Raw genomic sequence first — 72,089 nt, 5'->3', positions numbered from 1 at the left:
AACAGAGACCAGTAGATCAAAATGCCACAGAACAAACATATACCAAACCAGCCCGCAGAAATCTACTTCCGGGCACAAAATAAATCACAAAATGACCAAACTAGAGCCAAATACCGCTATCATTACCTGAAAACCGCCCTGGAAATACCGCTTTTCGTCCACTGAAAGGTCGTAGTGAGAGAGTGGTTTAGGGAGATATAGATTAGAGAGAGTAAAAAGGAGAAACCCCTTCTCCGTAGAATCCCTACTTGAACCACCGTGCCCCCTATTTAAAGTAGCTGAGTGTCCAGAAACGACAAGTCCCACTCTCTACTTTCTCTCTCTACTCGTCTTTCTCTCTCCTTCTTTGGCTTCTGATCTAATCGGATGCTGGTGTGGTAAGTTCAGCCTCCTTGAGGACCTTGACCAGCTATATGAGTGACGTGGAATGCTGACATGGAAAAATAACCACGTGGCAAGTTGAGAAAGACAGTTCCCGCCATTTTATGGAGAGCAACGAGGCAGGACTCGCATGATTGGGGGAGAACGCACGACTCGTCTCGATTGGAGAAAGATAAAGCCTTAACCCTTCTCTCTTCCCCGAGCCCAGATTCCTATTTCCACTAATAATTACGTCGATTAATTAAACATGATTATGATTATTATTGATTAAATTGGATTTTTATTTAATAATTTTTCCACTGTGAAAAAGAGTGGAGCAAGAGTTTTGTAGAAGTTTCCATTTCACGTGATATGTAATGCTCAAATTACTAAACTACCCTCCACCTTTCAATGAAGAAAAGTCAATGTTAAGAGTTTGGGGGATTACCTTGCATTATCTCTTGCCCATATTTTACATTTTTACCTTTGCCCATATGGGCCCACCTAGAAGGCCCCTTGGATTTAATATTGAAAGTGTCAGCGTGGCCCACCTAGGAAGTTAAAATGTCTAGGCGGATGCATCGGACGGTTCAAATCAAAAGGTAGATTCATTATTGTGGGGCCTACTCCAAGCTTGGTTGGGGTGGGGGGTAATGTGGTGAAGCATGTACAAGGAAATGGTATCGGGCATCGAGAAATGGGCTCTGTTGGAATGGGCCCGAGTTAGTGTTTTCTGCCAAGAGGGCCCACTGATGGTGAGTACAGAGGAGTTTTGATGGTGACCCATTGGCTTGGAGGATTTTGATAAGGACGAAATAACAGCATGGTTTGGGAAGCTTTTAAGCAAACAGCTCAATGTTCAGAGGCTCTGGATCAAAGAAGACATGTTTAAGGGTACAAATTGCCCGGGCTCAACCAGAATCCGACTGACCAGACCCGACATCCAGTTGCTGGTCATTTCAGACTTCATGTTGGGCTTCGGGTTGGAGTCTTGAGCAATTCAACTAGTCCCTTAGACAATGGTTGGTTCTAGCTTTTCCATCGTTGGATCTAGATTTTTGTTATATCTATACACCATTTTAGTTCAGTGTTTGTAAGATGGGCCATTCGGCCCAGACCGGATGGTCGGACCCTGAAAATAGAGAAGAGAGAACTGGTGGGCTTTCCGGGTCCCGGTTAAATGATGGGTTGATGGTTTCACATGTTTTTACAGGATGAACGGATTATAACTGTCTGGTTAACCGGTAAAACCAGAGCTGTGGTCCTGTGGACCGTGGAGCATTCGGGTTTTCAGTCCACTCGTTCCAGCATTGTTTTAGGTGGTTTAAGAACAGTAGTAATTAAGGTTTGTTAATTTATGGGGGGTTTTGGAATTTGGGAATGAAATCATTCCATTTTAAATTGTAATTAAGGTTTGTTTATTTAGTACACTCGTTTCAGCAATGTTTCATTTAGTTATGGGAAATTGTCAAAAACTTACCATGAGTTTTCAGCATTTCTCTTAAATTCATCACAACTTTTCAAAATGTCTAAAACTCACCATGTCACTAACTTGACATTAAAGAGGCTAACGGTTGTTAATATATTACCATTTCAACCTTCATAGAAAAATATAAACATATAAACATATAAAAATATACATATATTTTAATATTTAGATATGAAAAAAAGGAAAAGTTCAAATAATATTTTCAAATATAAAATACATAAAACACAAAAATATAAAAATTTATAAAAATTGCACACAAAATAAAAAATTAATTTAGAATTATAGAAACTATAGAAATTGAAAAACAAAATCAGAAAATAAAAATTGTAGAAAAAAACACCAAAAATTATAGAAAAACACAGAAATTGCAAATAAATAACAAAAAATATAGAAAATTTTATAGGTTGTAGATAGAAAAATAGAAAAATGTAAAAAAAAAAACAGAAATTATAACAAAACACTAAAATGTAAAAAAAAAGAAAAGAATATTGAAAAATGAAAAAGACCCTTTTCCTCTAACTCAACATTCAAGGGTGATTTGGTCATAAAAATTGTTATTTATGCTAACGTGGACACCTTTGTTAAGAACATTAATGGTACACTAACAAAAGGTGAGTTTTGGAAAATGAAAACTTACTCACATGGTGAGTTTTAGACATTTTGAAAAGTTGTGGTGAATTTAAGAGAAATGATGAAAACTCATCGTGAGTTTTAGACAATTTCTAGTTATTAATAGCTTTAAATCATGATCCGTTTGTTTGCAAGCGTAATTTTGCATTAGGACAAATGAGTTGAACTGTAGAATTAGAAATTTGAGGAACGAGCTTTATAACATTTCTAATTAAATGGTGATCATTTAAGTCCAATTCAAACATTTTTTTTTAGGTTATGTCTAGTGTATTCAATTACAATTCAAGTGCAATTAGTGAGAATTGCTAATTTCCTATGCTCTAAATAAATCTGTATTATTTTTTGTACCCAATTGCTATTTTTTTTTAATTTTTAAAATTTTATGATTTGTAATTATTTTTAGGTAAAAATATTTTTTGATTTGTAATTATTTCCGAACAAGTTAGTTGAGGGCAAAGAAGTTAATGAGAAATATGAGAAATAATTAATGAGATGAGATGAAAGTCTTAAAAGCTTATTGGCCACTCGAGTTATTTTGTTCAATTTTAAAATGAGAAAAAAAATAATCAAGAAGCGGGAAAGTGCCAGCTTAGCACATTCCATTTTAAATTGTAATTAAGGTTTGCTTATTTAGTCCACTCTTCATTTAGTTATTAATGGCTTTAAATCATGATCCATTTGTTTGCAAGCATAATTTTGAGTTAAGACAAATGAGTGGAACTGTAGAATTAGAAAATTTGAGTAAGGAGCTTTATAACATTTCTAATTAAATGATGGTCATTTAAGTCCAATTCAAGCATTTTTTGGGTTATCTCTAGTGTATTCAATTACAATTCAAGTGAACTTTAGTGAGAGTGGCTAATTTCTTATGCTCTAAATAAATCTGTATTATTTTTTGTATCCAAATGCTATTTTTTTTATTTTTTAAAATTTTATGATTTGTAATTATTTTTAGGTAAAAATATTTAATTATTTTCGAACAAGTTGGTTAAGGGCCATGAAGTTAATGAGAAAGATGAGAAAAGACTTAATAAGAGGAGATAAAAGTCTTAAAAGCTTATTGGCCACTTGAGTTATTTTGTTCAATTTTAAAACAAGAAAAAAATAAAAAACTGAAAAAAAAAAGATAATTATTTTTCAAAAACAACTATAAAAAGATAAATGCTTCTCAAAATTAATCAGAAAGTGGAAAAATGTCAGCTTAGCACATTCCATTTTAATATATAGATATAAACGATACCATTTGGGAGGGCTTTTGCATTGGAGGCAAGGTGCAATGATTCAACAATATTTGTTGAGCACTCATTTTCAAGAGAATCTACCTAGAGTATCTTCCTATTCCAGTTATGTTTCTAGTGTCCAAAACGCATTGATTGGCCTTTCAGATTGTCACAAAACATAGCTTTCTAATGTTCCCATGTGCGGCCTATGTCAAAACGTTAGAATCTACGTTTCGGAAGCTCTCCCAAATGGGCATTATATTTGCAACAAAACAGATAAAAACTTAAAACAAAAACAAATAAAAAAATTGCATTCAACTCATTTGCACTCTCAAACTTTTGTACCAATGGCTCAGTGCGGAGGGAGTATAAATGCAAATATATAGAGTGCAAAACCTTATATTTTGTATGTATTTGTATTGTACATATTTGCATTTGTACTCTTTTCAAACTGAGAAAATGCAAATGAAATTGCATTACAAATAAAGTAGGTCTAATGAGTGTATTTGGTGTTTTTTTAGGGGGAGAGGGGAAAATTATGTAAACAAGCAATTACATTAGTGTTAGTTACAATAATAAAAAAAAATAAAACTTAAACCATTTTATTCACTAAAATCCTATACATTGGCCCCCTTTAAATTGATTACAACCTTCATTTAAATGAGATCATTTTAGATAAAGCAATGTCAATAATTGTAACGAAAAAATTTTGTATTTGAAATTAATAAAACTAATTAACTTCATCTTGCTATATAAACATTAATTCGATCGTTAGAGTTTTACGAAAACTATTGATATGGGAATATGGGAGAACATAATACGAAAGCAATGTCAATGTCATTAATTCATCTTGCTATAACTTCATCTTGCTATATAACTTCATCTTGCTAGACACATATGAGAGAACATAACATGAAATTTTAAAAGAATATAAATGAAGAAACTAAAATTAAATTTAGTACATAATAAAACAATACGTAATATTGTAAAAAATGAAAGTGAAGCAATTATTTCCCTTTCTTTTTCCTAATTTCATGTTATTTATTTTCCAAACTCCATTTAATTTCTCTATAAATGAATTAACCAAAAAATAAAGAAAAAATCGCCAAACTTGTTAAAGATAACATAATTTGTCTAGGGGGTTGTGTTAAGCACACACCAAAAATTTATTAATTGGTAGGTTGTCTATGTATAACTAACCAAATTATGTGACGTATTTCTTTAAAAACATAAAAAATAATGTACATATATAAATACATTTATCAAAGAAAAATAAAAGGTGTTTTCTTTAATTCAACATTCATTAGTCAAATTGGATTCAAATTCCACTAAGTCCAATTCAGTTATAACCATATTTGTATAAAAAAAATGTAAAGAGAATGAAAGAATATGAGGATTATAAATTATTAAATACACCACATATTGCATGGACCAACATTGGCTAATAGGCCACAAGATAACCCATTGTTCATAAGTCACAACATGGGCTCATTGTTTAAAGATAAAAAGGAAATAAAAGAAACAAATAATTTCAGTGCACCAACACCTAGTCATGGCTCCAACAATATAATAAAAAGAAATGAGAGAGTGATAACAACAACTATAAAACAAAGAAAAATTGAAAAAGATATGGGGTAGAAAATTCAAAGATCAAAAACTCTAATTCAAGAAAAAACTTTTACTTTTATTAAGGAAATTTCTTAAAGTATATAGGTTTAGGAAATTGGTTTATTTTACCCCCATTGTTTACATATTGTCTTAAAGTATCCCTAAGTTTTCTAACAATTGACTAAATCCTCCCTTACCATTGACATTTGTTAGTGTTCATTTACAATCAGTTCACATGTGATATCACGGGAAGAACAAAATTTTTTAAAACCCAATATTATTCTTTTGTGACTAAAGCTCTATTATCTTCAAGATTTTTATTCCTAGCACCAAAAACCTTAAATAAGGGGTTTGACATTGCTCTGTCTTGTTTAAATAGTATGGAAAGACCCGATTATTCTCTAATTTGAGAGTATTCATACATTTCTCTAAATCTTCAAGAGATGAAAATGACAACTCTAGGAAATACATAGAGCTCTAAAACTAAAACAACAGAAATGATTCAAGGAGATGACAAAAAGCTCTTGCTTTTTAACAAAAATGGCATTGCATCTAGAAAGCTACTAAAGGCTTTCACGCAAATCAATTGACTTCAACAATCACACAAGGAGAAGATATTTTTTTATTGAAATGACAACTAGCTTGGGAAGATTCATTTCGAAGTCATTACTATATGCTTTGAAGGAAAATCTATAACATTTTTTATATGTGTACTTCACAGTTTATCGTGATGCTCATTGGTGTTGACTACTTAGGAAAAACAAATCAATTATGCAATGCTTACATCTTGAGGTCATTTCCATTGGCTTGAATATTTTACTTAATACTTGATGTCATAATATTGATCATAAAATATAGACATGTAAAAGCTCGCTAGAAAGCAATACGTTCAATGTGTAGAAGTTGTTATTGCTCATTGTTTGCAATATGCTTCATTAAGAAGGCTAAAACAGTCTGAAATATAGTACCAAAGGTGAGTTCGTTGAGAAATGATAGATTTCAGCTTGTGATGTTCATCAAAGAGGAGACGCAAAAGTCCACAATAACTTCTCAAAGTTTCAATAAGAAGAATTACAGATCAAACTTGGCGATGAAAACTATTGGAGGTGTACGTTGATTTGAGGTTGCATAGTTAAGCTAGTTCTATGTATTAAGGGCTTCGTCTTTCTTTCTTCTATTTTGAAAAGGCAAAAATAGAGTAGTGGTTGTTTCCATTTTGAAAATTTAAAGAAGATTGAAGGGTAAAATAGCATTTTTAATATTTATGTTAATGGTAATCAATGGTTGTCAAATATAAGAAAACTTATACATAGTTTAAGACAATTTCTAAACAATAGGGGCGAATAAATCAATTTCCTAAAACTTAGGGGTATGCATAGAATTGTATATGCATGCAAATATGCAAGTATGTGTGTGTGCGCGCGCAATTTGGTTTGACTTTGGCTACCTAAGGCTAGGCTTACGCCCAAGCTAAAAAATAGAAAAGCCCAAACTTTTGAACCTAGGTCTAGGCCTAATTCATGGACTAAAAATCAAAGCTAACCTATCCAAAATTGTGAGCTAGGTTAGTTAGGGCTCAAGTTAAATTTGCCCAATTCTCATACCTATGGACTTTTGACCATCAATTTGATATAAAAATAGTTTTCTTTTTAAGTTAGTTTACTTTTTGTTCTATTTTTATCATTAAAAAACCTCTATATTTTTACAAAAAATTATATATTTTAATAATTTGTCTCTATATTTTCAATTTTTTTAACTATGACATCATGGGTTGGCCCTTTGACCTAAAAGGTTGAACAAATGACCCACCACTTAAATAAAAAAATGGATTCATTTCTAGGTCAGTTTTAAATATTGCATTTCATTCTCATCATTAATAAAAATACTTCTTATTTGTTATGCTTATTTTTGTTTAATATAATAAAAATATAAATTTTTGAAATGTGCCTAAAATTTTTTTACATTTACTTGTAATGTTCATAATATTTAAGTTTTTATTATTTAACTATGAGACCATTAGTTAACCCATTTGGCACAAATAGTTGAACTACTTACCCACTAGGGATGTTCATTGTACAATTCAAACAACAAAACCAAACCAAACCGAATTTACAGTTTGGTTCAATTTATACTTGAAAACAGTTTGGTTTGGTTTGGCATTTTCTGAATCTTTGAATCTGCAGTTTAGGATATAAAATATATAATATTATATAATTTATGTCTAATTAGAATGTGAAAATTGTAAATATATAATAAATTATTTAATTCTATAATAAAACAATAAATAAAAGTTCATAGAATGGCCCAAAGTCCCCATATCGTATTAGAAACCGCACCAAACCATAATAAAATGGTTTGGTCTAGTTTGGTTTCCATGCCAAAATGGTTTGGTTTCGGAATTTCTCAAACCGTAATTTATCAGTTTGATCTAAGACCCTCTCTAAACCGTACTAAACCAGACCATGAACACCCTTATTACCCACCACCTTGATAAGAAGGTAATTTATTTTTCTATGTTGGTTTTGAACAAAGTTTTATATTATTAAAGATGTAAGATATAGATTTAATTAATAAAACTTTTTGGTGAAAATAAAAATACTTCAAATAAAGTATCTAAGTAGTGAGAATGAGAATTAATAACTTAATGAGAGGGAATTGAATGAAGTAAAATTAGGTAATAGTACTTTAAATTACGCATTCTGGTCACATAGCTAAAGAGGGACCAAATTCATTAATAGGAGTGTTTTAGTTAAGAAAAGTCCATAAAGCTCATTTATTTAATATGCCTTAAATATAGGATTTAATGGAAGGCAAAGGAGTTAATACCTTATATATCAGACATAATGAATTTAATAAAATTAATAGTTCAAATTACATTTTTTTGTCCTCATAATGAAGATGACCAAATTCAAATATTGGGTATTTTGGTCAATAAATCTAGAATATAGACCTCATTTACACTGTTAAGAGTAATATAAATATAGATATATATTTAAGGAATAACTTTTTTCCTTTAATATCATTAACTCATTGTGGTATTTGATAAAAGAATAGAGAAGACATATCTTACACTTTAATCTTGATATTTAATGTTTACTATTTAATGGATCTCTAGACTAGCTCTCTCTCTCTCTCTCAACTACCAACTCTCCCCTACTTAATTATTACCACAAATGCCATAAACTTCTTTTCTATCCTTTTTATTCCTCCCTCATATATTATTTAAAAAAAAGGCTAGAACTTATATCCCCACCAATCTAATTTGAAGACAATACCTTATGCCTATATTTTTTTTTTTTTTGCTTTAAGTAAATATTTATATCCTCTTGAACTAATACTTGTCAATCTATGTGGATATAAGGATTATGGAATGTGAAAGGTCAAATCTTAGTTTGAAAACAAGGAAGAAAAATGAAACAAAAAGAACTCACATAAGACATTCACGTTTATCTTAATCTCATGCATGATAGGGCTATTAATGAGTTGGGTAGACCTTGACCAACCTGAACCAAACCAACTTAATTATAAAAATAGACACAATATTTTTACATTATAAATTATTATATTATGTATTATTATATATAATAAATTTATATTTACATAACATTATATATTTTATATGAAAATATATTTTATTTTATGTTAAATATTTTAAATAAATATAAAATTTAAAAGGATAGGCAAGCTAAGCCAAGCTCAACCTAGCTTAGGCTTATGGAATATTTTTTTCATGTATAATACATCCATTTAATTTAAAATTTTTAAATAGTTAAAATTTTATTATTTGACGCTATAGGCCCAAAGTTTGACTTAGCTCGACAAAAGACCATACAAATTGGGGCCTAAGCCAAGGCTTACTCTATAACCCTCATCATAGGTGCTAAGCCCAATCCAACCTAGCACATGATTACCCCTAGATTAAGGCAACTATAGTTCTAATAAGGTAGTGACAAAAGTACAAATTGGGGGGGGGGGGACTATGGCACATTAGCATAAGTGGACAACTATTTGCCATTAGCCCATAGTTTAATTCAAGACTTGACTCTGTTTGTATTTTTGTGACCCAAGTTGGACCAAGCAGGCCTAAATTTGGTTTAAGATAGATTAAACCAGGTATATGGCTTTTTACATGTCTATGCCCTTACTTTAACTCAACACTATTGTTTTTCTTTTGTTATATTTTTCAAGTAACTTATATTCTTAATGCCATGCATTTGATTTTTTAGATGTTTAATGCATCTCATCTAAATCATTCACACGATATATAGATGGATTTTGACTTTGATAGTGTGGGGATTCAAAATTTTCATAAAAATCTTTTTATATGCTTAATCACCATCCAACAATTATCTTGTTATGAAAATGATACCATGTACCAAAGGGTTTAATCAAATGAAAGTAAGTGGCTACTTGGTGGAAAAAGGAAGGAGTTAGACACCCTACCAATGAATCTTTTAATCATATAAGTAGCTTAAGAGAAAAAACAACAATCATGCAAGTGTAGATGAAAAAGAAAGGTAATTCTTAAAAAGAGGCTGAAACAATTACAATTTATTATGGAAAGTTAACAAGTAGTGCAACAATTTTTTAATTTCTTAAAACCTACTTACAACTATATTATATTATGTATTATAATGAAATATGTATTGAATATAACTAATAAATATGCTACAATATATTAATATATCCCTACACACAAACTTTTAATTGAGGCAAATACAAGGATGGGAGAAAGGCAAGGTGGACAAATACCACCCCGCTCCATCTCCAATCATGATAGTTTCAGCTTTCTTGAAACTAGCTTCAAACCCAATCAATGGTCAAAAAACCCACCTTGATGGTAGCAAATCAAATTTCCACTTCTACTAATAACCACTAAAGTAATCAATATGATTACTAAACTATTTTAATATGGTGTTATTTCTTTCAAGTCAAGGGCTTTGTTAATTTCTTTAATTCATTTTGGTTTCAATTTTTGAAACATTGTTCTATTATAATCCAACCATGGTTTGGCTATAAAGGTGGGGTAGCATAGGTTAAGCCTCTCCACAACTCTAACAAAAAAAAACAAGGGGTCTAAAACCACTAATAACTCTTAAAAAAAAAAGAAATTCTAAATGTGTAAGTAAAAAAGCAAGTAAGAGTTTGCTATAAAATATAAGGTTATGTGGATGGACTTTTTAAATTGTTTTTGTATTTTTAAGTAAAATTTGGTTCAAAATGACATTTGGCATCTATATAAACATGTTTGGGATTACATGAAATTTCTTAACCGTGTTAATATAAACCATGTCACAATTGTAGCTTCCACATCATTTTCATATACCTTCATAATGTAGAATCTATTTGATATCTGGTTTAATAGGCCATAGTACACCCAATTATCATGCCATAAGTGTATCTCCTCTATTTCTCTTGATTTACTTGATTCAATTTTTTGAAAATTCATTTATTCACCAAGGCTTAACACTTGGTCCTTATTTATTTACATTAGGCATAGATGAATTAATTAACTAAACATATCTAAACTATGCAAAAAAAAAAACACTAAACATATCTAAGCCTTTAATTAACATTTGAGTGTATTAAAGGCTTAGTCAGATTATTCAGTACTGAAGACAAGTGAATGATCAATGTGATCAACTCATTATAGAAGTATGGCCTGCAACTTCAAATAAATAAACAATGCAATCTCAAGAGCTGCAAGGGTTAGTAGTTAAAGAAAGATAAAACAATATTCAAATGTAATTATTGAAATAAATGAAATAATAAAGCAAAATAACAACTGAGGATTGTCAATGAAATTTGCAGTTAAGTAAAATAATGAACAATAAATACAATGCAACTGTAGATATGGAATGACCAATTGAATGCAAATAATTGAATTGTAAATTGTTAGCTGCACAAGATGTGTGTACTGATATGCAACTAGAGATTAAGGATCAACGTAAGTAAGTAGCTAAGAGAAGGACCAACTACTAAAGAATAATATAACTTGAGATTCAAGTAGTTGTAAAGAAAATAAAAGAATTGCTATTGGAATCTCAAGGAATAAATTAAGTGCTAAATGTAAATATATAGTGGAATAATAAATGGAGCAATAAATACATACAATTGTAGAAATTTAAATGTTAGTACAATTAGTAAGGTTAGTAAAGTTAGTAGATTAGTAATTGCACCAAGAAATTCGTATCTTGCATATCAATAAAAAATAAATAAAGTAAGGTGCAATGATCGCAAGATAACTAGATATTCAATCTAATGCAATTAACTAACGAAATTAGTGGTGTTAGTAGTAAAATAAATACAAAAACTATAAAAAAAATACAAAAAGATAAAATAAGAAAGCATAAAGTGAAGGCACATAATATTTTTAAAGTTCAACAAAAACCCCTACTTATGTCCTCTACCTCAAATACCCTTTGAAGATTTCCATTAACCAAACTAATTGGCTTTCAGAGTGTTGGAAAAACCTTATAACTAATAGGACTTTTGGGTGCTTACAATACTTTAGCAAAATATACGGGTGCTTACCCAATTAACATAGTAGAATTTATAGGTGTCTACCTAACCTAATTTGGTAGAGCTTATGAGTGTTACCAAACCTTGAATGGTATTAAAAGTAAAACACCTAAGCTCCGTTTGTTTGTAATACAAACAATGAACTGGGGTATTTATGAACTGCAGTCGCGTTTGTGAACGTTTATTTGACAAGTAAAAATGTAATGATTATTAGATCAAAAATGTATTTTCTAACATTTTTGTACTCTAAAAAGAGAGCATTATTATACCTATTTTTTGGATGCAATTTTGTATTCTTTTGATAATCAACTTTTTAACCAAAGTTAAAACATTGGAGCATAATGTAGTTGGACCATTTAATGATGGGGCCTACACTTAGTACTGATTTTAAACAAACAAGATGAGTGCAAAACGGTTTAAAATCTGAACCGTATTTGCATTCATAAATCGAAAAGATGATAAATATGCAGTGTACATATTTACATTTATGCACTCAAAGACATTACATGTGAAGCGCAAAGTAGAATGATACAAAAGCCTCTAAAATAGGCAAATAAACAAATACAAGATTAAACTTTCAGTTGCAAGATTGTATGATCGCAAGATGCTTACCTTAAGAAGAGACTTTCATTAGGTGAGTGGTATTGTATGAGCTTAAAGGCTTCTACTCTTTTCTCACCTCTAAAACTATTGAAGCTCATAAATCTCTTTACAAAAGAAACAAACTCTTGTTGCCTATTTGCTCAAAAATAACTAAAGACTATTTACACTAATAGCATAAGTTTTTGCTTAAATGATTCTTATTGTTTTAAATTAAGCTAAAGACCTTTATTTATAGAGGTTTTGAGAGCAAGTGACCATTTTCTAGTGGTTAGAGGGATTTACCGTACTTAGTAAACATTAAAATTGTTTTTAACATGATAAAATACTTATTAAAGATAGCAATAGCCATTTAAGCCTTCAAATGGTTAAATTCATCAAGGTAGTAGATTAATAAATTTTACTAGTTGCCTATAAGGAAGGAATGAAGGAATCTTTTTTTCTCCTCAGCTCGATTGAATCCTCATAATCATTTGACCGATATGTGTTCTAGCTCAACAGTTAGAGTTAGTCGATTATACTATTTTGGGTAGTCGACTACTCTTCACAATTTGACAATTTATGCCCCAACTGTTCACTAATGATAGGCTAATATTTAGAAACCTTGGAAACATTTATCCAAAGGCATAGAGATTGTTCCCATGGCTTTCAATGATGATTTTGAATTATATAAAACTTTTTTAAGTTTAAGAAAGCTTTGAAGCCAAACCCCTTCTAAACATTGGTTTCTAAGGTTAATTAAACTAATGTAGGTCTTATTAAGTATCATGAAAAGTGCATCCAAATAATTGATTACATCAAGAACCTAAAAATATGGCACTATAGAACATGGCTTGATGAGTCTTCCTCTTTAATGAGTTATTGTAGCATTGAATTTCTTGAGCAGCTTTAGGGCCTTTGAATCTTTTATGTAGCTAGTCTTTCTATGCTTGAAATTTCTTGAAGCATACTCAATGGAGAGATAATAGCCGATGTTGAACTCATGAAGTTTAAATAATTGAATCAAGTAGTGCTTCCACATTTTCTTCTTTAATAGCAATCATGCTTAATACAATTATAACTCAAAAAACCTTATTTAGATTAACTGCATACTTAGCACACCATTAATACTCTTAAGGAGTTTGTTATCATCAAAAGACATAAGGTCACCAAGCATAGTATTGATTGTTCAACATAATGAATGATTAAATGCAAAATTAGGTTTATGGATGGACATAATAGAAAAAAATAGGGTTGCATCACATCAAATTTGGATAGGGTATATCCAAATTTGATTTAATAAAAATACTAGAACATTGAATTCGGTATAATAGCCAAAGGGTATGTAAATAATAAATTTGAATTCAATGTCTACATAACCTAATATGGATGAAAATATCAATAAGTCTATGTAATATTAGTGTACACTTTTAAAATTAAATATAGAACAAAAATATATATAATAAATATAAAAATATGTGTATTTAAATCCTACATCCAACTTAATTCTAAAGACTTTTAATATTAAAAGTAATATTTTGGATATATATATATATATATATATATATATATATAATTGGATTGGATCCTAGTAAATTAGACCACATAAAATTCAGATTTAATCCAATTAATGGATGAATCATATTTTCAAACTTGATCCAATCCCACTATACCTAAACATATATATGAATTTAACATAATCATATTTGAATTCATGTCATATTAAATTTGATTCATTTGCAACCCTAAGAGTAGCAGCAGCAACAACAACAATAATAGTAGTAGTGGTAGTAGTAGTAGTGTAAAATGAGAAAAATGAAGGTATGCATTTAAAGTCAACATGTATGATGTATACTGTTGATCAATTATAAAAATATTATAAAATATGCGTTACAAAATATGAATGTTGAGATAAAAGGTGAGAAAACTAGGAAAAAGAGGATCATATAATAACTCATTAAATGGAACCTAGAAGCAATTGCAATATGTATAAAATGAGAGAAAGTAAACTAAGATGGCTTAGTTATGTTTACGTATAGAGAAGACTATGCACAACACTCGTAAGAAGTGATCTATTGCAATTGAAAGGGTCTACAAGAGCTTGGTGTTGAACAAAATAGACATGGATAAGTGTAGTAAGAAATGATTTAGGGGCTCAAAATTTCACATGGAATGCAACACTAAACAAAATGGAATGGTGAAGTAGGGCCATTCATGTATCCAAACCCGTATAACTAGGTCAAGGGTTAGATAATGATGATGATGAATAGAAGAATGTAAAGTTTCTTAATTTATTATAGAAAAGAAGAGATGAACCAAATTCTCTCTCTCTCTCTCTCTCTCTCTGTTCTTAAATTAATTAAAGAGGCAAACTTCAACCTTATTCTTTATTACCTTTTTTTGAATCACCTCTCTTTCCCCTTATTCCACCCTCCAACACCTCTCAATGTATATAAAGTTTTTTTTAATAAATAATATATGCCTTATTTAAAACTGTTTTTAGTAAGTTCCAAGTATAAGACAATGGGGTTAAAAAAATTGATTCCGACTTGGCATGAACTTGGGTCAAATTGGACAAATTTGGACCAATTATTCATCTAACTAAGAGTTGTTTACATTAAGTAAGTGTTAAAACATTCCAGAATAGTGATTAAGCGGTAAAATGGAAAAATACAAAATTTAAGATAATTCTAGAATATGAGATATACATAAAAAATATTATAAATAGAGGGACCCGTTAATAACACACCCATCACACCCATCAGGAGGGGAGAGGCCATATTTTCCATTTCATCCTCCTCCCTCTATTTTCCCTCCTCATTCTCCTACCACTAATTCAATTTTCCTTCTCTCTTATTCTTTCTCTTTTTGTCGATCTCACACTGCCATTGCCTCGAACCTTTAGAGGATTGACCACCACCTCATTGGAGTTTACCCTCCAATATCAAGCATTTATTTATTTATTAATATATTAAATAAATTTTAAGAATTTATTTATTTCTTTATTTCAATTATTGGTGTTCCACTTGATTGTAAGGTTGCACAAGGAAAAAGGAAAGAAAGTACTCACAAAAAGAAAAATAAAAATGAAATATTTTTCATTGTTAAATTTGTTTTTTTAATATACAATATTGTAGAAAACCCTTCATACAGATTTTATGAAAAAATTGATTTATATTTCACTTTAAGAAAATGTTAGTTGGTAGTATAAGAATTTCGTATGTTCTTAACTTCTAACATTTATTTTGGTTTTGTTTGTATTTTGAGAATGAAAATTCATAATTATGCTTGCTTCATTTAAAATGACTTATGTATCTTTTAAAGAAACATCTTAATTATATTTTTCCTTCTAAAAGATTTAAATAAAGGTTACATGATTTTCAAATATTAAAAATCTCTAACTAAATTATACCTTTGCATTTTCCACATCAACGAAATTAATGATATAATTAAACTAATGCAACAAACATATGGGCTCGTGCACTCTCACAAAAATAAATTTAATTAACTTCTTTTACAAACATACTTATCAATTGTAAAATTATACAGTTATTTCTTTAGTAAAATGGTTGTAGTCAATAAGCATTTTTGCTTAATCAAACTTTGATTAATTACTTATAAAATTTGTTAATTCATTCTATTGGACTTCTCCCATAATTTAGCACAATTATGTAGTTATCTTTTATGATTCATATCAAATCTCATATATAATTATGGCTAAAAATTAGTCAATGAATCATAAACTATGATAACATAATCTTACTTGAATTCATCAAATATTCTCATAGTTAATTAATAGGGTCATATCTAAATTCATATATCAAACTTGAACAATGAGTTTAGAAATAAAGCTATATGGGTTCAATAAAAGTCTTAAGTTAGTTGTTATTTGAATATAATCATTTTTGTTTTCTATCATTCAAGTTTAAGATGATAATTGAAGGCAAAAAAGGCATGATAATGATGAAATTAAGATAAAATATTTTTGCAAAATCAAAATGCCATTTAAGTCGGTGATATTATGTAAAGAAATAGTCAAATACTTGTACATTGGTATCATAATATAAAACTATTTACACATTAACTTAGAAAAATGTTTACTTTTTTTTTTGAAGCAAAAAAAAAAAAATGTTTACTTGCACTTTTAACCTATTCTCTACCATGTATTATTATAATGATTTTTTCTTAATTCAATTTCCCAAACTTAGTCTACCCAATGATAACTAAACTTAATTAGGTTAAAAAAAGGACTTGGTTGATTTGTCTAAACATGTTTAAATATTACATCGTATCAAGACACTTGTCTAGTTAAATTAAAATCTGTTCTTATTTGTTTAACTAACCTTTAACATATATAGAAAAATTTAAACTAATTGGTGATTGGGTAGGGTTCGACTATGATATAGAAAAGATATGATATCTGAAAAACTTTTGATTAATCCAATTAGGAGTTTTTTTATCAAAATTCATGGATGGGTTTTGATTGGTCAAAACTCTTTCCATACCATATCTTTTCTGCATCATAGATTTTTCTGATTAGGTAAGACTCAATCTAAGATTGCCAAATTCATGTTGACTTTGAATAGGCAAAACCCTCGGTTTAATACATTTATAATTTTTCTAATGGTTCATGGAATGCAGAATGACAAATGGGATCTATGACCACTTCACACTAATGACCTTAGGTTTTTGTGATACCTTGCATTCATTAATGTATTTGGTTTCATTTAGCGGTTATATTATTCTAGTACTAGTTATTTTATTTGGCTATCCCAAATATGAAAAATGTTTGTAGAAAGGACTTTAATGGGTTTAGAAAAATATAAAGGGAAAGCAAATCAAACTTTAGATTTAATGTTATTTTTCATTTGAAAACCGATTGCTATCTATTGGGTTAGATTATCCTTCTTTTATTTTTCTTATGACCCACTTAGCTTACTACATCTGTGACATAGGGTGGTAAGGTTAAAATCTCAATGCATCAATACATATTGCTGAAATAAATAAAATTTCATTACAAATTGTTTCTCAATTTTCAGTAGTCAGCTTTAGATGTCAAAGAAAAATCAAAATAATTAGTAGAAAACATGATTTTATAATGTTGTCAAGCTTGGAATATTGGACTTTAATTTGTGCTTTGAATAATTTGGCCCATGATATAGGAAGTAAAAGCAACAAATAAGTATGTGAGAACATACATCATATCATTGTCACCCTCCTAGTAGATAAGGGAAATGTGAATTCCTACCAGTTGCCACCTTTTTGATAGACAAACAAAACTAACATTGTGGTGAACGAAGGTACAAACCAAAGCATTTGCACTATAATTATGCTAAATTGGTCGTAAGGGCCATCATTTTTTTTATGATTCTTTGCATTTAAAGTTTTTGAACTATCCAAAACATATATAATCAATAATTGTTAGATCAATTGAAGTCCCTAAATTTGTTTGTATTGTTAATTTAGATGCTTGGGATTAATTATGTTTACTTAGGTTTAGGTTGGTATTTTCTTAAACTTATCCTTTTTACTCATGGAACTTGGTGGTATTTTTTTTTTTTTCTTTTTGCTTCATTGGGAGGAGGGTTCGTAACTAAAGTTATTTCAATCGAGGTGAATAAAATAAAAAATTTTGATTTTACTCAACAAAAGCACAATTATAAAATTCTTAACGTTTAAAAGTCCAAAAATAAATGTCATAAAAAACCATCAAAACCCAATACAAAGCAGAAATTGCCAAATGAATATTCAATTATTTTGGATTATTCCAAATTTCTAAGTATTTCAGATTTTCCATAAAAAACATTTTGAAGTTCTATTTTGAGTTAAACATTCCATTTAATTTTTCCTTGCAACTCATCAAAAAAATTGAAAAATATGGAATTTTGTGAAATTTAAGACCCCATTTGGTTTGCAGGAATAGGGGTTAGGAATTGGAATCGGAATTGAGTTAAACATTTTGAAATTATATTTTGAGTTAAACATTCCATTTAATTTTCCCTTGCAACTCATCAAAAACCGAAAAATGTGGAATTTTGTGAAATTTAAAACCCTGTTTGGTTTACAGAAATAGGGGTCTGGAATCAGAACCGGAATAGTCCAATTCCAATTGTTTAGTTGAGTGGAACCGAAATTTCATTCCCATTTCTACTGGAATGTTGAGGGAATGACCATTCCTTATTTTTGTTGATTTCAATTATCATTCCCATTTTCATATAAACTAAACAGACTATGGAAATAAACCATTCCAATTCCAATTCCGATTGTAAACCAGATGGACCCTAAAACGATACCATAGACCTTTGTCTTATATCCCAATACTCATTATCACATGTAGGGAGCTATTTTTATGTTACAAAAGGATACACTCATACACAAACTCCTACTACACTTGAATATTGTCATATCTCATGTGTAATTACACACCACTCACTTTGAAAGCTCCTAAGCTTTTTACATGGTGTTTAACAATGTATATGATTTTGTTTTTGAAAACAAAGGGCAACTACCAACCACTATTGAAAACTCGTCCTCATGTAAGGAGTTCTTTATGGGATATTATATAATATGTATGGTTTTGTTATTAAAACAAATGCCACACTAACAAAATTATTTTTATATTAATTTTGGCGATGTGGCATTTATTTTTTGCTTTAAAAAATATGCATTGATAAACAACCTCTTATTGAATCATATATATATATTTTTTTTATAAAAGGAAAATTTATTATTATCAACTCTTTAGTTTTAACCAATCTGTATTATTCCTAAAAAGAGTAATAATACGAAAAACATCCTATTAATGATTAGAAAGACCACAACACCCCAAACAATGGCTAATTGCTCTATTGATTTTCACTAAAGATATATTCAAGTTATAGAAAGTGAAAGTGCCCAAATTAAATAAATCCCCAAAGAAGCAATTTATATTCTTATTTTTCATATAAAACTTAAATATTTTAAATATAAATTCAAAAATAATTCTTCTTTTCTTACTTTTTTCTATTTAAATGGGTTAGAAGACAGTGATATAAAAAACTTATAACCAATTAAGCATCATCATAAAAATGGTAACCACTCATATAAACTTTAGAAAAAATCTATGATGAAGAAAGATATGGCATGAAAAGAGTTTTAATTAATCAAAATTTACCTATAATTTTTGATAAATAACATTCCAAATTCCAATATATTGGTCAGACGAGATAAAAAGGAATAAGTATATCAAGAACAAATCCCATCGTATCGATATTACCAAAAGAAAAGCTCTATTGTACCGTATATGCTTAATGATTCCAATTCTTTTCACTACGGTACGTACACGGACCCTTGAACTCTTGAGTGTACCAAAATAGGGTATTTTCGTAATTCAATACATCTAATATCGTCCAAAACGCAGTTTTCAGCGTTCACCTCACCGTGCGATCGATTGTCCTCGTCACAAGATCCGTTCTCACGTCCAAACCTTGTCATCTATTCCCTGCTGTCCGGGGCTATTTTCGTCATTGTACAATCAAGAAAAAGCTAAAGATTCTTTAGATAGACCCTTACGTTTGTTCCTTCTAGGAGATCCAATGGAACCATGCCATGTGGGCAAAGCGCCGGCCCCAGATGTCCTCCATGGAAGCGGCACGGCGACTCCACCATACCGCATCGGACGTGACTCCCGCTGAAACTGGATATGGGCCCCACCCGGGAATTCTTGGTAGTGAAGGAACTAACGACGTGAAGATACTATACATCCCAATCTTCCCTCAAAAGTAGTGGATGATGAGTTGGCTTAGTTCAGACCATTGATCTTCGCTCGATGGATTTAGTTGGCGGGTTCAAGCACTAAGAGGCCGGTGCACTAAACACCCAACCTATTGGCCGGGCCTTGTCGCGTTGCTTTTTTATATCTGGATAAGAAAAGAAAATTATTTGATCAAGATCGTTTATTTCATTCCAATCAAACGGTGTGCAGACCATCTGATCTGATTACAAGCTGTCGACCACGTCTTAAAAGGAGAAACTTTTTACCTTTATTACTTTTACAGGTAATAATTATGCTTTTAACTTTAGGTTAACCTCTTTCGGAACCAAAGCTCTGATGAATTAGAAAGGGACAACGGGATGGATGCCACGTGTCATTCTAGGGTTGGCCTACAGAATCCGTACTCTGAGGTCAATGCACCGCCGTCCGATCATGATGGAGAGGTCTTACCGATTTAAAAGACCCTTTCAGGGGCATAATTGGGAATTTGGATGCTTCGCTTTAGAGTGGCGGAATAAGGCGACGCTGACAGGTAACGGTTCCTACGTGGCATGTCGGTTGACTATTGGACTCTACTGGAGTAAGGAGACGTTGTGGGACCCACTCATACGAACCGTACGTTCGTTAGTGCAGCTTTTGAAAGTTCTCGAAATGCCAACCCTTACCCTCGAAGCAAAGCTATGCGTCTCTCTCTCTCTCTCAGGTCACAAGACTCACCTCACAACGGCTACTCAAAATAATTAAATGACTAAATAATATTTTTTATTTAATTTGGGAAGTAAATTAAAGTAATGGACTAATGGGTCTGTTGGCTGAGCAAATGCAAATCTGCAATCCTCCTACTATTTCGCTTTCTTTAAGGCATGATTGTTGTTTTGACTCTTCCGCTACTTCCCCAAGTTGTAGTGCCAACCCGACCCGGATGGACATTTATACCCGACCCTTAGGCTATCTTACGTTTGAAGGAAAAAATAGGAAAAGGTAAAGAAATTTATACAAGATTTGTAATGGTTTTCTTACATTTCTCTTTTTTCTCCCTACTTTTTCCTTTAAACCAAATATAGTCTTATAGTTTATGTTAGGTGTGACTGAATTCCGTACGATCCACCCTAAACCCAATCAATTGTCACCCATAAATTAGTTGTTTGGTATCATAATGATTTATGCTGTGTTTGTATTTGATTTGAGCATTAAAAATCAGTAAAAGAATGGTTTGGGGACATAATCAATGCTACAAATTAATTATACACAAGTGTGGATATGCATCATTTGTGAGTAAAAAAGACGAAAGTGTTTGAAACTGTGAGGTTTATTGGATAAATGTTGCCATATAGGCACCTCATTTCATGAAGCTTCATTTTAGACTTTCCTCCAACAGGTAGGTGTTTATTGATACTTTTGATTATGTGAATGCGATGTACGCCTATGTGTTATAAATACTCTCCTAAATTGTTTTTCTCAATTTTGTGGCTACATCAAATATAAAACATTTACTCAATAAATGCCAACGAAATCGAACACATACCAAATTGTATTTCTTTTCCACAATAACTTTCACATAATCTGAGGTTAAGATTAATATAAATAGTTGCATTTGAATCAATCTAACTAGTAGTTGTGGAATCAAATCCGCTGTTTATAGACTCTCTATGGTATGGATAATGGGGCTTCATATAAAACACTCAATCCAGTTAAAAGTAATTTTAGTTTGATAAGGTCAAAATGCTTATATAACGCTTATATGACAATCAAATGGCTCCACAGCACAGAACCCAATCTTGTCATCGACCCGGATCAAGTGGTTTCCAATAAACCATATTGGACCCACAACTGAATCAGATGTGACCCAACCGACCAACTTGTATCCATAGCCCCTATACAAATCTTCTCTTTTATTTTGACACAACAGTTGTTGTAGTGTTCTTAAAGGAAAAGAAACTAAAATGGGATTGAAATAGTGGGACTGGCCGGGAGAGGACATGCAACTTGATCCGTATTTGGTGACCTTGAAAGGTGGGCCATGTAGGTGGGCCCCAGCACCAAGTAATGGTGGGGGTCCAGACTATCCCACACCAATTATGTACCTTATTTATGGTCAAGAAGCTAAGGGAATTGTACCAATCAATGGGGAGTTGCAGTCTCATCGCTTATTAACTATTCTCTCTTGTTACATTCTATGTGCTTGGCTCAAAGGTATGCTCTTATTGCTTACAGTACATTAATTTAATTTGTCTTTGCTTTTCGTACTTCTCTTCTGCAAAGAATGCTTTGGAACAGACTAACAGACTTTATATTAACACTTATCAAAAAGAAGCATGCTTTATATTAAAAGAATGGCAAAATATTAGGAGGAAAGGGAGAAGCGAAGTACATTAATTTGAGACTTGAGAGTAAGCCAAGCTAATAAAGTTGGAGATTTAAAAACAAAGAAGAGATGGTCCTTGCATTGATGGGCTTTCTTCAAGAGAGGGTATTGAGTTGAAATGCCTTTATATTTCACCTGCCTCAGCCATGCCTCCCCTAAGTCTTGATTTGGGACTTTTGACAATTTCTTTAAGGATCCACAAAATTAAATAAAAATATAAAAGAAGAGATTAATTCTTTCCATATTATTATACTAAATTGGGGTTTGAAATTGAATGAATCAGTCATCTGGCTGCAGTGGACATTTTTTTTCTTATAAATATTATATGGGCCAAATGAAACAACATTTTTTTTTTCATTGAGCGTTGAACTACTTCAACGGTTCAACCTACTAGTTTATTTATATTTGAATTTGGAAATTTTGTCATCTATCATCTAAGACTTGTCCCAACTACCAACCATATGGGGTTGGATACTTGAATCCTGTTTAGGGCTGTCAATGAGTTTGTTCTATTCAATTGGCTGAATCAAATTCAACTAGTTACATCTTATTCTTGTTGTGTGATTTTGTTCTGATTAATAATTTGGTTGGTTCTAGTTCTTGACTGTTTTGAATCAATTTAGATTCAAACCGATTATTTTATTATTAATAAAGGGTCATAATTTTCTTATATTTTTTATTATATTTTATATAAAGGATAATTTTGATAAATAATATATAAGATAATTTCAGTTAAAAGCACTAGATTTATTTATCAGTGTATGAGGCTCTTGCCAATGTGGAGTCTGAGGAGGGATATATATTACTAATTTAATGTCAAATTATATCATCACAATCATCCCTGCCTTAATCCCAATTATATTGGGTCGGCTATTTAAGTTGTTATTTATATAAATAAATATAGACCCAATTATCTCGATTAGGTCTATCAGACCTGTTGGGTCAATATAATTGAGTCTATCGGGTCAGACCAAATTATCCCATTAATAACTGAAACAGTTCTGCATCTTTCATTTCTTCCTGATTATTAATCGGAACCGGAGGGACGGGGGCATCTTTCCCGTCAAGGAAGAGCCATTGACAGCCCTAAATTTCTATTTTAGCATTCGGTTCCATTACTGCCATATCCATTTTATTACTTCCACACAAGTCACACAAGTCCCTTTTCCGTTCAGCCTAAGCCCCTAGCAAGTTTGGAAATTTAATAGTGAACTGAAAATATATAGATTATAGACTATGAACAGTGCCCAAGACTTTTGACAAGTACAATTATCTAATGAAATGAAGTGGAGTTGATTTGCTTTAACTATACTAACTTCAAAAATGGTCCCACCAATAGATGAGGCATAGAATTTGTTTACTCCCTCAGATTTGATGAGGTGATTTGGATCGGGTTCAGTTTGTGGTGTATGTCGAGTTATAGTGCCGAGCTATGAGACCGATCTGGGCACCCGAGTTGAGAGCTGAAAAGGAAGAGAGGTTAGAGTGCCTGGGTATATTTTTACCCGGGGGGACACTCCGATGCTTAAGTTAGTGAATGATCCTTTGTGAGAGAGAATATGAAAGAGTGAGAGTTAATGTGTACATACCTTTTGGAGTGGTCCTGAGGTCTTTTTATATCTACTTGAGATTCAGATGCTGTCTAGTAATATCTCTGAGCCTTGTATGGAGTTGTTTCCTAAATCCTGGGATGTACTGGTTAGTTATTTGCTAGATCCATGCAGCATTTACAGGTCGCCCGCTGGTCTGGGGGCGATCAATTTGGCGTCCGTTCTTCTGTGCTACGGTTATAGCGCTTGCATAGGCGATGTTTGTGGGGCTGTTTTGGGCAAGCTGGTGGCTGACGGAGAGTTGAGCTTGCCCTAGCTCGGCTGTGTATTTGATGCTGACTGCCACGTGTTAATCTAGCAAACCGTTTCGTTGTGTCGGACGTTTTGGGCCAAGCTCGCTCTAACTCGGCTTCGTACCTGATATTGATTGTTGCATGTTGAGACGACGAACTGTCTTACTGAGTGGGACACTGTATCACTGACAGTGTCCACGTGTTCATCATCAAGTGAGTTGACCAAAATGTCTCTCGTCAGTAAGCAATGCAATTTCATTTGTGCTGGTATAAAAGCATGCGAGTTTTATTTTTGTTTTAGCTTTTAACTTATTCTATTTATTTGCAATGCGCAAATAAACTTAGAGCAAAATTGGACCAGAACTTGCAATTTTTTTCATTTTTATGCTCGCTCTCATACAGTTGTATTAATGCAAATGAAATTGTGTTGCAAACAAATGAAGCCTTTCTATCCTATTTTCTTTCTTGATCTCATTTATTATTTCAAAATTAAACAAATTTGTTAATAATTACTGATTATTAGATAAGTACAAATTGGTTTGACTGCTAAACAAATCAAACCATGACCCTTCACCAATTGTCATATTTTAGTTCAACCTAAATACTTCTCTTTCTATTTTGGTAATAAAATCCTTGGCTTCGAATCAATATTTTCAGAATTGATTGGGATTCTCGGATTTGTGGTTCAACCGTTTCAGTTCAAGGGTCCATCGGCTCAGCGATCCACTTTTGTGCCACCTATAATGTAGCGGGCCGTGTTGCGGGTTTGGATTCGGATGGGTTATGTTTTTTTTCGTTTCACTTTTTTATAAGTAAAAATAACACATATTTTGAAAAAAAAATTAACAAAAAAATACCTAAGAAAATATAGATTAGACACCATGTTCAAATGAAAATTAAAAAAAAATATTTTATTTGAATTTAATTATACAATTGATCATATATGAAGTAATAAAATTAAATTGAAAAAATTACAAGTTTTCCTATACCCTATTCCATTACTAAAACTAGGGAGCTTCTAGACAAGTGGCATCCTATATATTTTCTCAACAAAGAATTGGTGGAGGGGGCCCTGCGTTGCAGGGGCTCACTCATAAACTATCAGGCTCAAGCTTGAGCTCGGCTTGAGTGAAAAGATCAGAAGTTCAAGCTCGGCTACCTTTGATTGCATGTCTCTCAAGTAGTCGAGGTGTCGAGGCGAGGTCTTTCTCAATTGCCGAGGTGCCAAACCGAGGTCTCCCTCAACTGCTAAAGTGTCGAGTTGAGGTTTCCCTATCAGGCGAGGTGTCGAGCTAAGGTCTCCCTTAGTTGACAAGGTGCCGAGTTGAGGTCTCCCTCAGTTGTCGAGGTGCTGAGCCGAGATCTCCCTTAGTGACCGAGGTGTCGAGCCGAGGTCTCCCTTAGTGGTCGAGGTGTCGTCTAGCTCAAGCTTGATTCGAATTAGAGGCTTGAGCTTGAGCTCAGAAGTTCGAGAGCTCGAGTTCAAACTCGACTTAAGTTAAAAGCTCGAAAGTTCGAGCTCGACTACCTTTGATTATAGGTCTCTCAAGCAACCGAGGTGTCAAGGCGAGGTCTCCCTCAATTGCCGAGGTGCCAAACCGAGGTCTCCCTCAGCTGTTGAAGTGTCGAGATGAGGTTTCCCTAACAGGCGAGGTGTCGAGATAAGGTCTCCCTTAGTTGACAAGGTGCCGAGTTGATGTCTCCCTCAGTTGTCGAGGTGCTGAGCGAGATCTCCCTCAATGACCAAGGTGCTGAGCCGATGTCTCCCTTAGTGGTCGATGTGTCGTCTAGCTCGAGCTCAATTAGAATTAGAGACTTGAGCTTGAACTCAGAAGTTCGAGTCGACTTGGCTCGAACTCGACTACCTTTGATTGCAAGTCCCCTAGCAGTCGAGATGCCAAGCTGAGGTCTCCCTCAGTTGGAGAGAGAGTGGCATTCTTGTAATTTATAAGGAGAGATATGACATTCTTGTAATTTGTAAGAAAAAGAGAGAGAGAGTAGCATTCTTGTAATCTATAAGAGAGAGAGAGAGAGAGAGGCATTCTTGTAATTTGAAAGAAAAAAGCAAGAGAGAGAGAGATAGTTGGTAGGAGAGTGGCATTCTTGTAATTTGAAAGAAATAAAAAGCAAAAGAGAGAGAGTTGGTAGAGAGTGGCATTCTTGTAATTTCTATGAAAAAAAGGCAAAAAATAATGTTAGATTCCATTTCCCTCATCCTCGGGCCTTCTTACATGCACATTTCAGCATAATATATTTATATTGATATCTCAAAAGTGCTTACTCCCACTTTCAAATAAAAGCTTCTTTCTTCAAACATGTATAAATCCACTCAATAATAAAAAAAGTATGAGTTTTAAAGGGTAATTACCTCCATTTTAAAAAAAAAACTCATTTCAAACAATATAAGATATATAAAGTAGGTTATTATTTAGAAATAAAACTTAATCTATTAAATTAAATAACAAATTTATATTTCAAAAATATCAAATAAAATATTAATATAAATTTATAACATAAAGAATGATTGCTAAACAAATTTATTATAATATATGAATAAAAATATCATAATACTATGTTGTACTTAATGCGAGGGGGTTTCATTCTCTAGTATATTATACATTTCAAACAATAAGTTTCTAACTTCATCTTTTTTGTTCCAATATCAATTGCCATATTTTCATAATTAGATTCAAGTGAAGCATCTACATTATCTTTTTTAATCCTAGGATCTAATATTGTAGTTAAGCAATATAAAGAAGAAATGTTTTTCTAATATTTTTTTTAATCCTAGGATCTACATTCACTAATTATATACAATTGGTTAATTAGGTGCATCATAAAAAAATTTGTAAAAAATCTTTTATACAAGTTGTAACTTCCCATTTATCACCAATTATAAAATTATGGTGCATTTTTTCATTATAAAAATGAGCAAGAATTTCTTTATATGAAATACATCTACGTAACATAGTATGTATATGTAGAATTCCACCTATGTTGAACATCTAAAACATTTTTTTTTGTATTTTATCCCATATTTATGACATGAATATTTAAATTCTGTTTTTTTTTTGTTCTAGAAGTTTTAATATATACAATACAATTTCTAATTTTAGAAATGTGAGGTGAAATAATATTTAAATCTTTGTACACATAAATTTAAATGTGACATGCACATTTAATATAAAATAATTTTCATTTAAAAAATGGTTTTAATTGAGATTTTAAAATATTTATAGTTGAATCATTATTACCATAGTATTATCAAAACTAATAGAAAAATTCATTTCAATACCATACTCCATACCCATGGGCCGGTATGTGGCCATTCAAGTCTTGTAAAACTTACTTTTTTTGTAAAATATATGATACAAATATAATTAATATTATATTCGGAAGTCCAAACATTGGATGTAAATGAAATTTTAGAATTAAAATTTGATAAAGTAGAAATTAAATTTTGTATATGAATAAAATTTTTTTTAAGCTTAATGGTATTTCTAGAAACTTTTTGAAATTGGGGATTTATAGATTTTTGTGAAGAATTTTCAATCCTAGGGTCTTCAAATAATAAAAAGGGTTGTTTATCATGTATAATATATTTTGCACGTTATTACCTCATATTTTCTTGTAAATATTTAAATTTACCAAAAATCCCACACCTAATTTGTGTTTGATTTTCATTATTTTTTTTTCTCAAATGACTTTCCATGTGTATATTCAAATGGCTAAACCACCTTTTCTACTATAACTAAAATCACTCCTACATTTTATGCAAAAGAACTTTATTTCACTTTCCCTCAACATTTTTTATATTAAACATATTCCAACCTTTACTAGTCCTTCTCTTGCCACCCTTAACACTAGTAGTAAGATTGGTTTCATTAGCAATAGTACCGTTAACACCCATATCATTGCTATTGTATTGTGACTAGACATAATCGAAGCCAAAGCTACAGAGAAAGGGGTTTAAAGAGGAACATACCATTTTAAAAATTTTGAAATATTAAAACCCTAAAAAATGAAAATTAATAACCACATACTCAGTCTGTTAGTTTGGATTTCCTAATTCTTCAATTGATGAAGCTTCTAAGCCTCTCAAATTACTAACATGAGACACTTTAGCAAGCCTTCTCCTTGTTGAAACTTGAATAAAATTGAGAATTGGGGATTAGGGAGCAAGAGACTAAGAGAGTATGAGAGCATAAGAGAGTATGAGAATTGCTGTGATAAGAATGAGGGAATGTAAGGGTATCTATAGGAGTTTAAAATAATTCAATTAAGTAAAATACCATTAAAAACTAGTTGTTCTATAATTATTGGAAGGGGTATTTGGTCTTTCACAAAGGTATTTATTACTTTACCAAAATACCCCCTCAACTAACTGCTATATAGCTATTGGGGGTAAGTAAGTAATTTTTCCTCCCCCAAAGCTAAAATACACAAATACCCTTAATCTAGTTATTTATAGCTATTGGGGGTATTTTTTTATTGAAACACCCACAAAAAAAGTTAAAAATAGTTGTTCGGCTATATTATTTGGGCGGATCAGCACGTTTTGGCTTTGTGTTATGCCATGCTAACATGACTTACCTTTTGTATCATGCCATTCTAGCTTGTGGGCCTCAAAACCCAAGCCTATCACGACCGTGTTGGCCCATAGGTGGGCCAGCCCACTTTACAACTATATAATTAATTAATATCTTTATCATATAAAGCTAATACTTGCCTTGAAATCTAGTCTTCCATTCAAAAAATCTAGCCCATTAATTCCTCTCTCTCTCTCTCTCTCTCTCTCTCTCTCTATATATATATATATATATACCAATGTAAAGGCACGTGCTATACATGTATGCAAGTAAAGAATAAAGATATAAGGTAACACTATACAATTATAAGACAATGGAATCATAAAAGTATACTAACTCAATCGACGTAGACTAAACCCAAGTTAGACTAGTTCATTTTTATCTAATTAAAAGTCACACCAAGTGATGGAATATTCCAGAACATCAAGAGCATTCACAAGAATATTTTAGGGGGGCATTTACAAATAAACATGTATATTAAAAGATAGAATATTTTAGAACAATAAAAGTTCTAATATTAGCTAAAGAAACATTCTAGAATAAGGGTGAAATAGGTAAGATAAAAAAAACTAAGAACCTTCTAGAATGTGGAAACCATGATTACTACAAAATGGGGGCCCATACCTAGATTTGGGAACTTCTTAACCCACTATTCATTTTAGATCCATTTCCTCTCTCTCTCTCTCTACTTCCTTATTTTTTCTCCTCTCTTCTCTCCCATTGCTCTCCTTCCTCTCCTACAATCATCAACTTCACTACCATGATTGCCCTCCTTATACCTTTAGAGCCTAGACCATTAACATCACAGACTTGCAACAACTAAATTTAACTTTCATGACTTGACCAAAACCAAGTATCCACCTTATATATGCTAGTGTAAGAGTACATGCTATACATGCATGCAATCAAGTATTAATCATATATGATGTAATATTTGAATTTAACTTTTATAACTTGTGCAAAATATGAGGCAAATATCCACTTTATAATATAGAATAGATAGATATAGACACATATGAAATTCAAAGAATTGTTTCTGAATGTTAAATTCAAGGAATACTTGTTAGGACCATTTCCTTACTAAAAGAAATGGTCAAGGCTCTTTTAATAATGTCTAAATTGATTGGTTTGGAATTGGTTTATTATGGTGAAATAGGGGTATAATAGTCTCTATGATATGCCATTCAACAACTAAGGAGCTTGCAACCTACTTAATTATTGAGTAAATACAAATTAATAAGCAATCTAACTCAACAATGTCATCTAATGACCTATAAATTCAGAACCCATTTCCACCACAAGGCACAATTTAACATTAGATTTGGCGATCACGTTAGTCGAAGGTTCACAATCTAATGATCTATAATACTTCTCTACTCCATAGATCTAAGGTCCATATTACTAGGGACCAAGGGGTGGAGACAGAACAAGGTGCACATGAGGTCGACGGAGTTCGAATCTGGTCCCAACAAATATTGTAGTCGTACATTGGGAACATTTTTCCATGAAAGACAAGTGATGAGATGTTCCCAGTGCACAACTGCAATGGCCATTAGGACTGGTTGTTGGTATCATGTGTTGGATTGGGACTAGATTCGAACTTGAGATCGACTACCCTTACAATGGAGAAGTTGCAGTTACACGGGTTTGAACTTGTGCCTCCATTTTTAGGAGGGATGCTGAGTGACCATTACAACTATGGATCATCAACATTAGAACTAGGGTTTAAAATGCATCCATTGGTGCTAGAATTCAAAGAATAAGTATACAAATAAACCATTTGTTATAAGGTCATCCACTTTTTTTTTTTAACTTCTTCATAACATCGATCATTTATTTTACTATTTGACTAAATGGTTCAACCATGCAATCTCTATTCAATTTTCAATTAGTTGGGATCTGTTGCACTTTTTTTACCTGCACTTTTATTTAGTAAATATCCATATATATGAGTCCATGCATGTAATGGAAAAGTGCAACAAATCCAAACTCATTTCTTTGTGATATGAATATCCATACATATTTTTTGATATAAATAACCATTAATGTTGGGTGGTTTAGATTCTAGAGACCAGCCAAAACTGTTGGTAGCATAACATCACTCTTATAACGCATATCGGGTAAGGGTGTAAATCAAACTACTAGGTTGGGGTGAAGTCAATCGTACTCCAACCCAAGGTTCAAAGTATCGATACACCTGCTATGTATGAATATGTCTTATATAATATATATTTTTTAATTTTTTTAGTTTCATGTTTTTATAGGGGTTATAATACTGTAATTTAACATTTTCAAAAACCAAAAATCTAAAAAATCTTTATTTTAGGTTTCAGTGACTTATGGAACGATGTATCGTATCAATACTTTGAACCTTATTTCAGTCCAAGTTGTTGAACCCCAAAGGTGGCAAGGTCAGTTTAGTGGGGTTTCTAGCTCATTGTAACAGAAACTTGGGATGAAATCTTGCCTTCAATAGGGGTAGGTTACACCACTATCTATCCCCAAGAAGGGGTAAAAAATATGTTGAACCACCAACCCTAATCCTTTCCCCACCTAATCTTCAACCTGATATATGACTCTTAAAAAGGATATTTCCTTGTGAACCAATCATGGGTTTTTATCCATTGCACGCCCTCAAATGATAGGTTTTTGAAAAAGATCTTTCATGTGATTCCCATTTTGGGCCAATTTGACTACATTCATTGTTTCCTTTTCCTTTTGAACCTTTTCATTTAAATGAGAAATATGTTACACTTGTATTGTATAATCAACTCTAATCTAGCCCAACTTGAAGGTGACATTGAGTTAGGTAGGGCTTAGGTAATCCTAAATCCTAATATTCTATTTTTTTCACTATGTGGCTTTATAATAAGTATTTTAACCTCTTATACACCTTGACATCTTCAAATTTCTCCCTAAAATTATACCACTAGACCCCTTTGATGGTCTGACCTAGATGTTGACATTGACATTACTGTTATACCCCTTTTTAGATAGAAAAAGTACAATATTTAATATGTCAAATTTGCCTGACAATTGTATTGAAGAAATCAACCTTGTCCCTAAAATTTATGTCAAAATTGGGGGTTTCTTACCTATTTATAAAGGAGGTGTCAGGCTCATGAAGGTGTTTTAATTTGGAGATGGATTTCAAGCTTGTCTATAGATCCGCAATGGTTGTCCTTGTTGGGATCTAGACACACTAGAGGCATATGGGCGAATCGGTTGATTAGGTTAATTGTTGAGTGGGTCTAGATCATTGGTGAGCACCATGAGCATTCCATTCAAGGACATGTTATGGCATGGGATTGGATTGTATGAATGAACACACTTGCCCCCATTTCGAGACTAAGGGGGTCATCAGTTTGCTTGTATAGTGAGAGGTCGACTCAGTCGAAGAAAGTGTCTTGCTAATTATTAGAGTGGGGATGAAGTCCAAGCCATGCTATAGTTGTTCCAAGGAGATGTAAAGATCTTTCTATTTACAATGCATGGTCCGTACATGTTCTCCAGTGTGTGGCTGTCATGAGTATTGTTATTAATGTGTCACTTCATTTTTTGAGGAATCTTGTCAAAGTGACCCCTCAATTTTGGGATGTGTGGCAAGTGTCAAATTAGGATGAGATTTGGATCATTGACAAGCGACCAATCTGAGCCATTGAAGGTTCTATATAAGGTAGGCTTCCGAGTGGTTAGGACTTCGTCATTTGCTTCTAGAGTCTTTGGAGGGAGTAAGGTAAAGCTAGGTTGTTCTTGAATTTGGCTTAATGCTCGGTCTCTTCCTGAGTTGTGTTTGAGTAGTCAATTAGTAAGTCCTTTTCACTTTCCTTGTTTCATAATGTTGTCTTTTTTAAGTTTTAGTGTTCCATCTTGGAGTTCCCACTTTGGCTTGGTTAAAGAGGCTAGTGTAGTCGAGGTTCCAAGGTTAGGGAGACCAAAGCTTGAATTCCTCGTGTTGGGGACAAATCTATTCCTAAAGTTAAGGTCAAGGAGGTCGAGGTTGAGAGTCCATTAGAGGTTGAGGATCCCAAGGCTGAGGTAGAAGTCGAGGTAGATGACACTAAAGAAGAGTATTGTCAATGTAGACCACAGTGATGGCATTACTAAGGTTGGGATTTCAAGGACTATGGTTCTGGTGGCTAAGTTGGTTGATGAGTCGCCTATTGAGGTGGGCATTTGGTTCATAATAAGTGCACTAAGGTATGGTGATATGGAGAGGATCCATTGCCAATGCCATATACCCAAGGAGTTTGAGATGAGGGTGCTGACTAAGGATGAGTGGGCTTTTAAGCTCTCATAAGTTAGTTGTGTGTGTATGGGGACAACATGGCAACTAGGCTAAGGTTTCTCATAGACGAGTATGTGGATTAGATTTCAATGCTTCATCAGGTGACCATCTCTCTTGGTATCAAACTCGACGGGGTTCTTTATTGCGGTTGTATGTGCAGTTTGTATCCGTCAAGTTAGGATAACATACAAGTTTTTTAGCCTTGTTTGTTCTGAAAAACCATCCCTAGTAGAGCAGTGGTACTACTTGTCGGCTCAGAACAAGGGCACCAAATTCGTCGAGGTTACCTCCTTCATTCATGATTCAAAGGAGAAGTAATTCTTTGTTTGTTGTTAGGAGGCATGGCGTTTTCTGATGAGGTGGTTAGCACCTACAATTGGCCTGAAGAAGTTAATGAGAATTGGGAAAGAGGGACGAGACTTCAACAACCTAGTCAACTTTGAGGTCTATGTTAAGGAGTTTTTATCCTAGCTAGACTAGTCAAGGCTAGGTTTAGTAAGGTGAACCTAGGTAGAGGTGTGTATTTAGTAGAAGAGTGTTGTAGTGAATGTACATTTTTCTGGGGATTCCTTAAATATTTATAAAAGAGGTGCCATATAGGGGTGTCAATATTTGGCACAACATGTAAACATGACTGAACATGACATGGGTTAGTGCTTTAGGGTTTGCATTAATTGTGTGTGTCAAAATTGTGTTGACCCGTTTAGCATGACCAATAAGTGTGCCAATTTTAAATTGACATGGTTAACCCGAAAGTGACCCGTTTATGACCCAAAAAATTATGTGGGTTGTATCAACCCATTTATGACCTATTTAAGCTTATTGAATTTTAACCATATAATATATATTTGTTTATAATATAATATAACACACACACATATAGGAGGGAGGTGGTGCAAATTTTGCATCTAGTTTTGAGAAGCAAAATTGAGAAAATGTACACATTTTGCATCAAGTAGAAGTTCAGATCACGTTGCAAACAAAAGATGCAAAACAGAACTGAATGCAAAATTTGTATTTGGTTTAGATTTGCAATGCAAACAAATCTAACAAAATAATTCAATTTTATAGAGTCAAACAAAAATATAACTGAAAGATCTTTTTTCTTTGTTGTGCTTTTAATACAAGAACATTATGGAACAAAAATATAACTCTTTGAAAATAACTTGAACATGTGACTATTTGGTAAAAAATGCAACATTCAAACCAAATTATGGAAATAAATATATAAGTTGAATTGAATTGGATCATATCGATAGAATAGGTGGTTCATTTGATCCAATTAAAAAATGGAAAATCTGTGCTGCTAAAAAGACATGATATGGAAAGAGATTTGACCAATAAAAACCCTCACATAAATTTTAATAAATCTCACTTGATTAGTTATCACTTTTATGATATTGGTTGATTGGTTAAAAGTTTTTTTTGATATGAAAAGACAGATAGGGGCTACAAATGCCCTAAATATGAAGTTCATATATAATTCATTAAAGGGATTGCCAAGCAACCTAAGCCCTTTTCTATTTCTTGGTCAATTTCGGAGGACTAAAATCTCAACATCATTGTGCAAAAAACAGGAACCCAAAAGAAAAGAATTATTGGGTGGGTCTTCCTCATGTTGACAAACTTTATTTACAGACCTTCTTTCAAACATTTGGTCGGCAATTGGCTTAGTATTATATTCCACTCTTTAGATGACTTATAGGCTGTACAGTGTACACTGTTTACACAACTCATTTCTTTCCGCCCAAACCTTGTTTTAAGGGGACTTTGGTCCCTTTTCTGGTACATAAAGAAAAATCTTTCGTTCATAACTATAAAGCATCCAATGCTTATTTATAGCCTTTTCTTTCTTTGAGCCTCGCCTAAAGATGCTAAGCTCGCATTAGCCAAATAATTTATAACAAATCTGTCGGCATGAAACAACAAACCATGTGATCTCAAAATAACAAAATACATCTTAAATTAACAACTCACCCATGATTGTCCTGACATTCATTATTCATTATTCATTAATCAGTATTCCATAAGATTTCTTTTTTTTTAATTATTTTTTGAGTTATTTAATTATCCACCTTTATAGTTTTACATATTTACTAAAACCTACTTTCTAATTTGTGTATTACTATAACACCCATTATAGTTTCAATTGTTTTGTTTGCTAGACCTTATGTTGGGAATGTTTGTATTTCCATATTGGAATGGTGAAATGAGCTCTTAAAATGAGGGGAAATGTGGAGTGATATAGACAAGGTTTTTATTCCAAAAATACCCATAGCAAATTCTCGTATCATCATGCACAATTTGCACATTCTCTAGATTAAGACCCCGCTTGGTTCGTAGGAATAGGGGTCTGGAATCAGAATCAAGATCATGGTTTTCGAACCATTGTTGACCCGGACAGTAGGACCATTTTTCCCGGGAACCGTCAAAGCAACCAGTTCCGTTTTACCCCAAACTCGGTTCCTGGCCAAAAACTGTTGAATCAGTCAACGACCTATTGACTCGGGCGGTCGAACCGTCAACCCATTCAACGGTTTTGGTGTTTTTCATTTTTAATTATTTTTTTATTTTTTAATTTTTTTGTTAGAGCAGGCCGTCCATTCGAATTGGATGGTCGAACGGTCAACCCAGAAACGGTGTCCAGAATGGTTTTGTTTTCAAGTAGTTTTTTAAAACCATGATCGGAATGAGCTATTTTGATTCAAATTGTTTGGTTGGTGGAATCAGAATCCCATTCCCATTCCTGCTGGAATAGCATTCCCCCATTTGAGGGCAATGACCATTCCATGTCCCTCCCTTGTAAATGATATTCTACTCCTACTGATTCCAATTTCCATTCTCATTCCTGTCTGAACCAAACAGACTATAGAAATAGATCATTCTGATTAGACTCTAATTTCAATTGTGATTCCAACTGTGAACCAAACAGACCCTAAGTTATAATGTGCATGTGGGTATAGGGGGAGGGTTTTGTTTCTAAAATATTGCAGATTAATATGGGAGCTACCGAGTTTATTTTCTGGAATAGAAACCCTGAATTCATGCCATTTCACATTTGTCCCACGTTTTAAAAGGTCATGTGACCATTCCAAAGCACAAATACAAATAGTTAGAAGGTCAAAAAGTAAAATGGTTGAAAACTATAAGAGGTGTTTTAGTAATATGCAAACTATAGGATAGATTTTAATAAATATATGAAACTATAGGTGAAAATATAACCAATTCAAAGGTTAGACAAATAAAGCAGTTGCCAACTATAGGAGTGTTTTAGTAATTAGTAAATATGTAAAATTACCTTATTTTTTTAATTCCTTTAAATAACTCTAAATTAGTGTTGATATAGAACTTGGTGAGCTCTTCAATATCAAATAAGCTAATCCATTGTGGAAATCCAAGTCAAGTTCTGCTTTTTTTAATTATGAGATAAGATGATGAAGTGACTATTATTATAATTAGTGCGAGGACTAATCATATGGCACTGTTAACATGTTGCTGTCTCCATGTCTGAAGCTGGTGGAGTCCATTCAGACAAAAACTTTGGTTCCAATATCAAACAAAGCAAGAAATATTAATAAAGTACGATCTCCTAATTCATCCAAACTGGATGCCATGTTTATCCTATTGAAACCCTAACAAGTTCTTCATTTTTGTTTTATTTTATTGATGACCATGATTTTTCATGCACAGCATGCCACCAGGGCTCCGGGCATATATGCATATCCTGAACCGGCTTTGGCTCAGGGAGTCAGATTTGGTGCCCGTTTGGGAGTGCTGGAGTCAGTGGCTTCTAGATTTCTGAGATGGGTCCCACATAAATAGCCTATAACCTATGTTTGATGAAAAATCGGAAGAGCCCAAATCGAATGTCAGTTATCCAGCTTCTTCGAATAGCTTATCTAGAGTACTTCAGCATAACTGAGTCTTCAGCTCATCCCTAAAGAGGCCCTCTATACATAGTTTGCTTTTAAGTCTTGCTGCTAGCCAGATGAATTAATGGCTGTGTTGTGGTTAAACTTGGCTCTGGATTTTTGTACTAACATTACTTATAGGTTTTCTGGGTGGGCCCCACCTCCCAAAGCCAAAAGGCACAGCATGACAGTCCTCCCAAATGGGTACTTTAGACTGAAGTTTGGCTTAAAAGTGAGGTTTTATGAGTAAATTAATCTCAGAGCTTGTTCAAGAAAACAGGAAATGGCCTGACCCCTGATAGCCTGGTTTGGCTAGAATAAATTTGGGCCAAACCAAAACGGTAATTAGCATGCTTTCTTTGAATTGGGTTAATTTGCTTTCTTCGATCTAGTGTTGGTAAGACCATTTGGATCACATTGGAATTGTTTATTGAGTTAACTCAATAAAACTGGAGGTCAAAGCATCCACCTACAATAGACCTGTCAGTGTACTTAATTACTTAGGCTGCGTTTGGAATCAGTGTAAAATGTTATCGGTGTAAAAGTACATTGATAACGTTTTACACTGAATCATGAAAGTGACCATTGCTTTTTGAAAAATGTGATGGGTGAAGAGTATAAAGTTTTATATTGATAAAATCGATGTAATATTTACATTGACAATTGATGTAAAATTTACATCAATATCAATATAAAACTTTATGTTTAATAGGTTTTATATCGATTATCGACATAAAACATCACTCCATTTAAATGCACATAAAACTGAATCGAAGTAGAATTTTACGTCAATCATGATTATACTTTTCTTTTAAATACGGACAAAATTGAACCGATGTAAACTTTTACACCGAATCCAAATGCAGCCTTATGGAGTGGGAAACCAGACCAACCAATGTAATGGAAATAAGAGTTCCTTGGAATGAATCTTGATCATATTCATTATAATGATAATATAATATTGCTATATATGCCGATTAACAAAACCCTTCTGTTTTAACATTATATCCTTTCTATCTTAATACTAGAATAACTAAAAATCCTTTCTTAAGGATAATCAGGGTGTTTTGCCACGTGGACCTTCGAAGAAAATTTTGACACAACCTATGTGTGCAATGCTAAACCATTATAACGATTTTACTAATGGGTTATAACACTACAGGCTGTTTAACAAAAGCTGAAATAGATGAACAGAATGACCTTTCACTTTGTCTTTTAAGATAAATAATCTGTTAAGGAGGTTATAATTAAGCTCTGTATTGGTTTGAAGCTGAATTGGATTGATTAATAGACAAGGCAATAAGTCATTCAGTTCAGCCACTCCAGCCATCATCAAATGCCCCTAGTCTTTGAAAAAGGAACAAATTTTTTATTGCATACAAAATGAAGTGGAAATACCTTTATGAGATACTGCTTTCTTTATTTGTAAAACTTATGGCCAAACTCTTGAACATGGGAGGGTAAAAAAGCACCCATGTGTAGAAGTGAGGATGCTCAAGGAACATTTTTGCTTTCCTGCACATCTTTGAGGAGACAAATTAGATTCCACACTGAACCATACCAAGACCAAGGGAATAGAAGAAGAATAATGAAGTGATCTGTCCCACAGTCTAAAGATGAAAATGAATCAAATTACAGTGCAGAACCTAGAAATCTACTTGCTAACTGAGTTCTTTTGAACTCAGTTTTATATGGTAGAGCTAGAAATTGACAACCAGAAGATGCTAGAATAGGCTTTAAAGTTTAAAGCCACTTAAAAGTGAGCAAAGCATCTCCTCTCTACTAAGTGCAAACCTATAAATGTGGGACCTACCAAAAGGTGAATACCTAGGGATTGTATAGTTTAATGGTCCCAAAGAATGAAGTTGAGCAGATGGGGTGGACTTATAGGTTCTAGTGTGGGACTGCATGACAAGCCCTCATTTCTACCCATGACTATTTTTATTCAATGGCAGAAAAAATTAAAAATAAATGAAGTCTGGGAAAATTGTTTGAATTTTTATAAAAAAATTCAATTTCATTTTCCTTTTTATGTTTCTTCTATCCATTTTAATGGAAGGATGAGAGGAAAGGAAAGGTAGGGAAACTTTTACAAATTTTGTATGGATTTCTCTACCTTTCCCTTCCTTTTCCTACCTTTTCCTACCTTTTCCTTCAAATCAAACATAGCCTAAAGTATCTTCTTGGATGCAATTAATCTTTGTGATTGAAATATTACAGCCATTAATTCTGTCCCTTTTCCAGCAAAGTTTTGTTATCTGCCTTTCTTAATTTGTTTTGATGTAAGTAAAGGAGCATAGTTTTCATTGTAAAAAGGAGAAAAAGTGCAGCATATTTCAGCCTGAAAATTTCCTCATTAATTTCATGTTAAAACAAATGGGGGCACTATGCAAAATTGATAGAACAAATATTCAGACTGAAATATTTCAGCTATTAGTTTTATCTCCTTTCTGCAATGAAAAATGTCATTTTCGGACCCTTTTAATTTGGTGTGATGTATTTGAAAAGGAAAAACTTCATTGTGAAAGAAGCAAAAATACAGCTAAAATGTTTCAACATAAAATAGCTTCCTTCCATTTTAATTTGTTTCCATGTAAATTAAATAACAAGGAAAACAAACTTTTAAGTGTATATAGAAGACGTGAAAATACAGCTCAAAATATTTCAACTTGAAAAAGTTTTCCATTCATTTTACTAGGGGTGCAAGTCAGGCAGGTTGGGCTGGGTTTATGGTCAACCTGGGCCCGACCTTAAAATTTGGGCTTAAGGCCCGGGCCTGAGGTTAAGACCGATTTTCCCAATTCACACTGTAATTTGATGCACTTGGGTTGGGTTCGGTTTGGTCAATGAACTCACTCTAAAATTATACATACATACATACATACATACATACATACATACATACATACATACAATACACACACACACACACATATATATACATGTGTATAGTTGGGCCAGGTTCGGGTTACCTAAGGACTAGGCCTGGGCCCGGCCTGAAAAATAAAAAGCTCGATTTCTTAGGCCCAGGCCGAACCTGTGTAGTTGGGCCGGTTCATGCTTGGGTTGAGCCTGCCCAAGTTGCACCCCTACATTTTACAATGAAAAAAAATGAAAAATGCATATTAAATAACAAAAAAAAAAGAAAAAGGAAAGGAAAATTCCCAATAATAAAATTGCCTTGGGTCTCTAGCTCTTCAATTAACCATTTCTCTTTCAGTAAAAACTGTTTTTTTTGCCCTTGATCTCCTTGATCCAAATAGGCCCTTTATGATGGAAGCCTCAAAACCCATAATGACAATGACAAAACTCCAAAAAAGGAACCAAAACAAAAACAATGAGACCCACGAGGCCTTATTTTTAGCCTAAGGTCCCGGGAGTCTGTATGAACTTCTAGAATTGTTGGAGACAACCCAAAGCAGTTTCTCTATCAGTCTCCACTCATCTTCCTCCTCCTCTTCTTCTTCTTCTTCCAAGTTCAAACTTTCAAAGACATTTTTCTCTGTTAAGATCTGAAAAGAAGGACCTATCTGGAGAGTAAAGAGAGAGGGAGTAGGTTTGGTACCTATTGATCTGGGGGATTAGGAGAAGGTAATAGTCACGGGTTATATATCCTTTTCCTTTCCTTACCAACCAAATATGTATGTCAAAAGAATAGTTTAAACTTGTGGTCCATGAGCTTCAATTACTGACACTAGGCAATATCCCCCCCCAAAAGCTGTTTCACTGGTTGTCAGTTGGAGCCATTCATGGGAATGCTCTCATGGGTAGTCCATGGGCACCTCAAGTGTCCTCAAGTGTATCACCCATTAGCTTTGAAAACTGAAAAAACAGGACTTGTTTTTACTTTTTTGTTTTCTGATATCTGAACCATCAAAGGGCTATAGACATAATGGGGTTCACAAGGGTTGTCCTAGAGGAGTGATCCTGTCACTCACGGCTTTTCAAGTTGTGGTGGCCAAGAAAGATCATTCTTCAGTGAGGGGACCCTCTCGATTAGCTAAATGGGTTGTGCCTTGGTTCATCTCAGAATTAGGGGATTAGTCTTCAAATGCATAATGAGATTCTCTTTTGGCCAAGTGGGTGAGGTCCCTTGGTTATATGTATGCATATAAACATCACTTAAGAAAACTTTTACCAAGTGAAACCCAAATTGGTACTTCATCTCCTACTGCTAGTGTTGCATGGACACTGACACAAGAGTCAGAATCCAATGCATATCTGAGGGTCTGACTAAGAAAAATGGAGAAACATGGACTGGGGGGCATACAGAAACAGTATTTGTTTACCAATGCAACTACTCCAACATCATATACCAGAGAGAGAGAGAGCTATGGGTTGAAGGAGGCATCCCTTGAAAACATGATATGCGTAGACAACTCATTCATTCAGGAGAGTCCATGCGACATTGCTTACTGCTTCATTCTTTTTCGTCTATATATGTTCTATGCATGAGCCGATAGGTGTGTGAAAAATCATGTAATTAGAATATGCTTTCTATATATACACCTTTGCAGTAAAGCCGATATGTAGTTTTTTTACCTTTTGACAGGATTTTGTGTGATTTTTTCAAGCTAAGGGGTGAATTTACCTAATCAAAATTGTCGTGTATTGGGTTTTAAATGGGGGTTAACTTCAAATCAAATTATTAGGAGAAGCAACAGACACAACACAACAACAAAAAAAAAAAAATTGAAATTTAACCTTATAAGTATTACCCAGATGACTTTTAGGATAAAACGTTAAAACTAGTCATAGACAATAACCTTTTATAAACACTACAGATTAGGTTATGCAATTTTCTATTCAAGACAACTACCTCTAAATGAATAGAAAACAAAGAGATCCAGATGAACTATCCAAATAAAAAGCAAAGGTGACAAGAATAGGATGGTGACAACAGAAAAACTTTGGCTGTTAAAAACATTTTTGGGAGTGCCACGTTACCATAAAGTGGGGTAAAATAGTAATTCCCCCCTATATGGTCATGAATTGGTGAACATGTCCAGCCTAAAAACGCTCTGTTGGCCCGCAACAGCCAAAGTTAACTTGGTGATAACTATTAAATAAAAGGTAACCTCTCTCTCTCTTCTGTCTAGGTCATAAGCTATGCCATTGAGGGAGACCTCTCACAATCTCTAAGAATTCCCTCATAGATCATGTTGACAGTATTGGTTACAGATTCATAGGCTTATGGTTTAGGGACCAAATTAACCGAAAATTTGTTTGTTTCATGTCACACTGCCTACAAAATCTGTATGGTAATTCTTCAAAAAAGAAGGCTCAAATTATAGAGGCTCAATCGTACTTTAGGGATGTCATCTGTACCAAATTAAGTATTTCACAAAAAAAAAAAAAAAAACGAGAAGTGGTTCCAAAAATCTTCTGCACCTTTATTCTCTTTGTCTTGAATTTTCTAAGACAAATCCTAGCTCTAGCTATTGCAGATTTGCTTTGATCATCAAGCATCCAATTCCAAGGAAAACCAAATTAATATGATTTCATTTCATTTAACCTCCAAACACCCACCCAATCATCAATTAGGCAAATTTGTGGCTTAAGGGCAATTAACTGATATTTCCAGCAAATCAGTGGGACTTACGTACGGCTAGAGGTGTAAATCGGGCCGGCATGGCACAGCTAGTGGGCAGCCCATGCTTTTGGTGGACCGAGTCGGACCATGCTTCCCCCCTAGGATACTTCGGGGGATCAGGTCAGGCTGCTTTGCGGGCTGAGCCTTGGGCCAAGCCAGACCATAAATTGGGTCAAGCCACGAGAGGTATATTTTTTAAAAAATAATGAAAATTTTAAAGTAAATTAACAAAATAGACAAAAAATTAATAGGCAAAAAATTAAAAAATCTTAAAATTTTATTTTATATGAATTTTAATGAATACAATTATTTATATATGCAATAATAAAATGAAATAATATAATAAAATTGAAAATAAAAGTTTATATATATGTATATATTAATATATTATATATTATATCAAATCGGCCCATGGCACGGTCCGATTTACACCTCTACCTACAGTCTCTTCTGCATCGGCAATTAAATCATTCAACTTCCTAATCCGGACTGGACCGGATGGTCGAACCGGAAAAACCAAGAATGACCGGTTCCGTTTTACCCCAGAACCGTCATTTTGGCCAAAAACCATTAACTTGGTCAGCAAACTGCTGACCCAGTTAATTTTTTTTTGTTAGAATGGGCCATCCATTCGATTTGAAAGTTCGGACCATTCAACCCGGGAACCGGACCCCTGAACAGTTCATTGTCCGATTTGGTTTTAAAAACCTTGGATTAAACAGCTCACGTTAAGCAATGGATTTATGGGTGGCTGAATTGAAAAACCCTGATTCTTAAATGTTTTTCAGTGTCTGTTTTCATTTATTACCAGAAAAAAAAATCCTTTGTTTTGTTTAAATTTATAGAGAAAACGAGATGCATTTTGACATTTCCTTCTCTGTACCTTTTACCCAACTCATGCAAGGGACCCATTTCCTTTTACCTAAACAAAAAAGGCAACAAAGCTTCAGAATAATAAATTCGTTCTTGGGTCTCCTTGATTGTTCAATTTCTATTTCCCTTTTCAGTAAAATCTGTTCTTTTGGTTCCGCTTTAGGCAAACAAGCACCCTATAGTGTAAACCAGAGTCTATAGAAATGGTGACAAGAAAAAGCCAAAAAAGAACCAAAACAAATGGACGAGAGCCCCGAGGCCTGCCTTAGCGCCTAAGGTCGTGTATGGGGTGTGGGGAATCTATGAATTTTCTAGAATTGGTGAAGACAACCCAATACAGTATTTTCTACCAGTCTGCTGATCTTACTCTTCTTTGGTATCTATTGAATGCTTACTAGGAGACTGTAGTAGACTAGTAGTCACGGGCTATACCCTTTTTCTTTATTAATCCAAATAAATACGCCAATTAATGGTCTATGCTTTGTGGCCCATTTGCATCAGTGGACCCTACCACATTACACTTTGCAGAATAGCCCACTAAAGCCTTTTCACAAACTGGTAATCTACCTGAACCATTCAAAGGAAGGGCCTTTTCCTCCTCCCGAACCCGTCAACTAAAACCAAGGGCTAAGGTTTCACTGTTTCAGTTTAGTGGTAGCTTGCTCTCTGGACTGGCTAAATGGACATTGCCGTAGCCCATTTCAGCACATAGCTTACTCTAAATTGCACTTTTAACGCAAAAAGAGAGGCTATCTTTTGCCAAATGATGGATGTCCTCTGGAAGAACTAAGGCAATTTCTGCCAAGTAAATGTGAACTATATGTAACCCTACTAGATTGCCTTGCAATCTCAGTTTCACTGTGCCACAAAAACATTGTCTAGAAACCATTTGCTGCCATGAAATTGTGAAGTACAAGTGATCCTACTAGATGGTGAGTTTCATCATAAAAAGAGAAAGCGACTGTTCAACCAAATGCCTTGCCCTTATATTGTGACTTCTGAAACTCAGACAGGCTGATCCAGGGCCTGCAGCCCTGCACCCTTATATAATTCGTTACAGTGTCACTCATAATGGCAGCATGGACCTCGGTATGATGAACCCACCAACTTGGGCAACCTGTCAACAATTGATATCACCATGTTAAATTGTCTCCAGTAGAACTGTAAACAGTATCTGAAACTGAATATCCAAGTTCAAATCCAGATTTGGATCTTAAATATGCCATCTATTTATATTCGGATTGAATCTAGATCTACTCCACTTTTGATCTGGTTAAAATTAAATCCAGTAATAATGCTATATTTACTAAAATATCTATATAAAAGCAAATATTTACTAGCAAAGATGATTTTAAGTATCATTTTTGAAGGGTTGTAGCATCATGTTTGAATCTGGGTTGATCTGACCCGCACTATCTTGACAGAGCGAAAGATGGGCCAGATTGGACTGAAGAGTCTGATTGAGTACCCATCTGGGTTTCAAAAACTTGCTATATAATAGAAGAAAAGGCCATGCACAGAGGGTTGTCAACAAGAACAAAATTTAATGCTTACTGAGATCCATCCCTTCAGTCATCTGTATAATTTATTAGCTTACAAAGAAGAAAACAAACAATTGGTAGTAGGGAACATCGGATCTCAGGGTACTCCTCTTGCCTTTTAATCGATTGTGACCATTGCTTGATTAATTACTGTCCTGCCTTCAGTCATCTGTATAATTTATTAGCTTACAAAGAAGAAAACAAACAATTGATAGTAGGGAACATCGGATCTCAGGGTACTCCTCTTGCCTTCAATCGATTGTGACCATTGCTTGATTAATTACTGTCCCGCCCATTTCAGTTTAAAACACTATCGTAGTCTGAATCAACATATGGTTAAAACGATCATCGCATAGTACTTCAATCTTTTTCCTTGGAAATACTATAACATGATATAAAACCAATTTTTTTCTGAGGCACTAAATATGCACTTGGAGACATAATAAGTTACAGAAAACTAAATTAAGTTGAATAAAATGACTACGGGTAGGTGTACTGCTCAATACAATTCCTTGAACTGTGTAACATAAATGTATGCCTCCCCTGTTTTCAAACAGTGGATTTTTACATAAGCACTCCAGAATGCATGAACCCAGTGAAAATATGCCACTCTGAATCATCTCATGGAATGAATGACCACATAACAATGGTACAAAGCCCATCACAATCTACTAATTATATTAAACCAGTTCTCTCTCTCTCTCTCTCTCTCTGTATGTGTGTGTGTGTGCATATTGTTGGCATGTACTGCATATCCAAGTCAATGAGCAACCTGTTTCTCATAATAAGTATGCACGCATTGTAAGTCTCTAAGATGTTGTATCATTTATATTTGTCAGAATGGGATACTGATCTCTCCTTACAGAGGTTTTTTTTTTTTTTTTTTTTTTTTTTTCTGGTTTACAACTCAATGCATCTAATACAATTACTACAAGAGACAAATGCTACAAAGGTGAACTTGAATCAACTGTGTATATGCCACTTGTGATACCTTTACTACCCACGTAAACACATTTGCAATGTTTGAATCTACCTGAAACTTTATACCTTTAAGTTCCTTAATTCTCTTACAGCCAGATCCGCCAGATGTATTCTTGTTTTGATCTCCTAGCTCATTAGTTTAAAGCAGAAAGCATGGTACAAACATTAAATGAATAGGTCAATATGAAAATTCAGAATAAGATATTAGATTTCCAAGAATGACGAGATAAATGGAAGTTACCATGAAAAACAGAGGAATGAAAAAAAGCTATTAAATTATCACTGAAGAATTTACCACTTCAAACCCAAGTCTATAGAAGATTGAATTAAATGGGGGAATGCATATATGCACAAATTGTCAAATGTTTCCAATGACTTTTTGAAGCCCAAACTGTTTGCCAGACTGTAAAAGTTCATCAGTAAATTGTCAAGTCACTGTCTGGTGCTTTTGACCTGTGATATCAACTACTATATAGATGAAATGACAATAAGTCATTAAGTAGGGGGTGGGATCCTTAAAGGCTGAAAGGAGATAGCTCCTCCCTACTTAAACAACCGATTTTAAACCTTCTACATCTAGCTATCTCAAAAATATCAAGCTCTTAACCTTAAGTCAACTAATTTCTCCAAGTAGCCATTTTTTTTTTTAACTATAAGGCGCTGTTTGGATAGACTTTACTTTGGTACTTCTAAAAGTGTCTAAGTACATATAATACTTTTACTTTAAAATGCTTTTGAATAGAAAATTGGGTAAATTACACAGACCCCCTATACTATGAGGTTAGTGACAATACTCCCTTAAATTTTCATTTATGACAAAGACCCCCCTAAACTTTCACTTTGCAACAAATACCCCTTGGCCGTTAAGTCAGATGATGGAATGCATTAAATTACCAAATATCCACCTCAACTTTTCTTATTTATTTTCCTTTCTCTTTTCTCTTAAACTCTAATTGACCCAAAAATAACTCCATTTTCTCCAAACGAAACCAGCTAAAATAACAAGAATCATTTCATTGACATAGAAAAACAAGTTTCTTTAAATTCTTGTTTCATTTCACTGACATGAATGTCTTTCTTCATCTTAAAATATAAAAATTATCTACTCCTTTCTCCAATAAACCAAGAAAAACCAAACGAAACCTTAAATTTATATCTATCATAAAGAAACCTCTACCATTTCATTTGAATACTGAATCCAGCCAGAAATCTACAAGGATCTATAAGAGCAACCGAGAGGACTTCAATTCTCTATTTAGAAAACTAATTGAATAAAAAAATGTTAACATAAATAACGAAATGGTAGTTTAGGGATTTAAAAATTTTAAACAGCTGGATGAGAATCTTTTTCCAAGTTAACTGATAGAGAACTCTAACAGATGGGGGTATTGTAACGAAGTGAAAGTTCTGGGGGTAATTGTCACTGACTCCATAGTATAGAGAGGTCTTCATAATTTACCCTAAAAAATTTTCAAAAGCATACTCTTCAAAATAAAAGCACCACTACCCGTTTGGAAAAAAGTATAATGGTAAACACGTGTAAGTGAGCCGTGGCTGCCATGTGCCAGTGACACATGTATAATAATGACACACACAAGTCACATAAGTCATATAACAATGACACATGTCACCTTGTGCTATTACGTGACATGTGTCAATGACACACACAACACACACACACACACACACACACACACACACACACACATATATATATATATATATATATATATATTGATGATTGTATGGCTGTGGAAAACACGTGGCTGCCATGTCGCAATCACATGTATAATAGTGACATGTGACAGTCGCATAATGGTGACACTTGTATGGCCATGGAACACACATGGCTGCCACATTATCATTGTCTAAAAGTAGGCTTAGTCTACCTACACTTAATGGGCTGTGTTGAGTGATGTTGACGTAAATTCTACAGTATGATTTTTCAGCCATCCTGATGTTTTCTTCTGGCAAAATCTCAAAAGCTTAAAGCCCTCTTTGAGGAGGGGTATTTACCTCCTACGGTGCCTACCGTTGCACTCCAAAGACCATTCATCCCTCATGGAGTGATCCTGGTTAATGGCTACATGGCTACCAGGATTCCTCGTGGGCATGCACACGCTTATGGGGACAGTGCATGGACTAGCATTGAAGAAATTTACATGACTCAACATGAAGGTTATGTTCTGGAAGGAAATGAAATTATGAAAATAAGGTTTATAAACTAAAGAAAGCTTTGTATGGATTGAAACAACCTTCTAGAATGTAGTATTATCCTTTTCATGATGCCATTATGAAGTTAGGCTTTATTCTAAATCCTTTTGATCATTGTGTATATTGCTTGAATAGTGGGAGTTCCTTTGTTATTTTATCATTGTATGTGGATGATATTTTGATTGCAAGTAATGATTTAACAACAGTTGATAAAACCAGAAATTGGTTAATGTAATTTTGAGATGAAAGATATGGAAAATGCTGATTATGTACTAGGTATAAAAATAGAAAGAGAGAGAAAGTCTAAGAAACTATATCTTTCACAAGATAATCACATAGACACCATTATAAAAGAGATTTAACCATGGAACTTGCAAAGGAGTAGAAACTCCTATTTGTAAGGAACAAAACTTTAAAGGAAATGTGCCCAAAAACTGATTTAGATAAGACCAAAATGGACAAAATCCCTTATGCACAAGCTGTAGGTAGTCTAATGTATGCAATGTTATGCACTAGAACAAACCTATCTTATGCTGTAAATCTTGTAAGCAAGTTTCACAGTAACCTAGGGACTGTTCATTAGGCAATCATTAAGAGAATACTTAGATATTTGCATCTACAAAGAATTATAGACTAACCTATTGCTGTGATGAATTAGAATTAATAGATTATTGTGATGCTGATTTTGTAGGAGATCCAAATGATTGAAAATCCACACTTGGTTCCATCTTCCTCATGGGAGGAGCAATCTCCTAGAGCAATAAGAAGCAACGCCGTGTAGCAAAGTTTTCAATGGAAGCAAGAATATATTGCCTACAGCTCTGCAACCACTGAAGCGAGAGGTAGGCTTGTTATGGCTAACCAATCTATTTAACAAGATAGGGAAAAAAGAAGATGCCTAATGATTGGAGAAACAACAATATGATGCCTAAATTTAAGAATAAAGATGTTAGAATACACGAATCAGGGGTATTTTGGTCATTTTGGTTTATCTATTTGAGAGTGAAAGGTCTATTTTATTTAAGTTTATGTGTCCCATCTTTCATGAGGGACAATATGGTCTTTCTTGTAACTCTATTATTTGAAATAAATACAAGTGGGTCGGCTAGGGAGGACTGATTTTTCTCCTTCCTAATCTGGCCGAACTCTTCTTCTTCTTCTTCTTCTTCTCTACTTTAATCTAGAATCGAATAGGGTTTTCTTACATGGTAGCAGAGCAGTAAAACCTTGTTCTCCTTTCATTCTTCCTTGCTGCTGTCTTCTTCCTGGGTTCGCCGCCAACTATTTCAGCCTTCTTCAAATTTCTGCTAGCCTGAGTGGAAGCTCGACAAGGGGCCAGAAAGGAGTCGTCATTTTGTGGTTTTGGAGGTGAGTATGCCTCCAGTTACTGTGGTGGTGGTCGTTGAAGTGATGTGCTAGACGCCCTCTATTCTGTGATGCGAAGAGGGCTGTTTGTGGACAGGTATGAACAGTGCTGTCTTTTGCCCAAGTAGTGGATTGTGAATGCTGTGTTTTGGTTCAAAATTTTTCCTTGTGGAAGTTTGGAGTGACTAGTATACATATCAGTCCTGTTTTTCTTTGTTTTTACCTCATGTGTGTGCTGAAAGTAGGGCTTTTTCGACTGCTGAAGTTCACAACAGCAGTGGTGTGGTGGTAGTTGTATTGTGTTGAATGGTGTATCGATGATTTTGAATATTTAAAAGTGAACCCTTGTTTCTGGTGTGAGAATAGTTCTGCAGTGTGCAGTACAAGTGTTTGATTTAATGAGTAAGTGACTTCAGCCCTTATATTTGGTGGGTGAATGGTTCTGCAGTGTGCAGTACAGGTGTTTGATGTAATGACTGAGTGATTTCAGCTTTAGTATTTTATGTGCAATGTGTATTTGAAGAAGTTGGTGGTGCTGAAAGTGAGATAAGTTTTGTGGAAGTGCGTGAGGTTGTGTTGCATATTTGAAGGTGAATTAGTTAAGATGGCATCGATTGGTGATGGGAATGACAACAAAACCGGCGTTGTGCTTTCTCCAGACTACTTAAATGTTCAAATGACATCTATTAAGTTGAATGGTGAGAATTATGTGTTGTGGGCAAAATCTGTGGAAGTGTTCTTAAAGGCCAAGAGAAGGGTAAAACATGTGAGAGAGGAGAAACCTTCCTCTGATTCTCCAGGGTCCAGTGATTGGGAACAGGAAGATGCACAGATAATGACATGGCTATGGAATAGCATGGAACCAAAAATTAGTGTGAACTTTATGTTCCTAGATACAACTAAAGAAATCTGGGATCATGTTAAGAAGCTATACTCCGGACAAGACAATACAACTAGGGTGTATCAGTTGTACCAAGAGTACTTTAATCTGAAGCAAGGCAGTCAAAGCTTGGAGGAATACTATGCAAGTCTGAGAAATATCTGAAATGAGCTCAATGTGTATCATCCTCTAACATCGGATGTTCAAATTCAACAACAACAGCGTGAACAACTTGATGTGACAAGGTTTCTGGTGGGCTTGAAGGCTGAGTATGAGCCCGTCCGAGCACAAATACTGGGGTGCTCTACTCTTCCCTCACTTGAAGAATTTTTGCCCGTCTTAAGAGGACATCTATTGAGTCTGTAGAGCATTCCTCTCTCTCGGACAGATCTGGTTTCGTGGTGACTAAAGAGGGTGCTCCAGGTCGTGGTTTGCTATATCGGAGTGGAGGGACCCTTGAGATAGTAGGGTACACAGGTGCTGATTGGGCTAGTTCTATATCAGACAAGAGATCAACTACAGGGTATTGTACCTTCCTTGGTGGCAATCTTGTAACTTGGAAGAGCAAGAAACAAACAGTGGTGGCAAGAAGTAGTACAAAAGCTGAGTACAGGGCTATGGCTCATACCACATGTGAACTAGTATGGTTGAAGAACTTGCTAGAAGAGATGGGGTTCTCAGTTGATAAACCCATGAAACTATACTGTGATAACCAAGCTGCTGTTCACATCTCTTCCAACCCAGTCTTCCATGAGAGAACTAAGCATATTGAGGTTGATTGTCACTTTGTAAGAGAGAAAGTGATAAGTGGAGTGATAACCACATCTCATGTGAGCTCAGGAAATCAGTGGGCAGATCTCTTTACAAAGGGATTGTCTCGGGGCAGAGTAGATTATATTTGTGACAAGTTGGGACTATATGACATATACTCTCCAGCTTGAGGGGGAGTGTTAGAATACACGAATCAGGGGTATTTTGGTCATTTTGGTTTATCTGTTTGAGAGTGAAAGGTCTATTTTATTTAAGTTTAAGTTATGTGTCCCATCTTTCATGAGGGACAATATGGTCTTTCTTGTAACTATATTATTTGAAATAAATACAAGTGGGTCGGCTAGGGAGGACTGATTTTTCTCTTTCCTAATCTGGCCGAACTCTTCTTCTTCTTCTTCTTCTTCTCTACTTTAACCTAGAATCGAATAGGGTTTTCTTACAAAAGATAACATACAAAGTTGTAATAACTATTGAGGGATTAAACTTATGAACCACACTATGAAACTTTGGGAGAGAATAAATGATCAAAGATTACGACTTGAAACAAGTGTATCAGAGAACCAATTTGGGTTTATGCTAAGGAGATCAACCATGGAAGCTATATTTCTTTTGAGAGGATTGATAGAAAAGTTCAAAGAGAAGAAGAAAGATCTTCATATGGTGTTCATTGATCTAGAGAAGGCATATGATAAGAGTTCCTAGAGAGATAATCTAGTGGGTCTTGGAAAAGAAAGGGTTCAAAATAGGTATATAGACCTAATCAAGGATATGTACAAGGAGGCACAACCAATGTTAAAACAACAATGGGTGAGACTTCAAATTTTACAGTTACTATGGATCTTCACCAAGGTTCAACACTTAGTCCTTATCTATTTGCATTGATCATAGATGAAATAACTAAACATATTTAGGAGGAAGTTCCATGGTGCATGTTGTTTGCAGATGACATTGTTTTAATTGATAAAACTAATGAATGATTAAATGCAAGATTAAGCTTATGGACAAATGCCTTAGAAACAAGAGGTTTTAAAATAAGCAAGACTAAAACAAAGTATATGACATGTAAGCTTAGTAATAATAGAAGTGTAAATCAAGATACACTTAGGATTGAAGACCAAGAGAATTCAATGTGACCATTTCCAATACCTAGGTTCAATAATTCATAACAAGGGAGAGATTGAGAAGGATGTCACCCAAAGAATTAGAGCACGACGGAAAAATGGAGGGGTGCATCTGGACTTTTATGTGATAGGTGAATTCCACTTGGATTAAAAGGAAAATTTTACCAAACAGTTGTAAGGCTAACTATGTTGTGTGGAGCAAAGTGTTGGGCAGTCAAGAAACAACATGTCCAAAAAATGATTGTGGTAGAAATGTTAATGCTAAGATTGATGAGTGGAAAAAAAAGAAAGGATGGGATTTTTTTTTTGATAAATAGAAAATATTTTATTAAGAATGTGAAAAAACATTACAAGCTTAATTAATGACCACAACATCAGCCCAATAACCAACACTATGTTACAAAGATGCTCAAAACAGATGCTGCCTATCTACCCCTTGTTTAGCAAGGGAGTCAGCTAGCCCATTTGCGCTTCTTCTAACCCACTTGAATTCAGCATTCAGCTCTCTTGCAGCCCTTTCTATTTCCTTGAAAGCATTCTTGAGAGTCCAGGGAATATGTCTTTTTTTTCTTGCCCAAGAGATGATAACTTTGAAGTCCCCTTTTGCGTGAAGAAATTTCTTGGAGGCAAAAATCTGGACACAAATGGATCAAGGAAGGTGATGGAAATACCAAACTCTTCCATGAATTTGCCAATGGGAGAAGGAGGAAAAACCTGGTCCAAACTTGAAGTGGATGGACTGGAATTGGACTCCCAAGAGGAGATAGCCAACTACTTTGTAAATCATTTCAAATCTATTCTTAGGAAACCATTAGGAAGAAGACTAGAGTTGACTGATTTGGAGTGGCTAACCTCTACGAAGAAGACAAAGTTTGGTTGGAAAGGAATTTTGAGGAGGAAATTTGGCAAGTAGTGTTTACCATGGATAGATCTAAGGCACCGAGGCCAGATGGGTTTACTATGGCTTTCTTTTAGGATTGCTGGAATATAATCAAATATGATTTGTTTGAGGTCTTTAAAGAGTTTAAAGATAGTTTTATTATTAGTAGAGGAATCAATGAAACTTTCTTAACTTTGGTTCAAAGAAGAAATAGGCCATACATCCTAAAGATTTTAGACCAATTAGCCTAGTGACAAGTATCTACAAGATTTTGGCTAAGGTCTTGTCCTTGAGGATAAGATAGTTTTATTATTAGTAGAGGAATCAATGAAACTTTCTTAACTTTGGTTCAAAGAAGAAATAGGCCATACATCCTAAAGATTTTAGACCAATTAGCCTAGTGACAAGTATCTACAAGATTTTGGCTAAGGTCTTGTCCTTGAGGATCAAAAAGGTGCTTCCCTCTCTCATTAGTTAAGCTCAAGGTGCTTTTGTTCATAGAAAACAAATAGTTGATTAAATCTTAATAGCAAATGAGTGTGTTGAGGAGATGAGAAGATCAGGAACTCAAGGTTTTGTTTGCAAATTGGATATTGAAAAGGCCTACGATTTGGTAGATTGGAGCTTTCTATTAGAGGTGCTTCAGAGGTGTGGCTTTGGAGACAGATGGTGTAAATGGATAAATGAATGCCTCTCTTCTCACCATTATTCAGTTTTAGTCAATGGGGGAGTGAACGATTTCTTCCCAACCTGTAGGAGTTTAAGACAAGGAGATCCGCTTTCCCCCTTCTTATTCACATTGATCGCTGATGTGTTTAGTAGGCTGTTACCAAAAGGGGATAGGGCTGGATCAATAAGAGGTTGGAGAATAGGAAGAAATCAAATCCCTGTAACCCACGTTCAGTTTGCACTTTACAGATGACATTATAATTTTTTTGTGAAGGATTTGAAGTAGTGAGAGTGCAGAATTTGAGGAACATAATTTCATTCTTTGAGAGTGCTTCCAACTTAAAGATCAATCTTGAAAAGAGCTGTGCGGTGGGGCTAAACTTAGATCAAAGGGAGCTGGAGTCTATTGTTGTATGGTTGGAGTGTTCCACTTCTAAGTGGCCCTTAACCTACTTAGGACTTCCCCTAGGTGCTAACCCAAAGGAGAGTTGTTGCTGGGACAATGTGGTGGAAAAGTTTGAAAAAAGGCTACTAGCTTGGAAAAAGAAATACATCTCATTGGGGGGAAGAGTCACCTTAATCAGAGCTACTCTCAATAATCCCCCTATTTACTTTTTTTTTTTTTGATCAATAACACATTTCATTAAGCAAGCAGAAGTATTAATTACAAAGGAGGAGATAAACTTTCTTACCTCCTCAACTGAGACTTGAGCCCCCAAATAGAAGTTAAAATTACAACTGAGCCCATAGCATAGATTCCCTCACCACCCCTTGCTTAGCTAACCCATCAGCAAACAAGTTAGCTGATCTCTTCACCCAACTAATCTTGATTTCCATGAGCCCCCAAATAGAAGTTAAAATTACAACTGAGCCCATAGCATAGATTCCCTCACCACCCCTTGCTTAGCTAACCCATCAGCAAACAAGTTAGCTGATCTCTTCACCCAACTAATCTTGATTTCCATGTCTTTAACCAGCCATCTAAACTTCCACCTTTCATTGTTGTAATTCCACAATCCAGAATTGTCTTTATTCAGCCACCTCTGAATCCCCTTCAATTACAAGTCTTCTTATATTCATCTCCTTTGCTCTTTGGACACCTCCCATATCTGCATAGATCTCGGCTCTGAGAGAATCACCCACCCCAATTGGACATGAGAATAGGGTTGAAACATTCCCATTCTCATCCCTAAGCACACCCCCAACCACTGAATGTCCAGGGTTCCCTCTACTACTAGCATCAAAGTTCAGTTTCGAAAAACCAAAGGGAGGAGGGAACCAAGACAAGTACACTCCTGTTTTGACCCGGGCGCATCTAGCAATCTCTCTCCATTTCCTTGATGGATCATCCATTGTATAATCTGTCAATAGCTCTGATGATTTCAGCCACTGTACCACCCTTATATGGATCATTTCTCTCAGATCTTCAGCACTTCTCTCTACTTTGGAGTTTGGAGAAAATCCTAGAGTTTCTTTCTTCCCATAGAGACCAGCATACTACAGCCCTTAGGCATCTCCACATAGTCCTACCTCTTTTCAGATGCCACTTGAAAAAAGAAGAAAAAAAGGCTCTACAGGTTCAATGAAGGGGTCCAATTACACCCAAAAAGGGAAGAAGCCCATTCCCAAATAGTCTTTGCAAACTGGCATGGCACCAATAGGTGAAAACCAGTCTCCCCATCAGCTTTACAAAGAAAACACCTGTGAGGGGATAAACATGTCTTGGGTCTCTTCTTTTGTCAGATCACTTAGTGTTGATTCTTTCCAGAAATGCTTCCCAACAAAAACTACCAACCCTAGGAAGAATTGATTTGCACCAAATCTCGTTGACAGGGAAAGGAAGGCCTAAGGGATTGGTTGACTGACTTAAAACTTTGAAGAAAGAAGCACAAGAGAAAGAGCTAGTGAGCGTGGGGTCCAAATTCTAATGTCTTCCTTTGTGGGGTCCAAGAAGATATTTTCAAGAAGACCTAGGAGACTCAGGATGCTGTTTAGGTCTATATCTCTAACAGCCCTCCTCAATCCCAAATTCCACCCAGTCCTAGAGTTTAGGGGTGAAACCGAACCGTGAGGTATTTTTTCAAACCGAACTGACCTGATCGATTTTTTAAATATCCGAACCGAAATCGAACTGATGCAACCGATTAATCGGTGGACCGGTTAACCGCAGTTCAGTTTTTCGGTTTTTTTATGCACTTAAAATAAAAAAATACCTAAAAGAGGTGGCACCTGAGAGGCGGTGATTTGACGGTGTCAGACTGGTTGGTGCCGATGGTTGTTGTCGGTTGTCGCTTGAAGTGAGAGCCTGAGAGGTGGTACCTGGCGGAGCCGTAGGAAGGAGAGATGAGAGAGAGAGAAGAGAGAGACAGAGACACAACGTTGCTGTGTTGGTGCTTGCTTGCCGGTGAGGCAGCAACCGGCATTGCCGCTTGGTGGTTGGCGCGGGCTGCGCGGCAGAGATGACAGGCGAGAAGAGAGAGATAGAGACACAGACTCACTCACTCATAGAGAAGAGAGAGAGACAAAGACATTGGGGGAGAGCCGGAGAGGCCACTGGTTGAAGGACGACCGTTGCTGAAGGAAAGCAAGGGGAACTGCGGTGTTGACTGCCGAACTGGCCACTTGGGATTGGGGAATACTAAGACTCAAAGAGAAACTGAGAGAGTGAAAAACATAGAAAGGCTGAAACTGAAAGGGTATTAGGTTTAGGTTTCGAAGAGACAAAGAAGGGGAAAGGGGGAATTGCCGTGGTTTTTTACTTTTTTATTCAATTTTAAAAAATAAAAATAAAAAATATAATATATAATATAATATATATTGGTCGGTTCGGTTAACCGCCGGTTTTTTTAAATGGTTAACCGAAACTATAGTTTTTTAAGAATATCAAACCGAAACCGAACCAACCAGTTGGTTCAGTTTTTCAATTTTTTTTTTGCTCACCCCTACTATAGTTGGAAGAAGATGGGATAATGAAGGAAGAAACTGGCTCATTTTTCAAGTCAGAAAGAGCGTACAAGGATGGAAACTAATCCTTCAAAGGGGCATTCCCCACCCAGGTTTGTTCCCAAAATTTTATAAGGTTGCCTGAATTTAAGTCATACCTGATAAGAGGGGAGAAAACTGGTAACAAGTCATGGATGGCTTTCCAAGGTGATGCACTTGTAGTCCTTGCCCGAATTCCAAGATCCCATCCGTTTTCCTCCAGCCCATGAATGCTTGCCACTATTTTAGCCCATAGTTTCTCCTCTAAAGAGAACCTCCATAACCATTTCCGTAGAAGAGCCACATTCCTTTTCCTGATATTCCCAAGCCCCAGTCCACCTAAGCTTTTGCTCCTAGTCACCACCTCCCAACTCACCCTATGGCCCCTCTTCTCCTCTCTTGGCTCCCATAAAAAGTCTCTTATCATCTTCTCCAGTCTATTAGACACCTTAGCTGGGATTTTGAACACTAATAGGAAGTAAATGGATAAATTGGCTAAGGTAGCCCTAATTAGTGTAATCCTCCTGCCAAGGGAAAGATAATTCTTTTTCCAAGAGACAAGTCTCTTCTCAAATCTTTCCACCACCGGATTCCGAAAGTTCTCCTTCTTTGGGTTGTTTCCCAAGGGCAATCCTAGATAATTCAAGGGTCAGCTTGAAACTTAACAACCCAATAACTCTGCACACTCGTTGATCTCTCCCTCCCCCATATTCACTCCCACTACACAACTTTTCTCAAAATTCACCTTGAGGTTGGACATTTGTTCAAAGAGTTGTATCACTAATTTCATGTTCCTGATCCACCTCAAATTTCCTCCCTCATGGAACAAAATTGTGTCATCTGCAAACTATAAGTGGGTAAGGGGGGTCTCCTCCCTTCCTAGTTGCCATCCTCTTAGAAGATCCCTTGAATCCACTCTATGAATCAATCTCCCCAAAACATCTGCAACCAATGTGAACAAGAAGGGAGAGAGTAGGTCCCCTTGTCTTACTCCCCTTATGGCTAGAAAGGAATCTATCACTGTCCCATTTACCAGCATAGAATAATGACAATTCCGAACACTCCCCATGATCCATTTATACCATCTTACCCCAAACCCAAAATTGATCATAACTTTCTTCAAGAAAGACGAGTCCACCAAGTCATAAGCCTTTTCCAAGTCCAACTTGCAAACCACTCCCTTCTTTCTAACCTTTTTGAAATTCTCCACACTCTCATTGGCAATTAGGATCTGATCAGTAATTTGTCTTCCACTTACAAAAACTCATTGATTTGGTGCAATGATAGATGGCGGACTTGCTTTAACCTCAATGACAGCACCTTTGCAATTATCTTATACAAGCTATTTATCAAACTGATTGGTCTAAAGTCCTTTGGATGGGAGGCATCTTTCTTTTTTGGGACCAATGCTAAGAAGGTGGAATTCAATACAGGATTAATTACTCCTCTCCTATGAAATTCCTCAAACATTAGCAATAGATCTCTTTCCAATATATCCCAATAGTCTTGGTAAAAGGCCATCGTAAAACCATTCGGGCGTGGAGCTTTTGTTCTATCCATAGAAAACACAACCTCCTTAATCTCCTCTAGTTTGAACCTCCTTGCCATCATTTTCCTGTTTTCTACCCCTAGTTCCGACCAATCCAATCCTTCTATCACACACCCCCACTTAGAGGCCTTCTAAAGATGGACTTAAAATTTTCTACAAAGGCCCCTACTATCTTATCTTGTTGTGTCAAAGTAGATCCTTCAACTTCGAATCTAGATATAAAGTTTCTCCTCCACCCATTTTGCCACAGAATGAAAAAATCTTGTGTTTCTATCTCCCTCCTTTAACCATTTGCACCAAGATTTCTGCCTCCAACTTATTTCCTCGTGCAGACAAATCCTCTAGTTGTCTTCTCAGACCCATCCTTTGTTCCTTGTCTCCCTATTCAAATTCTCCCCTTTCTTCTTTCAGATCCAGAAGCTCAATTTGGTCAATCAATATTCTTTTTCTTTCTTCTAATCTACCAAATTCCAGTTGGTTCCACTCCCTAATCTTTGCTTTCAAAAATTGGAGTTTCTTGTGAAACCTCAGACCTTCCCATCCCACTAAGGGATTACACTCTTCCCACCACTCTCTTACTTTCTTGGTAAACCCATGGGAAGATTAATACATAGGATAACCTGTAAAAGAAGAGATCTTATTTGTGTATATCCCCAAATTGGTGCACAATGTGTAAAGTACAGAATGAGGACTGTTACCATTTGCTACTATCTTGTTCCTTTGCTGCAGATATTTGGACTTGGGCTTTCTCTTTATTTGGGTGCAGGTGGCACTTGCTTTCTAAAGTAAAAATGCTCTTTGATCCGTCAACTTTTCGGTGGCCAATGTAGAGAGGAAAACTGATGTTAAATGCATAAGAGCAGCTACAGTATGGACTATTTGGGAAAAACGGAATGCCAAGATATTCCAAGGAAAAGAAAGGAGTCTTGAGGAAGTTAAGGAGAGTATTTTAACAAGGACCATCTTTTGGCTAAAGACTTCTGATTTGTTTGTGGATTATTCCTATGATGACATTTAGAGGGATTAGGTAATGGTGGCTTCTGTAATCTTTAAGAAGATTAGGACACAAGTAAGGTGGACACCCCCTCCAGAAGGGGTTGTAAAACTGAACTTTGATGGTAGCAGCCAAGGCAACCTAGGGCCCTCAGGCACTGGAGGGGTTTTGAGGGACAAAGACAGCAACATTATCTCTTTATTCTCAGGTCCAGTGGGAGTTGGAGACTCAACAAGGTCTGAAATACTTGCAGATGTACAAGGCCTACAAATTGCTAACCAACTTGGGGTGCAGAACCTATTGGTAGAATGTGACTCCAAGGTGGTAGTGGCCTGGCTGCTGAATCCGATCAATGCTGTTTGGGGCTACAGAGATCTCCTGAAAAAAGTAAAATGGGTCACAAGGAATATGTCAATCAATTTCCAATGGATTAGCAGATCAGAAAATGCTTTGGCAAACTCTCTGGCCAAACAAGGGGTTTCTTGGGCTTCTTTGTATTGGGTTAATCTATAGTTCTGTTTTGTTTTTGTTAAGACTTGGGTCTGTACTCACCCTAAAGGGGAGGTAGTACTCTGTGCCTCCTCCAAGGCTGATTGTACTCTCTTTTGTTCTCTTTAATAAAACTACTTATTCATTCATAAAAAAAAAAAAAAAAAAAAAAAAAAAACCGCTTAGCTATCCTGAGACCTTGTAGTAAAGCCAATAATTCAGCTTTAACGGAGTTAGCCACACCAATTGGCCTAGAATAAAGGGCCAGCAATCTACTCTCTGAATTTCTAATTGCCCCACCAATTCCTACCATGCCAGGATTGCCCATCAAGCTTCCATCAAAATTCAATTTAACTTTACTACCTTGTGGAGGTTTCCAGTCCATTACTATGTTGTCTTTGTTTCTAGAGGAATGTGCTATCTCCTTCCAAACTCTTAGAATATCAGTCACTGTGAAATCCTGAAAGCATTCCATATTTTTAATCCAGAAAACAACCTTCACTTTTATTGCCTCAATAGCATCCACCACTGATCTACTTTTTCCATTGAAAATTCTGTTGTTCCTTTCCTCCCAGACCACCCACACAGTTGCAGCCTTAGTGACTCTCCACATCAGTCTTCATCTTTTCTTTGATTGCCTTAAGAAGTTAGGCCTGAAAATGTCTGCCACCTCCTAGGGAGGGGTCCACCTACAGCCGAAAAGATCACAGAAAAACTCCCAAATGAGAGAGGTAAAGGGACAGGAAATAAATAAGTGGGGTAGGGTTTCTCCACCATTCCTACACAACAAGTACATATGAGCAGAGGGGCAACAAAAAGGCATTCTTTTCTGCAGCACGTCACAAGTGTTAATCTCTCCAAGGAAAGATTCCCAGCAGAAAGCTTGAACCTTGGGTGGGATAGTCTTAGACCACACTTCTTTCACCGGGAAGTCCACTCCTTGTGAAGTAGGCAAAAGTTAAGGATTTGAAAAAAGAGACGCAAGTGAAAAGTCCATCAGGTGAGGGAACCCAGATTCTAGAATCATCCATGTTAGAGTTAGCCGAATAAGGGTAGATTAGTCAACTCACCTTGGTTAAGTTATGAGCTTATGTGGCAGTCTTATTAGAGATTCTCTGTCCCATACTTAAGTAGGGGCAGTTTAGTCCTTGTACATTTAATTAGAAGCCTAATCACTATTAAGAGGTCGACTGATAGGGTTTAGCTATCAGGTTCGACAGTTCTTTCATCTTCTTCTTCTCCTTCTCTTTCTTCTTCTCCTTACTGGTTCGGACTACTGTAGCTACAGTAGAAACATGGTATCAGAGCGTGACAACTTCAGTTCGTGCTTCAGTTCTCTCCTTTTCTTCTCTGGGCTGTCAATGGAGAAAAGTGGTTCGTCCCAAGCCTGAAACATCACAGCTCTTCTTTTTTCTGGTGCACAGAACCTCCTTTCCTAAGAAAACAACTTCAGCAGTGAATGGTTGGCTGAAGCTCTCAAACGAAGGTTGGTTATCTCTCCTCTGTGTGCTGTTGGTATTTCTGGGTTGAAAATCTTCAAGAACTTGAGAGGACTGATCAGAACCTAGAGAACTAGGTTGGTTGTTGCCCTGGTTCTTGGAAAAATTCCAAGAATAGACTGTGTTTACAGTGACCAAATGGTGTAAGGGCTGCTACTGTAGGTGGCCGAATGGTGCAAGGTGTAATGCAATGGTACTAGTTGAGTTTTTGTTGGTCTTGTGGTGCCCTCTTAAAAGCGTTAAAGCAGGTCTGTATTGTGTGTGACAGCTATGTCTGTGTGGTGGTGCTTGTGATGCACAAACTCTGTTGAGTAGTTGTAAGAGAGCTTGCATGTGGTTAGTAAGTGCTGAATTAATGTCGGTGTAGTCTGTGTTTTTTTTTGTGAAATCAGTAGTGGTGTGGATAAGAACAAAGGCGTGTGTATCTATCATTGTGTTTAGGGACTGCTGTAGGTTCTGGAACATCAAACTCTTGACAGCAGCACTTAGTTGGTGATTGGGAATTCAGATTAGAGGCAGCATTGAAAGAGTATCATGGCAGCAATGGGAGATGGCTGTAGTGATCAGAAACCTAGTGTGGTGGTTTCCTCTGACTATCTAGGTGTACAGATGACCTCAATTAAACTGAATGGAGAGAACTATGTTTCATGGGCCAAGTCGGTGGAAGTTTTTCTCAAGGCAAAGAGAAAAGTGAAGCATGTGAAAGAAGATAAACCACCGGCTGACTCTCTAGGGTTTGATGATTGGGAACAGGAGGATCCTCAAATCATGACATGGCTATGGAACAGTATGGAACCCAAAATAAGTGCCAACTTCATGTTCTTAGATACAACTAAGGACATGTGGGAACATGCCAAGAAGTTATATTCTGGGCAAGATAATACTACAAGGGTATATCAGCTCTATCAGGAGTACTTTGGTCTGCAACAAGGAAATAAAACCCTAGAAGAGTACTATGCCAGTATGAAGAACCTCAGAAATGAACTCAATGTCTATCATCCTCTCACTCCAGATGTTAAGGTTCAGCAACAACAGAGGGAACAACTAGATGTCACAAGGTTCTTAGTGGGGTTGAAATCAGAGTATGAACCAGTTAGGGCCCAAATATTGGGGGGCTCTACCCTTCCTACACTTGAGGAAGTGTTTGCTCGGCTTCGCAGGATTTCTTTGGGACAGACAGAGAATCCCACACAGTCTGATAGATCAGCTTTTGTGACAGCCAGAGGAGGTGGACGTGGTACGAAAGGGGGAGGACATGCCTCCCGAGGAGGTCGTGGTGGTTCCATATTTGGCCGTGGTGGTGGTCGTGACTCAGGGGGAGGCCGTGGCAAAGAAAAAGGCAGCTCTACAAGGAAGTGTACCCACTGTGGCAGGGAAGGACATTCCGTAAATTTCTGTTATGATCTTCATGGCCGCCCTCCCTCTAAATGGGCCAACCGTGCTGTTGCTGGTGGGGTTGATGTCAGTGATAATCAACAGGCAGACCTAACTCCTTCCACATCTACATCTATTTCTGGAAGGGAGATGGTGAGTGTACCACGTGATGAGTATGAGCGGTTCCTTCAGTCCACTTCACAGCACACTACTGCTACTCTTGCCCACTTAGGTATAGCTTGCCTGTCATCTAAAACCTCTCCTTGGATTATTGACTCTGGAGCCTCTGATCACATGACTGGGACTCCAGGTGTGTTCTCTTCTCTCTCTAAAACTTCAACATCTCAAACTGTTACCCTTGCCAATGGTTCCTCCTCTCCCATCTGTGGTGTTGGCAATGTTGACATGGCTTCTCTTTCTTTATCATCTGTTCTATATGTCCCTAAGTTTCCATTCAATCTTATGTCTGTTAGTAAATTAACCAAGACTCTTAACTGCTCTGTCACTTTTTTCCCTTCCTCTTGTGTTTTTCAGGATCTCAGGACGGGGAAGAAGATTGGTGGGGGGCATGAAGCTGGTGGATTGTATTACCTTGACAGTGGTGGATCATCAGTTGCACTTCAGACTTCACTCACTCCTCTACAGTGGCATTGTCGACTGGGACATCCTTCTCTCAAGGCACTCAAGATACTAGTTTCGTCTTTGAGTCATTTGTTAGTGTTACAGTGTGAGTCGTGTCAGTTTGGGAAACATCGTCGTGTTTCCTTCAGTCCTAGAGTTGAAAGTCGTATGTTGAGTCCTTTTGCTTTGGTTCATTCAGATGTTTGGGGCCCGATCAAAATAGAGTCTTATAATGGTTATAAGTATTTTGTCACTTTTATTGATGATTGTTCAAGAATGACATGGATTTATTTAATGAAAGAAATGAGTGAATTATTTTCCATTTTTCAAAAAATCTATGCTGAAATACGTACACAATTTGGTGTTCCAATCAAAGTTCTTCGTTCAGATAATGGTTGTGAATATTTTCTAACTTCCTTTCAACAGTATTTAGAACAGCATGGCATCATTCATCAAACTTCTTGTGCATCCACTCCTCAACAAAATGGGGTCGCTGAACGGTTTTGGAGTGATGCTGTACTTACTGCGTGTTTCCTCATTAATCGGATTCCCTCCTTTATTCTTCATGGTCGGTCTCCCTTCTCTACCTTGTTCCCCACCTTGTCTCCCTTTCCATTAACACCTCGTATCTTTGGCTGTGTGCTTTGTTTACAATCTGAGTCCTGGAATAGACAAGTTGGATGCACGCTCCATTAAGTATGTCTTTCTTGGCTACTCTTGGACTCAAAAAGGGTACAAGTGTTACAATCCCATTACTCGGAAGTGCTATGTCTGTCCTGATGTCACTTTTTTTGAGTCTGTTCCCTTCTTCTCAGGAACTGAAGCATCTTCGTCTCCACCTTTACTTCCTCTTCCTCTTCCGGTCAGTGATCCCGTTCCGGGTGTTCCTGTTGGAGTTGACTCGTCACCTCATCCAGTGCAGATCCCTACTGAACGACCACCAATTCGGCAAGTGTATACATGTCGAACGACACCGGCCCCTCCTCCAGCTTCTACCTTGTCCGCGGATCCTGTCGTTGCTCCTGTTGCTGAACCTTCAGGACTTGACCTACCCATTACGGAAAGGTAAACGTAGTTCTACTCTCCATCCCATGTCCAATTTTGTTTCAGTATCTCGCCTTTCCGCCTCACATCACCAGTTTGTTTCACTATTGTCATCTATTTCCATACCTAACAATGTCCAAGAGGCTCTTAGTTCACCTAGGTGGAGGCAAGCAATGGAGGAGGAACTCTTTGCTCTTCAGCATACTCACACGTGGGAGCTCACTACTCTTCCTCCTGGTAAGCATGTTGTGGGTTGTAAATGGGTGTATATTGTTAAATACTTGCCAGATGGTAGTGTGGAGAGTCTGAAAGCCAGACTTGTTGCTAAAGGGTATTCACAGTTGTATGGAGTGGACTATGACCTTCTCTCCAGTGGCTAAGATTAGCTTTGTCCGTGTGCTAATTTCCCTGGCAGTTATGTATGATTGGCCCTTATTTCAACTTGACATAAAAAATGCTTTCCTTCATGGTGACCTTATAGAGGAGGTATATATGGAGCAACCACTTGGGTTTGTTGCTCAGGGGGAGGCTGGTAAGGTGTGCAGATTGAAAAAGGCAATTTATGGGTTGAAACAATCGCCTTGTGCTTGGTTCGGGAAGTTTAGTGAAGTGGTGAAGAATTTTGGAATGAAACAATGCCAGGTTGATCACTCAGTGTTCAGCTATGACTCAGAAGCTGGAAAGATTTTATTAGTGGTCTATGTGGATGATATTGTCATAACTGGCAGTGACAAATTGGGGATCGACAAACTCAAGGTCTTTCTGCAAAATCATTTTCAAACAAAAGACCTTGGGACATTGAAGTATTTCTTGGGTATAGAAGTTGCTAGATCAAGACAAGGTGTAAACCTGTGCCAAAGAAAATATGTTCTCGATCTATTGGGCGAAACATGACTGTTAGGTGCAAAACCGGCTGAGACTCCTATGGAACCAAATGTTAAGTTGAGCAGTGATACAAGGGAAATATTTGATGATCCTGGAAGGTATAGACGACTAGTGGGGAAGCTGAACTATTTGACTATCACGAGACCAGACATCTCCTTTGCAGTCAGTGTGGTGAACCAATTTATGCAGAACCCTCGTATATCTCACTGGGATGCAGTTCTTAGAATTGTAAGATATTTGAAGGGAGCTTCGGGCCGTGGGCTATTGTATAAACCAGGAGGAAAACTTGAAGTAGTTGGGTACACGGATGCAGATTGGGTGGGCTTTGTGTCTGATAGAAGATCTACTACAGGTTACTGCACATCTCTTGGAGGAAATCTTGTGACGTGGAAGAGTAAAAAGCAGACGGTTGTGGCTAGAAGCAGTGCTGAAGCCGAGTACAGAGCCATGGCACACACTACATGTGAATTAGTGTGGTTGAGGAATCTCCTACAAGAAATCGGGTTCCACATGGATAAACCTATGAAGTTGTACTGTGACAATCAAGCTGCGCTCCATATCTCATCCAACCCTGTTTTTCATGAGAGAACAAAGCACATAGAGATTGATTGCCACTTTGTGAGGGAGAAGGTTCTTACTGGAGAGATAAGCACAGAACATGTAAGCTCAGGTGATCAGTGGGCAGATTTGTTTACAAAAGCCTTAAGCTCAGGGAGAGTGAACTATATATGTAACAAGCTGGGATTATATGACATATTCTCCAGCTTGAGGGGGAGTGTTAGAGTTAGCCGAATAAGGGTAGATTAGTCAACTCACCTTGGTTAAGTTATGAGCTTATGTGGTAGTCTTATTAGAGGTTCTCTGTCCCATACTTAAGTAGGGGCAGTTTAGTCCTTGTACATTTAATTAGAAGCCTAATCACTATTAAGAGGTCGACTGATAGGGTTTAGCTATTAGGTTTGACAGTTCTTTCATCTTCTTCTTCTTCTCTTCTTCTTCTTCTCCTTCTCTTTCTTCTTCTCCTTACTGGTTCGGACTACTGTAGCTACAAAGTGGGTCCAAACAGGATATTAAAAAACTTGATCAAAGATGCATGCTAAATCTCCCTTAAACCTCTTCTAAAGCCCAAGTCCCAGATGAGGCCCGAGGGAGAGGAAGTGCACAAAAAGGACACAGGAACATCCTTAAGGTTAGAGAGAGCAAAAAGGTTAGAGAGCTGATATTTTAATGGAGCTTCCCCAACCCAAAGATCTTCCCAGAACCGAATTTGATCACCCCTTCCCAAATCAAACCAAGTAGGGCTTAAAAAACAAAGGGCAAACCTCATGGATTGCTTTCCAAGGGGAAGCTGAAGTAGAATGAGGGTTGAGTTTAGCATCCCAACCAATACCCTCCTAACCATGAACGCTTGCTATAACTTTGTGCCATAACCTGTCTTTCAAAGAGGAACCTCCATAACCATTTACCCAGGAGAGCGGTATTTTTGAGAAAGATATTTCCTAGCCCTAAACCCCCTAGATCCTTAGGCTTGCAGACCTGATCCCATTTAACCACATGATCCTTCTTTTCTTCCCCTGGTTCCCACAAGTAAGTGGGTAGATTTGCAAGGGTGGCTCAAATCAGGGTGATTCTTCCTCCCATTACATAATCTGAATTACAGTTGAGCCACAAACAATTCAGATTTATGCTGTTATGCACCCCCTGTTTTGCAAAAAAAAAAAAAAAAACTGCTAACCCATTTGTTGACTTCCTTTCCCATTGAACAATTAGCTATTTAAACCTTTTCATAGAATCCCTATGTTTCCAAATCATTGTTTCTGGTTCTTTCAGCCACCCTATTACCAACTTGGAGTTGCCTTCAATTACCACTCTGTCATAGTTGAACTCTCTAGCAATTTTTAGTCCTTGCAAGACTGCTTGACTTTAGTATACACCAAATCCCCTTCTCCAGAAGGGCTTGAGAATACAGCATAGAAAATTTGTTATCTGTAGGAACCTAGGATTAGAAATGAAGTTATCTAATAGGAACCTAGGAGTAGCTTCAATAAGTGATAAAATGAGAGAGAGTAGACTAAGATGGCTTGGGCACATTCATAGAAGACCACTGACTACACTAGTTAGAAGAGCTCGGGGTAGACCAAAAAGGACATTGGTAGAAGTAGTAAGAAATGATTTAAGCACTAATAATTTTACAATCGATATGGCTTTAAATAAAACAGATTGGCGAAACAGGACTCATGTAGCCAACCCCATATAGTTGGAATAAGGCATGGACGATGATGATGATCTATGTAATTATGGACATTTTTGTAACTTAAGCCATTGATTTAAATACAAATGATTAAGGTGCAATTCTCGAGATTGATTCATGCATTCCACATATTCTATCTTCTCCTCTCCATTCTTTTCTTCTTATTTTCTTCTAGATCCACTTATTTGTTGAATGATTACAAATGGAGGTTAACCTAGAGACAATTTCAACCTAACTATAGGGTAATATTTCTCCCATCTTTGTAGCCCTTAAGTTAATGAATATTCCTATTTTACCTCTACAATTTCTTGCAGTACCCTATGGCCTCAATTAATAATTCTGTTTTAGGAAATTTGATGTCACATATTCATTTCCACTATTGTTTATGTATTCATAATTGATCTACATCAAGATGATTCTTCCTCTCCCAGACAAAGGCTTCAATCATGCACCCAGTTCTACCATGTACACAATACAAGCACAGACAACTCAAAGCTGCATATATAACTTTACATCATGCATTCTGGATGAAGCATCAATGATCCTTAATAGATCTTGAAATGTAGAATAATCTACATTCATGCATGAAAAGAATCCCAAGAAAAAAACTAATAACTACTTCTAAAAAGTATAAGGAAATTGTCAGAAAATACTGGGGATATTATTACTTTTAAAAAATAAAAAAGTGACAGTTCTTCAAGTGGAAAATTCTCAAATACCTGCTTCAACAATCTTGAAATAGCTTATTAATGCATATAGCAGGATCAAAGAGGTTAGTTCAATTCCAGGGCGAACTGTCTTCTGCCTTCAAAGGCAATTGCAATACTTTTTTCTGACAATCAGAAAAGCATGTGCAAATCAGGCAAACCGGATATCCATTTGGAGAGATCTTTCTGACAGTGATTCCATTAGTGGAACAGATTGGATGGTGAGTCCAACACCTGACATGTCACATGTGATGTATGTGTTGTGCATGCCTGGCAAGAAAACCTTTAGATTCCTTCATAATTAAAAGAAAAGAAATTTCATCCAGACATGCTTTAGCAAATAGGAGATTCCAAATACTAATGGTTTAGCAGCTAAACAGAACTTACCTCCAGTATTACCAAATTGCCAATGCTTAGAATTCAAAAACTGCCAAGATTAGGTCTATATCCAGCCTATCCTTCTCAAGACCCTGGATGGTTGCAATCACAATTGGTGATGGCCTTTTTATCATGTAAAACAAGACAAGTATGACCTCCCCACATCAAATGCCATTGATACCATTTCTTTACTACATATATCCTCTTCCTCACCAGAAATCTCTGCAGTTGCAAGTTCCATCCTTGAAATGATGAAACCGACTTGTATCTCTTACACTTATCACTCTCTTTGTCACCATAGTGATGAATTTTATTGCAGAGTGGCAGTCCCCACAGACCCGCAAATTCTTAGTAACAAAAATAGTCTTGTTAGGGCTCAAACTTAGAATTGCAAATGCAATTGCTAGCTTCTCACTGTGGTAAAGGAGAATTCTTTCTTTCTCCTCCTCCTCAACATCCTGGAACACAAAACTAGCATCTGCATGATAACCCAATTTCTTCATCTCCACTAGAAGTTCCTCCAACTTCTCATATATCAATGCTGATTGTGGATGGGAATGATCACCACCAATAAATGCATGAACACTTCCAGATACCTCAACCCAACTGCATCCAGGGCTCTTCTTAAATCCCCAATCCTTCTGCACAATCCTAACATGAGCCGCATCAACCCATCTCCCTGCAGCACTATATATGTTGGATAGCAGTACAAAATTTCCAGTACCTTCAGGTCCTAGTCTTTGAATGTTTTTTGATACTACCTCCCCTAGCTCAATATTCCCATGGATCCTACAGGCACCAAGTAGGGCACCCCATACTTGAACATCTGGCTCAAATGGCATCCTTTGGATGAAATTGTGTGCTTCATCCAGAAATCCACCTCGACCCAAAAGATCAACCATGCAGATATAGTGTTCCATCCTTGGGATAATATTGAAATCTTTATTCATCGCATAAAATAAGTGTTTCCCTTCAGTAATGAGTCCCGAATGGCTACAAGCAGATAAGATACAAACAAAAGTCACGTCATCTGGCTTTATACCCACTTTTTGCAAATCATGAAAAAGCCTAAGTGCTTCCATGCCAAGCCCATTAATTCCATAACCAGCTATCATAGCATTCCATGATACAATATCCTGCTTTGGAATCCTATCAAAAACTTCCCTGGCAACATCTATTCTACCACATTTTGAATACATGTCAATCAATGCATTCCCAATTGAGGTATCTGATGAAAATCCATGAACAATCAAATACCCATGGCCTGAGCGTCCTTGTTTCAAAGCAGCCAAATGCGCACATGCTGGAAGCACTCCAAGCATGGTTGCCAGATCTGGGTGGGCCCCAGATACTTGCATTTTGTGGAATATGAACAAAGCCTCTTTTGCATTACCATTTTGCCCACATCCTGAGATGATTGCACCATAAGAAACAGTATCTTTTGCCTCCATTTTATTGAACAAGCTAATTGCATCGTCAATGAGTCCACTCTTAGCATACATAGAAAGAAGTGAGTTCCCTACCATTATATCCAAAAGAAAGCCTGACTTAATTGTATAACCATGGATCTGTCTCCCTCTATCGATATCTGTCAGCTTTGCACAAGCTCTAAGAACAATCCCGAGTGTAGCTGGTGTTGGATCCATTTCATCCTTAAGCAACATCTGGTCGAACATCTTCAATGCTTCTCCCATACAACCACATGAAACATATCCACCAATCATTGCACTCCAAGTTACTTCTGTCCTAACTCCCATGGTATTGAAAATTCGTCTAGCATAATCCAGTTGCTCACATTTTGCATACATATCCAGGACCGCAGTTCCCACCTGCACATCTTTATCAAAAGTCCTTCTAACGCAATAACAGTGCATGCTTTTTCCCTGATTCAATACCTTGGCCTGGCCAACTGTGGGCAAAACGGCGACAATTGTTGAAGTGTTAGGATTCGTCCCTGCTTTCTGCATTTCTAAGAACAACCCAATTGTATCTTTGTAAAGCCCATGAAGTGCAGACCCTGCAATCATGGCATTCCATGCAACAACATCTCTTTTTGGCATTTTATCAAAAATGATTTGCGCCTCGTTGAGACATCCACATTTAGAATATAGATCCACTAAAGCAGTTGAAACATAGATATCGAAATCCAACCCAATCCTTTTGGCATGATCATGAATCTTTTTACCATCTTCCAACGCTTTTAAAACTGAACATGCCTTGAGAACAAATGGGAAAGTGAATTTGTTGGGTTCGACGCCCATATCACACATTTCATAGTACAGATCAACGGCTCGGTCAAATAGTCCATCCCAAGAATAAGCCCGAATCATCGAGTTCCACAAAACGACATTTGGGTTCGGAATTCTATCAAAAACATTGCGAGCAAGTTCAACTTCACCGCATTCAACATACAAACGGGTAAGCTTCTCCAAAACAATGGAACTTCTAATATGAGTATTGTTCTTAAGGAGATACTGATGGATTTTCTCCCCTCCACTAAGCGATTTCGATCGAATGCAAGCTTCAAGAAGCCGGGTATAAGCACCGATACCCACATTGTCTGAACGTTCCAATATCTTAATGGCTTCTTTAATATTGGTTTCCTTAGAGAGGGATTTGAGGACAGAATCATTCGAGCTGGCTCTGCCTTCCCCATGAAAGTGGACTAGAGAGAGTGTGCCTGAAAATACAGGTTTAGGAGGCGTGGCCGCATGGAACGCTTGGGAAATAACGTATCGTTTTGTGATGCGCGTCATGCGCCAGAAGACATGAGTTTAGCCGTCGTTTAATGGGAGAACGGACAAAGATAAGCAAAGGAGCATGACTGTATGAGCAAATAGAACCGTGAACTATCTCCTTTTTATTGGGCTTGTAAAGGTGCTGGGCCGGCACGGCACGGCCCGGACCGCGTGCGGCCCTTGCAAAGTGTGGGCCGTTCCGTCCCGGCCTGCGGGCTGAGTTGGGTCATGCTTCCCTCCCTTGGGAGGTCGGCCCAGCGCGACCCACAGTCCGAACCCACACGGGCTCGTGTTGTATTATGTCATGCCGCAAGCCAGGTTGGTTCATAGGCCGAGCCTTGGGCCAAGCGGGGTCAAACCATATTTTTTAAAAATTTTGAAAAAAATAATGAAAATTTTAATATAGATTAAAAAATAGACAAAAATTTAAAAAATATCTTAAAACTTTATTTTTTACGAATTTTGATGTATGCAGTAATAAAATGAAATAATATAATAAAATTGAAAATAAAATTATATATTAATATATTATA

General features: G+C 35.8%; 2 protein-coding genes across 7 annotated transcripts in view; both read right to left on the bottom strand.

Moving 5' to 3' along the window:
• Positions 1-376, bottom strand: part of LOC104606963 (protein argonaute 1-like) — a 10,053-nt gene extending 9,677 nt beyond the window's left edge. Inside the window, exon 1 of one of the 2 annotated variants that reach the window (XM_010272427.3) lies at positions 127-376. The gene's annotated coding sequence lies outside the window, so the exon portion shown is untranslated. The remainder of the gene's footprint in view (positions 1-126) is intronic. The other variant, XM_010272429.3, reaches the window with a different exon arrangement.
• Positions 377-44,497: 44,121 nt separating this feature from the next.
• LOC104606961 (pentatricopeptide (PPR) repeat-containing protein) lies at positions 44,498-71,663 on the bottom strand. Of its 5 annotated transcripts, none has more exons than XM_010272422.3 (3): positions 68,828-71,663; positions 68,453-68,710; positions 44,498-44,740 (listed from the first exon to the last, which is right to left on the bottom strand). In XM_010272422.3, exon 1 carries the CDS (start codon positions 71,572-71,574, stop codon positions 69,028-69,030), a length of 2,547 nt encoding a protein of 848 aa, XP_010270724.1. In that variant the 5' UTR covers positions 71,575-71,663; the 3' UTR covers positions 44,498-44,740; positions 68,453-68,710; positions 68,828-69,027. The 5 variants fall into 5 exon arrangements, with proteins under 5 accessions (XP_010270724.1, XP_088760645.1, XP_010270725.1 ...); XM_088904519.1 differs by lacking the exon at positions 44,498-44,740 and adding an exon at positions 44,749-49,189 and having other exon boundaries at positions 68,453-68,733; XM_010272423.3 differs by lacking the exon at positions 44,498-44,740 and adding an exon at positions 44,749-49,189.
• Between the last annotated feature and the right edge of the window lie 426 nt (positions 71,664-72,089).

This window comes from Nelumbo nucifera, chromosome 4 (assembly GCF_055504915.1).
Source record: "Nelumbo nucifera cultivar China Antique chromosome 4, China Antique-T2T, whole genome shotgun sequence".
Taxonomy (NCBI): Eukaryota; Viridiplantae; Streptophyta; class Magnoliopsida; order Proteales; family Nelumbonaceae; genus Nelumbo; species Nelumbo nucifera.
This window is presented reverse-complemented; position numbering and strand designations above follow the sequence as displayed.

What these genes read in the sequence shown, in the direction of transcription:
- LOC104606961 (XM_010272422.3), bottom strand. Translation starts at nt 71,574, where the DNA reads ATGACGCGCATCACAAAACGATACGTTATTTCCCAAGCGTTCCATGCG.